Here is a 72,089-nt window from a genome sequence, read left to right on the forward strand (position 1 = left end):
TCCTCTGCCACAACAGTCTCAACACTCTGGGGGAAAAAAGTGAAGTTCATAAACAACAACTTGTATTTCTATAGTCCCTTTAACGCAGTAAAACATCCCAAAGAGCTTCACAGCAATATTGGCAAACAAAATTTGACACCGAATAAAGAAAAAAGATATTTATCATGATAACATCATCTAAATCCCTTATTGGTACTCTCCAATCAAACATACTCAAGCACATATTCGTTTTTAATTGAACTTTATTTTAATCGTATTTAACATTAAAAAAAATTAACGCCTTAAAAGTAATTTGTAGAAGGATTAGAGGGGAGTTGAGGAGAACTTTTTTCACCCAGAGAGTGGGGCAGAGGGGTATGGAAGTGAAAGGGTGGTAGAGGCAAAAACCCTTGTCACATTTAAAAAGTACTTGGATGTGCATTTGAAGTACTCTAACCTACAGGGCTATGGATCAAGAGCTGGAAAGTGGGATTAGGCTGGGTAGCTCTTTTTCGGCCTGCACAGACACGATGGGCCGAATGGCCTCCTTCCGTGCTGCAAATTTCTATGATAAATATGCAGTATCATTTGATGAAATATAGAAAGATATTTTCAGATACATTTGTTTGTAGTATTATTCTATATATAATGCAGAAGATTATTATTGTGATGTAGCATCTGCTTTTGTGGATAAAAAGAAATCAGATGTCTGTGTTTCTCATAGTTGTCATAACTGATGTTCAATCATAACTGTATGGGTTTTACTAAATTACACTCATCAGTTCAGTATTAATGATAAATCTAACGAGTGAGTACTTCCTAGATAACAACAGCCACTGCCCTTCATAAGAACATAAGAACATAAGAATTAGGAACAGGAGTAAGCCATCTAGCCCCTCGAGCCTGCTCCGCCATTCAATAAGATCATGGCTGATCTGGCCGTGGACTCAGCTCCACTTATCCGCCCTCTCCCCGTAACCCTTAATTCCCTTATTGGTTAAAAATCTATCTATCTGTGATAGAAGTTCAAAGTAATGCATTATATGTGTAACGCTTTGAGATATTTCTGAGACACAATAAGGCAAAAGATGCCACTTTTAACAGGTTATCCTATAATTGCTGTGTAACTTTAAAATGGAGATTGGGTGGGAAAGTGGAGTTGAGGTCGAAGATCAGCCATGATCATATTGAATGGCGGAGCAGGCTCAATGGGCCATATGGCCTAATCCTGCTTCTATTTCTTATGTTCTTTGGTGGCCATGCCTTCAGCTGCCTGGGCTCTCAGTTCTGGAACTTCCTCCCTAAACTTCTCCGCTTCTCTACCTCTCTCTCCTCCCTTAAGACGCTCCTTAAAACCTACCTCTTTGACCAAGCTTTTGGTCATCTGCCGTAATTTCTTCTTATGTGGCTTGTTGTCAAATGTATTTGTTTTGTCTTATAACACTGCTGTGGAGCACCATGGGACGTTTTACAATGTTAAAGGCGCTATATAAATACAAGTTGTTGTTCTTCAAAAAATTGTTTTAATTTGTCATCTTCATTAACTTTTTTTCTCCAATTTTCTCTTCTGCCTGATGCAGCAACTTAAAGTTTTGTAGATGCTGATAGCCTTCTGATACCTCACCCGAGTGGCTACCAGTTATGTGTGAAACCAGGCAGTGGGTGGGAGGGGAGTTCTCTTGGCCAATTGTATCCTGCAACTTTCCCTAATGTAAATGAACTCAATCAGATCAGGCCGGAGGGGGAGTCCGGGATTCCTGGTTTGCATGACTCAGTACCACACTGAGCACTTCATTCACTTACTGGACCATCAGGATATTTTTTTAAATCATCTTTTTAAATTGAACTTTATTTTCATGTTATTAAACTTATTTTTTTTTTAAAAAAGGCCTTTAAACATACAGTCTAATTTGACAAAATATGGAAAGTTATTTTCGGATACATTTGTTGTCAGTTTAATTATAATTAATTTGATTTCTAACCATTTATTATAAAAATGTTTTTCGTTATCAACGGAGGTGGGGATAACAGGAATGATATGGATACTACATCACGAAGCATTTCTTGGCTTTTGTACTGGTTTGGTGGGATGCTGTTATGATCTTTTATGACGAGGGCGAAATAATGAGTCAATGAAATGGCAAAACACAGGGTCAAAATGGAACTATTGAATAGTGAAACATCTATTCCCAGTGTCTGCCTGTACCTGTATCTGCCAGCCCTTGCTCACTGAATGGCGCAACCTGTGCGGACTGATGTCCCGGGGCGGTACCTGGCTCCTTTTATTTATTTATTAATTCTGATTAAAAATGTTTTTTTTTTGGCCAGTTCATAATCACGATTTTTTTTTAAAAAGAAAAAAAACAAGTCTTGAATGAACCTTTTCCCAAAGATGAATGCGACAAACTGAATCAGGTGACAAGAGGATTTGGGAGAGGGAAGGTGGTGGTGAGGTGGGGGGGGGGGGTGCAAAGAAGACAATAAAGGAAAAAAATCCACGATCCAGAGCTGGAAAGGTTGCAAATACTATTGCAGTTTGGGAGCTGATTGCCCGGCGCAGCCGCTCCGCGGGGATGAATGAATGAAATGAATGAATGAGAGGGGGCGGCGGCGCGCGGGCCCCTGTGACCTCGGGTGACCCCTCGGCCCGATTGTTACACTCGCGCTCGCGTGCCAGAATGTCGCAATGTTCCAATCCCCGCGTCGCCGCTACAACAATCGGCAACATTGTATCCGCACGGGCGGTAGTCGTGGCCGAGTGGTTAAGGCGATGGACTAGAAATCCATTGGGGTCTCCCCGCGCAGGTTCGAATCCTGCCGACTACGGACTGTTCTTTTTTTTAAACAAATTTAAAAAGGGATTTTCTGATGCCTTTTTTAAAAAAGCATAAAACTATAAATCCACCAAATATCAAAAAAATTAAAACACAAAATAACAAAAAAGTAAATCAGCACCACTCAATTATTTCCCATGGCCACGTTGAAACAAGCCAGAATCCACATGGATTTCTGTCAAAACATCCACTTTTTATCAAATTCTCTCGGATTTATCCAGATTTTTCTTTGCATTGACTTTTCCGAGCATTTCCTGAGAGCACCCCCTTCATTTTTTTTACATCCTTTAAATTTGGTGATTTAAATTTAAATGGCATGTTTTAAAGTGTCCAGCATAATTTAAAAGCAGTAATAGTAACTGGTTTAAAATTGTTCCATTTTGGGGGGGGGGGGAACCAACTGAGATTCTTCAAAACCAATGGCGTAACATTGATAGTGCTGCCCCCTACCGAGGCCATAATATATAGCAGCATCATTCATTGCATGTTCTACACATGAGGAGGCAATCCGATCTATTCGTGGGAAAACCAAAACAATTGGTTGGGTTCCAGATTCAATGGCCATTTTTAATTGGTCTAAATGTATGTTGTAAAAACAATTGTAGAAACATAGAAAATTGGTGCAGGAGTAGGCCATTCGGCCCTTCGAGCCTGCACCACCATTCAATAAGATCATGGCTGATCATTTCCTCAGTACCCCTTTCCTGCTTTCTCTCCACACCCCTTGATCCCCTTAGCCGTAAGGGCCACATCTAACTCCCTCTTGTAGCACTTCAAAATACTAAAGCAGAATACAATGACATCCTCTCAGCCCAAGACAAATTTAAAGTAGTAGGGAAACTTTACTATGATGCACGATGGATTTGTAAAAGTCTATTTTTTAATCTTTGTTCATCATCATCATAGGCGGTCCTTCGAAACGAGGATGACTTGTTTCCCAAGCCAAAAATAGGATGAGTTCACAGGTGTTTCGAATGAAGGACCCGAACTACATCTTGAAGGGTGGAAGATGCCTGTGCGTGGATTTTTTTAACGTGTGGTGGCCGTTGCACACCAGCCACCACACGGGCTTGACAGAGCTAGGTCCAGGTTCAACAGCAACAACAACTTACATTTATGTAACACCTTTTACACTGCAAAACATTTCGCGGTGCTTCACTGTCAGGGTCAGATATCGGAACAAGACTCGGAGGGAAATTAGTGGAGGTGACAGAGCTCTGGTTGAAAAGGAAGCTTTTGAAGGTGAAAAGACTTTTATGGCTTTGCTAACCTGTGTCGCCACTTTTAGTGATTTATGTATTTGTAGTCCGAAATCCCTTTGTTCCTCTACCCCACCTAGACTCCCACCCTCCAAGTAATAAGTGACCTCCCTATTCTTCCTCCCAAAATGTAATACCTCACATTTATGTGTTGAACTTCATTTGCCAATTATATGCCCATTCTGCAAGCTTATTAATGTCCTCCTGTAATTTGTTGCCGTCCTCCTCAGTATTGACTATCCCCCAATTGGGTGTCATCCGCGAATTTAGAAATTGTGTTTTTGATTTCAAAGTCTAAATCATTAATATAAATTATGAACAACAGTGGACCCAGCACTGATCCTTGTGGAACACTACTCCCCACCTTCTGCCATCTTAAATAGCTACCTTTTACCCCTACTCTCTGCTTTCTGTCTTGAAGCCAGCTAGCAATCCATTCTGCTACTTTCCCCCTTACTCCACATTCTCTGACCTTGTTCATCAGTCTATTATGTATTATGGAGTATCTTATCGAAGGCCTTTTGAAAATCTAGATAAATTACATCTACTGCATTACCATTGTCTAATCTCTCTGTTACCTCTCCAAAAAATTCAATGAGATTGGTCAAGCAAGACATTCCCTTTTGAAATCCATGCTGATTATTCGTTACTATATTTTCGGTTTCTAGATATGTTCTTCTATTTTCTCCTTTAGTAGGGATTCCATTATTTTTCCTATCACAAATGTCAAGCTGACTGGTCTATAATTCCCTGGACATGTTCTAGCCCCCTGCTTAAATATAGGTATTACATTGGCTATCTGCCAATCCTCTGGCACTACACCTTTTTCCAATGAATTATTAAATATGTGTAGTAATGCCTCTGCATTAGTGAAGTAATGTCAGTTGTGGCTCAGTGGGTAGCACACTTGCCTCTTAGAACCAAAAGGTTGTGGATTCAAGTCCTATTCTAGGAACTTAAGCACATAAATCTCAGCTGATATTCCAGAACAGTGCTGAGGGAGTGCTGCACTGTTAGAGGTGCCGTCTTTCAGATGAGATGTTAAATTGAGGCCCCGTCTGCTCTCTCAGGTGGATGTAAAAGATCCCCTGGCACTATTTCAAAGAAAAGCAAGGGAGTTATTCCTAGGGCCAATATTTATCCCTCAATCAACATAACAAAAACAGATTATCTGGTCATTATCACATTTTGCTGTTTGTGGGCAAGTTGGCATTATAACAGTGACTACACTCCCAAAAAAAATAATTGGATGTAAAGCGTTTTGAGATGTCCAGTGGTTGTGAAAGGCGCTACATAAATGCAAGTCTTTCTTTGCTATCTTTTCCCGAGATTCTTTTAAAATGCGTGGATGCTATCCATCTGGACCAGGGGTTTTAATCTTTGAGTTTGATTGGTTTATTGAATATATCCCCTCTATGATTTGGGGTTTGAAGCTCAGTTCAGGTCAAGCAAAATATCAAATTTGTGCAGCATCAGGATGATGTCATCGAGGAAGAGGGCAAGCAACGTGGGCCAACAGTCCTGCCTAGCTTCGGGTTGTGCTCACAATTCCCAGCGTGGTGGGTCAAGGGTCAAGTAACGTCCCACTAGGTGGGAGGCAAAATCAAAAGGCCCATCTTTCATCGAATGATACAGCACAGAAGGAGACCATTCAAGCACATCGTGCCTTTGCCGGCTCTTTGGTAAGCAATCCAATTAATCCCATTGCCCTGCTCTATCACCGTAGCTTTGTAAATTTGTTCCCATTTATCCAATTCTCTTTTGATTGTTACTTTTCTCTGTTGAAGGCATCATGAGCTGGCAAGACACCACAACTTATATTTATATACCTTTTACATTTTACGGTGCTTCACTATCAGGGGGGTGGGGTCAGTCCTGAATGAGACAAGGAGGGAAATTGGTGGACATAACTGAACTGTGGTTGAAAAGGAAGCTTTTGAAGGTGAAAAAGACACAGATGGTTTCGGCATTCGATTAAATCTGCTTCCACCACCCTTTCAGGTGAACCTTTCCACGTTGCTGTCACAGATGATGGCTTCAGAGAAGGGATGAGGTTTGATCCTTCTTTCTGAAGTCGCTGATTTCAGCCTGGGTGTTATAACTGACCTCAAGTTAGAGAATTTTAAAGCTGGCCAAGGTTTCAGCTCCTGATTGCAATCCAGTGGCTCTTGCTTGAACTGCCGGTATAATGACCACTTGGATGATAAATCAGAGTAAAATCAACATCAATGGAACCATATTCCAGCAAGGAAAGCAACACCTTTCAGAGAGTGGAGGGAAGAGAAGAAAAATGGTGAAATGAATCATGCACTGCAACTGTTATTATAAAATTTAGAGTATGGATGGTCTGGAAGGGTGGGCAAGATGCAGGTATGTACTCAGTATTCGTTACAACAGCCCTTTCTTGGTCCATTTGTGCATTCCTTTGTAAAGGCTAATTGTTTTGTCTCTATCCATCTTCTTTCTCATCGTTTAGTTCTTTTGCTCCTTCTCTTTCAAATCAACTGAACAGAAATTCTTAGCATTATTGTAGTGATGCCTTTCAAATGAACATCAGCAATCTCTTCACTGCTATCATTGACTGATAGGCATATGCTGGAAGATGAAATAGGTCAATGCAAATTCAGGCAGAATACTTGGGATGCACACCACTTGGTTCAACTCGAGGCGGCACGCAGGGAAGGTTGCTGGAACTCGCAGCAACAGAAATGGATGGCTTTAGTTTCGGCAATTTTGAATTTGAAAATTTCAGCTCATCCAAGGTTTGATATTGGATAATATGTCAAGGCTTGTAGTCAACGATGGCAGCTGACATGCAGAATTGGTCACGGTTACAATAGATGTGAAAACTGGCCCGATGCTTGGCAATATCACCGAGGGGTAGCAAGTAGCTGATGACATACAAAGAGTTTAATTAGGAGGGGGAAAATAGAGTACGAGAGGAAGCTTTCCGGGAACATAAAAACTGACTGCAAAAGCTTCTTGGGATATGTGAAGAGAAAAAGATGAGTGAAGACAAACGTAGGTCCCTTGCAGTCAGATTCAGGTGAATTTATAATGGGAAACAAAGAAATGGCAGACCAGTTGAACAAATACTTTGATTCTGTCTTCACGAAGGAAGACACAAATAACCTTCCGGAAGTACTAGGGGGCCGAGGGTTTAGTGAGAAGGAGGAACTGAAGAATATCCTTATTAGGCGGGAAATTGATGGGCTTGAAGGCCGATAAATCCCCGGGGCCTGATAGTCTGCATCCCAGAGTACTTAGGGAAGTGGCCCTAGAAATAGTGGATGCATTGGTGATCATTTTCCAACAGTCTATTGACTCTGGATCAGTTCCTCTGGACTGGAGGGTAGCTAATGTAACACCACTTTTTAAGAAAGGAGGGAGAGAGAAAATGGGTAATTATAGACCGGTTAGCCTGACATCAGTAGTGGGGAAAATGTTGGAATCAATTATTAAAGATGAAATAACAGCACATTTGGAAAGCAGTGACAGGATCGGTCCAAGTCAGCATGGATTTATTAAAGGGAAATCATGCTTGACAAATCTTCTGGAATTTTTTGAGGCTGTAACTAGTAGAGTGGACAAGGGAGAAACAGTGGATGTGGTGTATATGACTTTCAAAAGGCTTTTGACAAGGTTCCACACAAGAGATTGGTGTGCAAAATTAAAGCACATGGTATTGGGGGTAATGTACTGATGTGGATAGAGAACTGGTTGGCAGACAGGAAGCAGAGAGTCGGGATAAACGGGTCCTTTTCAGAATGGCAGGCAGTGACTAGTGGGGTGCCGCAGGGCTCAGTGCTGGGACCCCAGTTATTTACAATATACATTAATAATTTGGATGAAGGAATTGAGTGTAATATCTCCAAGTTTGCAGATGACACTAAATTGGGTGGCGGTGTGAGCTATGAGGAGGATGCCAAGAGGCTGCAGAGTGACTTGGACAGGTTAGGTGAGTGGGCAAATGCATGGCAGATGCAGTATAATGTGGATAAATGTGAGGTTATCCACTTTGGGGGCAAAAACACGAAGGCAGAATATTATCTGAATGGCAGCAATTAGGAAAAGGGGAGGTGCAACGAGATCTGGGTGTCATGGTACATTAGTCATTGAAAGTTGGCATACAGGTACAGCAGGCGGTGAAGGTAACAAATGGTATGTTGGCCTTCATTGCTAGGGGATTTGGGCAGAGGAGCAGGGAGGTCTTACTGCAGTTGTACAGTGCCTTAGTGAGGCCTCACCTGGAATATTGTGTTCAGTTTTGGTCGCCTAATCTGAGGAAGGACGTTCTTGCTATTGAGGGAGTGCAGCGAAGGTTCACCAGACTGATTCCCGGGATGGCTGGACTGACATAGGAGGAGAGACTGGATCGACTGGGCCTTTATTCACTGGAGTTCAGAAGAATGAGAGGGGATCTCATAGAAACATATAAAATTCTGACAGGACTGGACAGGTTAGATGCAGGAAGAATGTTTACGATGTTGGGGAAGTCCAGATCCAGGGGACACAGTCTTAGGATAAGGGGTAGGCCATTTAGGTCTGAGATGAGGAGAAACTTCTTCACTCAGAGAATTGTTAACCTGTGGAATTCCCTGCCGCAGAGAGTTGTTGATGCCAGTTCATTGGATATATTCAAGAGGGAGTTAGATAATGGCCCTTACGGCTAAAGGGATCAAGGTGTATGGAGCGAAAGCAGGAAAAAGGTACTGAGGGAATGATCAGCCATGATCTTATTGAATGGCTATGCAGGCTCGAAGGGCCGAATGGCCTATTCCTGCACCTATTTTCTATGTTTCTAAGAATGGATCCCTGGGGTATCCTGCAGGTGACTGAGAAAATATAGTAGCTGCATTGGAACAAGCAGGAACAGAACTCGGAAAAGATTGGTGCTGGTGCTGTGGTTGTGACTCAGTGGGTAGCACATTCGCCTCTAAGTCAAAAGGTTGTGGGTTCAAACCCCATTCAGTCCAGGGACTTGAGCACATAAATCCAAGCTGACACTCCAGTGCAGTGCTGAAGGAGGGCTGTACTGTCGGAGGTGCCGTCTTTCGGATGAGACGTTAAACCAAGGCCCCGTCTGCTCTCGCAGATGGACGTAAAAGATCCTATGGCACTATTTTGAAGAGCAGGGGAGTTAACCCTGGTGTCCTGGCCAATCTTCTTTGGCAGTCCCTCGGTGTCGAGGATGACTTAATTGGGGTTGTCAATGAGGATCCTGACGTTCCACGTCCCAAACTTCATTTTAGAGGGTGGAACATGCCTGTGCGTGAATTCTTTAATGTGGGGTGGCCGTTACACATCAGCTAGCTCACCTGGCCAATATTTATCCCTCAATCAACATAACAAAAACAGATTACTTGGTCATTATCACATTGCTGTTTGTGGGAGCTTGCTGTGTGCAAATTGGCTGCCGCGTTTCCTACAGTAGAACAGTGACTGCACTCCAAAAGTACTTCATTGGCTGTAACGCGCTTGAAGACATCTGGTGGGAAGTGAAAGGCACGATATAAATACAAGTCTTTCGGTGAAGGACTGGAGGAGAAAGGAGTGATTGAGCGTTGTCACAGCAGAGAAGTCAAGGTAAACAAGATGTACAGGATATTGCTGAGGCCACACCTGGAATACTGCGTGCAGTTTTGGTTTCCATATTTACAAAAGGATATACTTGCTTTGGAGGCAGTTCAGAGAAGATTCACTAGGTTGATTCCAGGGATGAGGGGGTTGACTTATGAGGAAAGGTTTAGGTCGGGCCTTTATTCATTGGAATCCAGAAGAATGAGAGGTGATCTTATCGAAACGTAAAAGATTACGAGGGAGCTTGACGGGGTGGATGCAGAGAGGATGTTTCCACTGATAGGGGAGACTCGAACTAGAGGGCATAACCTTAGAATAAGGGCCACCCAATTAAAACTGAGATGAGGAGAAATTTCTTCTCTCAGAGGGTTGTGGATCTGTGGAATTTACTGCCTCAAAGAGCTGTGGAAGCTGGGTCATTGAATAAATTTAAGGCAGAAATAGAGAGTTTCTTAAATGATAAGGGATTATGGAGAACGGGCGGGGAAATGAAGCTGAGTCCATGATTAGATCAGCCATGATCTTATTGAATGGCGGAGCAGGCTAGAGGGGCCATATGGCCTACTCCTGTTCCTATTGCTTATGTAATAAACTACAATTGTGATCACTGTTTTTGAGCAGTCTGACCAAGGCTGCCTTTATGCAGTCGGCACGTCAGAAACCCAAGACTGTGCTGGCAGCAGTCAGGTGCTTTTGTGCACCATTGGTGTGAAAGGGCAGATTGGAGCTCGGTTTGAGTGGAGGGGTCCAGATTTTTTTGATTATAGCAGGCAGATGTCTCGATCACACTTCATTGATCTCTCACAATCAGATACTATAAATCGACAATATCCACCGACGTTGTGGCCCTGCAAATCTAAATTCTGATCAACCTCATGATATAGAGCAGGCTGTCCATGGAATTTATGTCAGCTGTACTTTATGCAACAAGTTTAAAATCCTTTGTTTTAATCATTAATGGTGTTTACTCGATCACTCAGTAGGTGGGAACTTGACCTAATCACATTTGGGTGAGAAATTCTGTTATGAAAGCAAATGACTTGGCTACAGCTGACGTGATGAATCATGTCTCAGCTAAATTAATTTTTTTGTGGAAATTTGGAGGCCTCTGCTTGTGGTTCAAGTCCGATCCAGGAATTGAGCACATAATCTAGGCTGACACTCCAGTCCAGCTGAGGGAGTGCTGCATAGTTGGTGGTGCAGCCTTCAGACAACATTAAATGAAGATCCTGCATTCCGGTTCAGATCGTAAAGATCCCAAAAGTACTTTTCTGTAGAGCAGCAGGGAGTTCTCCTGGACAACATTCCTCCCTCAATAAGCACAAGACACAGATCAACAGTACATTCATCCAATTGCTGTTTATGGGATCATTCTGCGTGTAAAATGACGTACCACATTTGCCAACATAACGCACTGCTTTGAGAGATTTCTGAGATGTGATAAGGCTCTGTATAAATGTCTTATTTCCTGATTTACATTCGACCAACTGAGCCATTCCACAGGGGAGCGGTCTTCACAGTCAATTTCCAGGCAGTCTTGAGCAAGGCAAGAAACACCCACTACCCAACCAGATGGTTACTCCATGTGCCAAAGCTGCTGGCAGTGTGTTGTATTTGACATGGCCAGATTGAAGTTGTGTCAAGTCTTTTCCAGAATGCAGAGAACTACACAGGATTTATGGCAGACAGGCCATTCGGCCCAACCAGTCCATGCCGGTGTTTATGCTCCACTCGAGCCTCCTCCAATCCTTCCTCATCTATCAGTGGCCTGCTCCTGCTCCTATTTTCTATGTTTCTATCAGCATAACCATTCTTCCTCTTATTGAGTTTCAAGAGCATTCAAGCATTCTTTTGGTAGGACTACAGATAGACGTAGAAATACACACTTACAGGAGTACAGGAAAAGTAGAATTTTAATTCCGAGTGAAATACAATATTTGAAGACAATTTATATTTTCACACTATAAATATAACTCAAAACAAGCAAATGAAAAAGTAGCAGATACATTTCTTTAACAAATTTGTACAAAGCTAAAAAATTTCTATCACTTCAATAGAATACAGCCCATCACTCTTCTGTGGTTTCACCTCCTGCAGTTTCTCCAGACTTCCCTCAATCTTGCTGAGCTCAGAGTAGAACTTAACCTGCCAGAGACAAAGGTTCAAAAATGTTAGAAACACAAATGAGCAACTGCCAGTAATTCTGGATCACCAATGACATGATTAGGACTTGTCCACTGTGCAGCACATATAGTCACTTCTGTATTGGCGCTTTTATAGTTTGGATTTTGAGTGACTGGTTTATACTAGCTGGCCTCTGTCTTATCCCAACAGCAAATTCACAGATCCATGGAAAATTGGGTCTTCAGGTCTGCCCTTCCTCAAATCCCAAGAAAAAACAGATTCCGGGTCTGAAACTATGCAGACTGTAAATCTGGAGAGATCATAGCAGTGGTGACCCACATTAAATACTTCTCTCTGTTTGGTAAATTTAAGATCTTCGCTCATTCGTTGAACAATACCCGTCAAATTCCATCTGTCTGGTCTCATCTTTTTCCACAGTCCTGAACTGATAGTTGGAGAAACAAGTCCATCAACAAAGCCATAAATGCCCAATCTCGTAGAATTTTTGGAAGGAATAACGAGAGGACTGATAAAACATGGTGGATGTGGTTTGTATGGATTTTCAAAAAAAGCATTTGATAAGATATCAAAAGAGAGACCTTTGGCAAAAATAGTGAGACAGGGAATCGAGGAGAATGTGGCTACAACCAAGAGCAGATTGGAGGACAGAAAGCACAGGCGGGCTAAAACAATGTTCCTCAGGCTAAAAGACAGGGTGAGTGATGCTCCGCAGGGGTCTGTCTTGGGGCTTTGGTTATCCAAAAATAATCTGGATTTAGAAATTGAGGAAACAATAATCAAATGCCCAGACGACGACGACATCAAACTGAAGGATGAACAGCAAACTGTGACGAGGGTTACAAGACTGCAGATCATCAGATGGACCAGAATCGGCAGGTTAGTGACAGAAGCAATTCAAAGCAGAAACATCAAAGTAATCATTTTGAGAGTAACAGGGGAAAGAAATGCACCTTAAAATGCGAAGGTTTTAAATGGAGTAGAGGTTCAGATAAATAGATTGAAAGGTGGCAGCGCAAGTAGGCAAGGGCACAAAAGGAACAGAATCTCTGGTTTGTATCTGTAGACACAGAATTAAACAAAAACAAGGTATCAACGCTGAACTTATACAAGGTCTTCGAAGTGTTACGTACAGTTTTAGGCACCCCAGTGTAGTGTAAGAAATTGTAATGGTGCAGTGTAAGCTCATTAGGCTAATACCAGGGACAAGGTTTTCCCCCCCCATTAGAGATGAGAAGGTTAAAGGGCGATCCGATAGAGGTCTTCAAGACTTGTGTTGAGGCAAATAGTGATCGATTGTGCTCACTGGTCAACGAGGCAGTGATGAGAGGGCACAATGTAATAAAAATTAAGGAGCAAGGATGGAAAAAGATTTCAGAGGGTGGTTAGAATGTGGAAATCCCAAGCACAAGCTGTTGTTGAAACGGTCCATATATTGTCAAAAGGGAACTAGAAAGTTGCTTGAAAATGAAGAATACTAAATGGTATGGGGAGTGAATAGAAGAGTAAGATTAGATTAGGCTGTGCAATTGGAGAAAATGACCTGAAGGGAGAGAGGCATGAGACAACGAGACATGTTTCTGGAGCGAGATGTGGAGAAAAGATACGGTTAAAACAAACCAAAAGAGGATGTTGGATCATATGGCCTCTTCCTGTTCCCAGGATTTAAATTTAATTATACCAGTTACTGGATACCAGGCCAAAGAAAAAAAGGGAGAGAATTTTTAGTTGAGACAAAAAGGAAAAAGTTCCAAGTGAACATTTACCATAAGTGTTCAGCAAATAAGTGGCAAGCAAAAGGAATACTCATCATATTACAGCAAACTTCTCAGTCACAGAGTGTGAACCCAGAATCAAATAGGAAGCGACTGCTGCCAATGAACCCAAAGTCGTTGTATATGCGCAGTACCTGTGAGTTTTTTTTGTTTGTTATCGCCGGACTTCCCAAAATGAGGAATAAAGAAACTGTTAAAAGAAATCTTGTTCATTTGTAATTTAATTTATTAACTGTGTGAATTGTAGAATTTATTCAGGTATGAGTCACTTGTTTGAAAGAGGATTGTGATCTGTCTCAGTGTTTCTGCTCAGACACTTCCCCCAGCAGCTCGCGTGTTGACAGCCCCTGACAATTGATAAAATAGTTTTAAATTGACAATGTGGGGAGGTGAAGAGCAAAGGGCCGCGATACCAGAGGCTGAGGAGGTACAAGAAGGCGAGGTAATGTTGAGGTGTCAGCGAGCTCGGCTTTTAAACACCCGTAGATTGTCACAGGAAGGGAAGATTGAGGGAGGGAATGAGATCCAGAAGGTTAAGGTCCCAGGAAAGTACAGATTAGTGCAGGAGAGCGATGATGCTAATTACTGAGCGCTTAAAAATGGTTTTCTGCCGAGCTCGGGTGTTCGGGGGCTCTCGACTGCAGAGCTACACGAGCCGATGTGAACGATATTTTTTAAATCGGCGCAGCTTCTGGTTTGTTGTCAGGAGTTACTCCGTATCAAATAATAGCGAGTTCCAGAGATCACAGAATGTACTTTCAACACACTTGTATGTGCAGCATACCTGGGATCTGATAAACCTGTGAAGATGGGCAAGTAACCCACGTGCCTCCGTGGTCATCACCAGCACGGTAAAGTGAGCATCCAGCAACAGGGAAATCCAGTCCAAGACCTGAAATGATTGGCAGCAGTCAGTAGCTGTTCACGACTCTACTCAGCATTAGTGGCAAACTTTTGCCCCAACCTGGCTCAGCTCCTGAAACAGCCAGTGGGAATAAGTGCACCACAAACATTCAAACCGCAGTTTCCTTTCCAATACATTTGTTCAGGACACACATTATACCAAGTTATTTCACTACAACACTTTTTTAAATTCTCAGGACGCGAGTGACACCGGCATCGGCATTTATTGCCCACCCCTAGTTGTCCTGAGTATGTGGTGGTCAATCTTCCCCTTGAACTGCTGTAAGCCTTGTGGAATATATTAGCATGGAGAGAGGATTGGCTAACTAACAGAAAACAGAGAGTAGGGATAAATGGTTCATTCTCTGGTTGGCAATCAGTAACGAGTGGGGTGCTGCAGGGATCAGTGCTGGGACCCCAACTATTTACAATCTATATTAACGACTTGGAAGAAGGGACTGAGTAAAACGTAGCCAAGTTCGCTAATAATAAAGATGGGAGGAAAAGCAATTTGTGAGGACACAAAAAAATCTGCAAAAGGACATAGACAGGCTAAGTGAGTGGGCAAAAATTTGGCAGATGGAGTATAATGCTGGAAAGTGTGAGGTCATGCACTTTGGCAGAAAAAAATCAAAGAACAAGTTATTATTTAAATGGAGAAAGATTGCAAAGTGCCGCAGTACAGCGGGACCTGGGGGTACTTGTGCATGAAACACAAAAGGATAGTATGCAGGTACAGCAAGTGATCAGGAAGGCCAATGGAATGTTGGCCTTTATTGCAAAGGGGATGGAGTATAAAAGCAGGGAAGTCTTGCTACTGCTATATAAGGTATTGGTGAGGCCACACCTGGAATAGTGTGTGCAGTTTTGGCTTCCATAGTTATAAAAGGAATATACTTGCTTTGGATGCAGTTCAGAAAAGGTGCACTAGGTTGATCCCGGGGATGAGGAGGTTGACTTATGAGGAAAGGTTGAGTAAGTTGGGCCTCTACTCATTGGAATTCAGAAGAATGAGAGGTGATCTTATCGAAACGTATAAGATTATGAGGGGGCTTGACAAGGTGGATGTAGAGAGGATGTTTCCACTGATGGGGGAGACTAGAACTAGAGGACATGATCTTAGAATAAGGGGCCGCCCATTTAAAACAGATGAGGAGAAATTTCTTCTCTGAGGGTTGTAAATCTGTGGAATTCACTGTCCCAGAGAGCTGTGGAAGCTGGGACATTGATTAAATTTAAGACAGAAATAGACAGTTTCTTAAACGATAAGGGGATAAGGGGAGTGGAGCTAAGTCCATGATCAGATCAGCCATGATCTTATTGAATGGCGGAGCAGGCTCGAGGGGCCACATGGCCTGCCCCTGCTCCTATTTCTATTGTTCTTATGTAACTGATTAGCCCTGGCCCCTAAGCTCTGGATTTCCCTTCCTAAACCTCTCCGCCTCTCTATCTCCATTAAGACGTTTCTCACAACCTAAATCTTTCCTGTTTTAATATCTTCTTATGTGGCTCGGTGTCAAATTTTGTTTGATAATCGCTCCTGTGAAGCGCCTTGGGACGTTTTACTACATTAAAGGTGCTACACAAGTGTAAATTGTTGTTTATCTGTGTGACTTGCTAGGCCACTTCAGAAGGCAGTAAGAATCAAACATGTAGTAAAGATTAGGCCAGGGTGGCAGGAAGGACATTACTGATACAGCCACATTTTTGAAACAAAAGAGCTTTCAAAGTGATCAGATGGTTAAGCTGAGGCTTTGACGATCATTTTCCAATCCTCTCGGGCTTCAGGTGTGGTGCCAGAGGACTGGAGGACTGCTAATGTGGTACCTTTGTTTAAGGGAGAAAGAGATCGACCGAGTAATTACAGGCCTGTCAGCCTAACCTCAGTGGTGGAAAAATTATTGGAAAAAATCCTGAAGGACAGCATAAATCTTCACTTAGATAGACACGGATTAATCAAGGACAGTCAGCACGGATTTGCTAAGGGAAGGTCACGTCTGACTAACTTGATTGAATTTTTCGAGGAGGTAACCAGGGTTGATGAGGGCAAAGCATATGATGTAGTGTATATGGATTTTAGCCAAGCTTTCGATAAGGTCCCACATGGCAGACTGGTCATGAAAGTAAAAGCCCATGGGATCCAGGGCAAAGTGGCAAGTTGGATCCAAAATTGGCTCAGAGGCAGGAAGTAAAGGGTAATGTTGATGGGTGTTTTTGTGACTGGAAGGATGTTTCCAGTAGGGTTCCGCAGGGCTCAGTACTAGATCCCTTGCTTTTTGTGATATACATCAATGATCTAGTCTTGAATATAGGGGTATGATTAAGACGTTTGCAGATGATACTAAAATCGGCTGTGTGGTTGATAACGAAGAAGAAAGCTGCGGACTGCAGGAAGAGATCAATCAACTCGTCAGGTGGGCAGAACAGTGGCAAATGGAATTTAATCCGGAGAAGTGTGAGGTAATGCATTTGGGGAGGGCTAACAAGGAAAGGGAATACGCATTAAATGGTAGGACACTGAGAAGCGTAGAGGAACAAAGGGACCTTGGAGTACATGTCCACAGATCCCTGAAGGTAACAGGCCAGATAGATAAGATGGTTAAGAAGGCATACGGAATGCTTGCCTTTATTAGCCGAGGCATAGAATACAAGAGCAGGGGGGTTATGCTTGAACTGTATAAAACACTGGTTAGGCCACAGCTGGAGTATTGCGTGCAGTTCTGGTCACCTCATTACAGGAAGGATGTGATTGTACTGGAGAGGGTATAGAGGAGATTTACGAGGATGTTGCCAGGAGTGGAGAATCTTAGCTATGAGGACAGATTGGATAGGCTGGATTTGTTTTCCTTGGAACAGAAGAGGCTGAGGGGAGACCTCATTGAGGTGTATAAAATTATGAGGGGCCGAGATAGATTGGATAGGCCCATTTCCCTTAGCAGAGGGGTCAACAACCAGGGGGCATAGATTTAAAACAATTGGTAGAAGGTTTAGAGGGATTGGAGAGGAAATTTCTTCACGCAGAGGGTGATAGAAACATAGTAAAATAGGTGCAGGAGTAGGCCATTCGGCCCTTCGAGCCTGCACCGCCATTCAATATCATGGCTGATCATTCCTTCAGTACTCCTTTCCTGCTTTCTCTCCATACCCCTTGATCCCCTTAATCGTAAGAGCCATATCTAACTCCCTCTTGAATATATCCAGTGAACTGGCATCAACAACTCTCTGCGGCAGGGAATTCCACAGGTTAACAACTCTGAGTGAAGAAGTTTCTCCTCATCTCGGTCCTAAATGGCCTACCCCTTATCCTAAGACTATGTCCCCTGGTTCTGGACTTCCCCAACATTGGGAACATTCTTCCCGCATCTAACCTGTCATGTCCCGTCAGAATCTTATATGTTTCCATGAGATCCCCTCTCATCCTTCTAAACTCGAGTGAATAAAGGCCCAGTTGATCCAGTCTCTCCTCATATGACAGCCCAGCCACCCCTGGAGTCAGTCTGGTGAACCTTCGCTGCACTCCCTCAATAGCAAGAATGTCCTTCCTCAGACTAGGAGACCAAAACTGAACACAATATTCCAGGTGAGGCCTCACTAAGACCCTGTACAATTGCAGTAAGACCTCCCTGCTTCTATATTCAAATCCCCTAGCTATGAAGGCCAACATACCATTTGCCTTTTTCACCGCCTGCTGTACCTGCATGCCAACTTTCAGAGACTGATGAACCATGACACCCAGGTCTCGTTGCACCTCCCCTTTTCCTAGTCTACCGCCATTCAGATAATATTCTGGTGGGGATCTGGAACTCACTGCCTGAAAAGGTGAGAGACAGATACCCTCACCACATTTAAAAAGTATTTGGATGCGCACTTGAAGTGCTGTAACCTGGAGGGTTACGGACCCAGAGCTGGAAAGTGAGATTAGGCTGGATAGCCTCTTGTCGGCGGCGCGGACACGATGGGCTGAAATGGTCTCCTTTTGTACTGTTAACTATGATTCTGCCTTTTCTGACGTTAGCCCATAAATTGCAGATTTGTTAAATGCTATTTCAGAACTTGCTATAGTGGAATTGTGAACTCTCAGCCCCTGACTTGCTAGTCCAGTACTATAACCACTACACACTTTGCTCAGCACAGTGCAGGATTGAACCCGAGATCTTTAAGATCTGTATAATTATTACATAGAATTTACTGCACAGAAACAGGCCATTCGGCCCAACTGATCTGTGCTGGTATTTATTCTCCACACCAGCCTCCTCCACTTATCCTTCTCATCCTTTCTCCCTTGTGCACTGACTTAGCTTCCACTTAAATGCATTTGCACTATTCGTCTCAACCACTCGGTGTGGCAGTGAGTTCCACATCCTCACCACTCTCTGGGTAAAAGACAAACATGCGATTGTTAGGTGGCCAAGATGGCTCACTTTGTTCAAATGTGTGGTTAAGTGGAGATCACAATAGTTTTGTCCGATGATGGTCCATTATCCTGCAGGTACAACGATCAGGTAGTGCATTTCCCCACTGAACTATTATAGGTTTGCATTTTTGTGCTTTTAGACAGTGCAAGATGTAAATTCTTTCACAATTTCCCAAACTCAAGATAGGTGTTTAAGAAATCATTTATTAAAAACAAACCAAAAAAAAAAAGAGTATGATACCACAAGCCACACAAAACCAGTTATATCAGCATTAGCTGACTTAAGTTTGCAGCAGAAAATATAGTGCGCAGAAAAGAAAAACGTTGTATACCTGACTGACTGTGGGAATCTTGTCCCCCGGAAGGTTTGTATAGACAGTTTCACAATGCTTCACATAAAGGTACTGCATATACTGGAGAAACAACTGGGGAAAAAAATAATCAGCGTTAAGACAAAGAGCATGCATCCTGTGATAGAGTATCCACGTAGCATAGACAAGCAAAGACCAGCATGACCCAGTGTTGGGTAAAGTGCTGGACTGATTGCCTCCCAAACAGTCAGCCAGTGAAAAGGCTGCCTGTCATTCCAACCCAATAGATTAGGTACACTGCCACATGAAAAGTTTCCAGCCTTCGGCGTTTACATTTTTAGCAATTTTCCATTTGCATCGAATCAAATTGTTATCAGTGCTTTCAGAACCTGAGAACCCCAAGTATTGGCCTAAAGCTGTAAAGCCCAGGAGAGCAAAAATTAACTCGAGTAATAACATTTCCTCCTCCTGCAGCACCCCAACCCCCCAACCCCCCAAAGTTAACAAATAAGGACTAAGTTAAAATGTTTCCAAATTAGAGAGGGGTGCGGGTGAGAAATCAGTTTAGTCTAATTAAATAAAAATCCTGTGTATGAATCGAGAGCTAGATGGCAGTGCAATCGTCAATTTAACTCATGTCTGAAGTAATTGCTCCCCAAGTAATTCGCAGGATGAGAATTACAGGAAGGATGTGACTGCACTTAGAGAGGGTGCAGAGGAGATCTACAAAGATGTTGCCAGGACTGGAAAACTTTAGCTATGAGGACTGGATAGGTTGGGGTTGTTTTCTTTGGAACAGAGGAGGCTAAGGGAAGACTTAATTGAGGTGTTTAAAATTATGAGGGGTCTAGATAGAGTGGATAGAAAGGACCCATTTCCCTCAGCAGAGGTCAATAACCTGGGGCATAGATTTAAAGTAATTGGTAGAAGGATTAGAGGGGAGTTGAGGAGAACTTTATTCACCCAGAGGGTGGTGAGGGTCTGGAACTCACTGCCTGAAAGGGTGGTAGAGGCAGAAACCCTCACCACATGTAAAATGTACTTGGATGTGCACTTGAAGTGCCGTAACCTACAGGACTATGGACCAAGAGCTGGAAAGTAGGATTGGGCTTCATTGCTCTTTTTAGGCCAACACAGACACGATGGGCCGAATGGCCATCTTCTGCGCTGTAATCATCTTTGATTCTATGATCAGCTATTTCAAAATCAGATGATTAAAGAGGTGCCGCTGAGACAATCGCAGATTATTGAAACCAAATGCTTACCTTCCCAATTGGTTGGTGCTTAAAAATAAACTTTACCATGGCCCATAGTGAGGGTGTTGGCTGTCAGCCTCTTGTCTTCAGTGCTCTGGATCATGTGGTTAGTGTAGAAAAGTGTAGGTTACACTGCACGGAGCTCTCTAGGTTAGCCTCTTCGACAGCACCTCTCAAACTCACCAGCTCCCGCACCCAGAAGGACAAGGGCAGCAGGTGCATGGGAACACCATCGCCTCCAATTTCCGCTCCAAGTCACACCCCACCCTGACTTGGAAATATATATCGCCGTTCCTTCATGCAGCGGTTTAAGGCAGCAGCTCACCACCACCTTCTCAGGGGCAATTAGGGGCTGGCAATAAATGCCGGCTTTGCCAGCGACGCCCACATCCCATGAATAATAACAAAAAAAAAATCTCTACTACTGTGGGAGTCAGTCAGCAGAGGTCAGACAAAGAAAAAAGGCCAGGATTTCCATTAACTTGCCTCGGCTTACACAATCACTGCTCCACTCAGTAGAAGAATTCAATGGCTCATTCAGGACTACACTTACACACCATAGCATTTTTGAAGGACTGTACTTACCACCACTTGAGGAACAGAAAGATCTTTGAGGTGAGGCAAAAGGAAGGCTTCACTGTACGAGGACAGCAGAATTTCATTTCTGTGCATTGCAGTGAAGGAAAGCTTTATACAAACATCTAGGGTACATACCAGGTCTCGAAATCTTAAAACTAAAGGTCAGTATGAGAGTCTCTCATACACGTGTAATTATAGATGATTAAAAACATGTTTTTGAAACAATCACCTTCTATCCACCTGATTGGCTCATGTGGACCATGCTGCCATGTCTGATTGGTCCAGAGAAAGTTGAGCCTTTCTTCCAATTAGCTGCTTGCAATGATCACAAGGTGTTACTTTCCAGTAATCCAATTGGCCTATGCATTACTCTTGCACTGTTTGGCCTGTTGGAACTACACAAGAAAAAAGAGAACTTGCATCGATACAACACCTTTCACGAATCTCAGGACGTCCCAAAGTGCTTCACAGCCGAGCTGCAGCCGTGACGACTCCGACTTTCACAGACAGCTGGACAGGAGAGTGAACGAGAGACAGCAATAAGAAAAAAAGCTGCGAGGCAAGAGAATGGAAAACAGACAGAAAGACAGAGGATGGGATAGAAAGAATTTGCACGGCATACACAGTGTTGCCCCACAGATCAACTGGTGTATACCTCCCCACCCCAGTTTCTTCTTTCTCCTGAAGATGCCAATCCTCATTTGGCAGTTTCAAAGCAGAAAATAGCCCTTCAGTACTTTATCCAAATGGCCATTCATCATGAGAGATGAGAGCCGGCCGGTAAGTGTCTGTTGACAAATTACCCTGGAGCAGCATCACAGACGAGCCCATATCTGATCTCCCCCAACATTATTCAGAGACGATTTAGCAGGAATCATTGCATAGTGATCAGGAGTTCAGAACCCTGTTTTTTTGTGCTCTCCCTAGCTCAGGAATACCATAAATTGCAATATTCCGACTGCTACCCTTGTTGAGATCAACTTGGAATCATAGAAAATAGGTGCAGGAGTAGGCCATTCGGCCCTTCGAGCCTGCACCACCATTCGATAAGATCATGGCTGATCATTCTCTCAGTACCCCTTTCCTGCTTTCTCTCCATACCCCTTGATCCCTTTAGCTGTAAGGGCCATATCTAACTCCCTCTTGAATATATCCAATGATATGGCATCAACAACACTCTGCGGCAGGGAATTCCACAGGTTAACAACTCTCTGAGTGAAGAAGTTTATCCTCATCTCAGTCCTAAAAAGCCTAACCCTTATCTTCAGACTGTGTCCCCTGGTTCTGGACTTCACCAACATCGGGAACAATCTACCCACATCTAACCTGTCCCGCCCAGTCAGAATCTTGTATGTTTCTTTGAGAATCCCTCTCATCCTTCTAAACTCCAATGTATAAAGGCCCAGTTGATCCAGTCTCTCCTCATATGTCAGTCCGGCTATCTTGGGAATCAGTCTGGTGAACCTTCACTGCACTCTCTCAATAGCAAGAACGTCCTTCCTCAGATTAGGAGACCAAAATTGAACACAATATTCCAGGTGAGGCCTCACCAAGGCCCAGTACAACTGCAGTAAGACCTCCCTGCTCCTCTACTCAAATCCCCCAGCTATGAAGGCCAACATACCATTTGCCTTCTTCACCGCCTGCTGCACCTGTATGCCAACTGATGACTGATGAACCATGACACAGAGGTCTCGTTGCACCTCTCCTTTTCCTAATCTGCCACCATTCAGATAATATTCTGTCTTCGCGTTTTTGCCCCCAAAGTGGATAACCTCACATTTATCCACATTATACTGCATCTGCCATGCATTTGCCCACTCACCTAACCTGTCCAAGTCACCCTGCAGCCTCTTGGTGTCCCCCTCACAGTTCACACCGCCACCCAGTTTAGTGTCATCTTCAAATAGGAGATATTACACTCAATTCCTTCATCCAAATCATTGATGTATATTGTAAAGAGCTGGGGTTCCAGCACTGAGCCCTGCGGCACACCACTAGTCACTGCCTGCCATTCTGAAAAGGACCCGTTTATCCCGACTCTCTGCTTCCTGTCTGCCGACCAGTTCTCTATCCACGACAGTACATTACCCCCAATACCATGTGCTTTAATTTTGCACACCAATCTCTTGTGTGGGACTTTGTCAAAAGCCTTTTGAAAGTCACCACACCCACTGGTTCTCCCTTGTCCACTCTACTAGTTACATCCTCAAAAAATTCCAGAAGATTTGTCAAGCTTGATTTCCCCTTCATAAATCCATGCTGACTTGGACCGATCCTGTCACTGCTTTCCAAATGCGCTTTTTCATCCTTAATAATTGATTCCAACATTTTCCCCACCACTGATGTCAGGTTAACCGGTCTATAATTAACCGTTTTCTCTCTTCCCCCCGCTTTTTAAAAAGTGGTGTTACATTAGCTACCCTCCAGTCCATAGGAACTGATCCAGAGTCGTTAGACTGTTGGAAAATGATCACCAATTTCTAGGGCCACTTCCTTAAGTACTCTAGGATGCAGACTATCAGGCCCCGGGGATTTATCGGCCTTCAATCCCATCAATTTCCCTAACACAATTTCCCGCCTAATAAGTATATCCTTCAGTTCCTCCTTCTCACTAGGACCTTCGGTCCCCTAGTACTTTCGGAAGGTTATTTGTGTCTTCCTTCGTGAAGACAGAACCAAAGTATTTGTTCAATTGGTCTGCCATTTCTTTGTTCCCCATTATAAATTCACCTGAATCCGACTGCAAGGGACCTACGTTTGTCTTCACTAATCTTTTTCTCTTCACATATCTATAGAAGCTTTTGCAGTCAGTTTTTATGTTCCCGGCAAGCTTCTTCTCGTACTCTTATTTCCCCCCTCTTAATTAAATCCTTTATCCTCCTCTGCTGATTTTTAAATTTCTCCCAGTCCTCAGGTTTGCTGCTTTTTCTGGCCAATTTATATGCCTCTTCCTTGGATAGAACACTATCCTTAATTTCCCTTGTTAGCCACAGTTGAGCCATCTTCCTAGTTTTATTTTTATTACAGACAGGGATGTATAATTGCTGAAGTTCATCCATGTGATCTTTAAATGTTTGCCATTGCCTATCCACCGTCAACCCTTTAAGTATCATTTGCCAGTCTACTCTAGCCAATTCACGCCTCAAGCCATCGAAGTTACCTTTCCTTAAGTTCAGGACTATAGTTTCTGAATTAACTGTGTCACTCTCCATCCTAATAAAGAATACTACCATGCTATGGTCACTCTTCCCCAAGGGGTCTCGCACAACAAGATTGCTAATTTGTCCTTTCTCATTACACATCACCCAGTCTAGGATGGCCAGCTCTCTCGTTGGTTCCTTGACATATTGGTCTAGAAAATCATCCCCAGTACACTCCAGGAAATCTTCTAGGTTAGCCCAATCAACATGTAGATTTAAGTCACCCATGATAACTGCTGTACCTTTATTGCATGCATCCCTTATTTCTTGTTTGATGCTGTCCCCAACTTTACTACTACTGTTTGGTGGTTTGTACACAACTCCCACGAGCGTTTTCTGCCCCTTGGTATTCCGCAGCTCCACCCATACCGATTCCACATCATCCAAGCTAATGTCCTTTCTTACTATTGCATTAATTTCCTCTTTAACCAGCAATGTCACCCCGCCTCCTTTTCCTTTCTGTCTATCCTTCCTAAATGTTGAATACCCCTGGATGTTGAGTTCCCAGCCTTGGTCACCCTGTAGCCATGTCTCCGTGATGCCAATTACATCATAACCGTTAACTGCTATCTGCGCAGTTAATTCGTCCGCCTTATTCCAAATACTCCTCGCATTGAGGCACAGAGCCTTCAGGTTTGTCTTTCTAACACACTTTGCCCCTTTAGAATTTTGCTGTAATGTGGCCCTTTTTGCTTTAGGTTTCTCTGCCCTCCACTTTTACTTTTCTTCCTTCGATCTATTGCTTCTGCCCCCATTCTACTTCCCTCTGTCTCCCTGCATAGGCTCCCATCCCCCTGCCATATTAGTTTTACTCCTCCCCAACAGCACTAGCAAACACTCCTCCTAGGACATTGGTTCCGGTCCTGCCCAGGTGCAGACCGTCTGGTTTGTACTGGTCCCAACTCCCCCAGAACCAGTTCCAATGTCCCAGAAATTTGAATCCCTCCCTGCTGCACCACTCCTCAAGCCACGTATTCATCTGAGCTATCCTGCGATTCCTACTCTGACTAGCACGTGGCACTGGTAGCAATCCCGAGATTACTATTTTTGAGGTCCTACTTTTTAATTTAGCTCCGAGCTCCTTAAATTCGTTTCGTAGGATCTCATCGCTTTTTTTAACCTATGTGGTTGGTACCAATGTGCACCATGACAACTGGCTGTTCTCCCTCCCTTTTTAGAATGTCCTGCACCCGCTCCGAGACATCCTTGACCCTTGCACCAGGGAGGCAACATACCATCCTGGAGTCTCGGTTGCGGCCGCAGAAACGCCTATCTTACAATCGAATCCCCTATCACTACAGCTCTCCCACTCTTTTTCCTGCCCTCCTGTGCAGCAGAGCCATTCACGGTGCCATGAACTTGGCTGCTGCTGCCCTCCCCCGATGAGTCATCCCCCTCAACAGTACCCAAAGCAGTGTATCTGTTTTGCAGGGGGATGACCGCAGGGGACCCCTGCACTACCTTCCTTGCACTGCTCTTCCTGTTGGTCATCCATTCCCTATCTGGCTGTGTACCCTTTTCCTGTGGTCAGACCAACTTACTAACCGTGCTATTCACGTCATTCTCAGCATCATGCATGCTCCAGAGTAAATCCACCTGCAGCTCCAGCGCCGCAATGTGGTCCGTCAGGAGCTGGAGGCGGATACACTTCCCGCACACGTAGTCGTCAGGAACACTGGAAGCGTCCCTGACTTCCCACATAGTACAGGAGGAGCATAACACGTGGCCGAGCTCACCTGCCATGACTTAACCCCTAGATAAACTTAGCTGTGACGTCACCGTTCGATTTCTTTCTACTTCTTTTTGCCTGCTCGCCCTGCTGCAGCTGCACCGGCTAGCCTCCTCGACTGCCTCTCCGATCTCCTGCTGAGCCTTTTTATAGGCCTCGGACGCTGCCTCGGACTCCCGCCTCCTCGACTGCCTCTCCGATCTCCTGCTGGGAGGATCTGCATGGCTCAGTATAAGGTGCAATGCCCTAATCCACTAAGCCATCAGGCAAGCCGAGGAAATATTCATTTTAAATGGGACAAAACTATCGCATTTTATCAAAGAAATGAGGTACATACCAACATGAGAGGAAACACGTCGAGTTATGATTGGTTGAAAAATAAACTGACCACCTAAACACAATCTCATTCGTGCTAAATATTTTAATCTCGTGATTTCGCACAAATGAGCTGATTCGGCTGTCAAACAGTCGATGTTACGGAACTCAAAACAAAGATTAGAATCCACCCTTGTTGTTTTGGACAGCACATAAATGTAAATGGTACATTTGAGGAAGTAGAGGAGGCTCCAACCCTCTTACAGCCCCATGTCTCAACAATAACACGGATAGAACAACATTTCATCATCTCAGGAAACAACCAGCAACCAATGCCTCATCTCTTTCCTGAAGCTTTTTTCTGTCTGCCCTTCGTCACGGAGTCACATACTACCCGAGGCGAAGAGGAGGATTTCCAGGTTTCTGCACTGCTGCTCATGTCAGATGCTAAGAGGAGACGGTGAAGAAGACTTCTTCAGATACCACACTTTGCGGAAATGGAAAGATAAAACTGGTGTGGCAGATTGTAAGAGGGGAATGGCAGACCTCATGATTCCTTACTCTGCATCGCTGATCCCTGCTGAGACAACTTGGTTAAGACAGCAAAAGGAAGGCAGGTCCTTGCCTGGAGGTGGCTGGCCGTCCAACGTTGCTCTGACACACCTCCCAGCGGATGACGATATAAACCACGAGTAACTTGCTTGCCCTCTTGGCTGGTGATGGCGCGAGGAGAAAATTAGGGAGTTACAAAGAAATAAAATATTCACAAAGATCAGTCACATTCTGTTGGCTAAATCCCCGTTTTGCTTTGATGTTTAGCACATATACAACAACAACTTGTATTTATACCGCTCCCTTAACATAGTAAACCGTCACAAGGTGCTTCACAGGAGCATCATAAAATAAAATGTGACGCCAAGCCACATTAGGACAGGTGACCAAAAGCTTGGTCAAAGAGGCAGGTTTTAAGGAGTGTCTTAAAAGGAGGAAAGAGAGGTAGAGAGGCGGAGAGGTTTAGGGAGGGAATTCCAGAGCTTGGGGCCGAGGCATGGCCATCAATGGTTGAGCGACTGAAATTCAGGATGCCCAATAATAGTACATTGAGCCACAAAAATAGTAATCTAAAGAATTTTTATCGGTATTGAGGTAACGACTGGTGAGTACATCAATCTTTTCCCACCTTTTATGTTATTCTGACACGTGTGGAAAAAGGATACAGCAAAGCTGCCTTTTTAAGGCCAACTGGACACTTTGGTTTCATGCCAGTCTTCGCAGGCTCGTGGGCTGGCATCCCCGCTGGAACATCACAGCTGTCCTCTTCCAACAAAACTGAACTGAAGCCATTCTCCACAATCTCCATTTTCTCTTCTGCCTTTGAAGGAATCGGATCGAATTCAATATACGAGGCCACACTGCCTAAATCCACAATTATCTTTTGCAGATCTGAATCATTGGCACTGAGGGAGAATTAAAAACAAACTACTTCAGTAATCTTCAATTACAATTCTCATTTTGAGGTTAATTGCAAGTAAAGAAGCTGATAAAATACATTTCCTGGGCAAAGAGCTGTGCTCACTTGACAAACAGCTGCTCAAGTTCAGGCTTGTGAGAAACTCCCCGCCAATGTAAAAGTACCTGGATTGGCAATGTGGGGAACTGTAGTGTGAACCTGGCGCCTTGCACTCAAACACAGTAGCATCAGCCTCTAAAAGTTGTTTTTTTGGGTCCATAACAGGCCAAAAGGAGACCACAAAGACCCATTCTTTACATGCAGGTGGTGATACAAGGAGAGCTTTTTTTCTGAGCGCAAGGGGATTTTCATTATATATATACATAAATATATATATATGCGTGCGCTGAGACATCGCTCATTAAATGCACTTTAATGTATCCTGGTTATATTGGAGCAGAGAACCAGCTCAGAGGTATAACTGGATTGACCGTCTATGCGCTATTACAGACGGCCAAGTGCATGGGTAAAGGAATAGCTGTGTAAATACAGCACTCCCAGGAACCCCAGTGCTCTTGCTATTGAGAGTACAGTAACCTCAGTTAAAAATAATCGTATTAACTGCTTTCATGAGATTTATTAAGCTTTACACATGCAACAAAACTTAACTTCCCAAACGTAGTTTGCTGAAGTTAGTTCAATAGGAACTAATTATTAAGTCAGAGAACCTGTTAATGTGACAATTTAATGAAACCGTGCTTAAACAACACTTGTTCAAATTTAACGTCATGTATTGTCACGCAGCAAAATGCCACCGCTGAATACTTACCTGAGGAAAAACTTCAAACAAGCGCACGTAACAGCCTCTGGGATATCAGGGAACTGCCGAAGACAGAGCTGCAACAGGGAATAATCTGCTTTATCCAACGCAACGGCTACCAAATCCGGACATAAGCTGAAAAACAATTTATAGTTTTAGAGGACTGCAATTGTTCCGACAACAGACTAAAGCCTCAACCCCCATCAAAGCTGACCACAGAAAGACACAGTGCTTTGGCATCCCCACCTCCCCCCGTCTCTCGTGGATGGTCTGCCCCAATAAATGTGGTTAAGTGCCAAGGAATTTAGAGCTGGTGTAAAAAACACAAACTGGGCTTGGCCCTTGCTTAACACGGGAAGTAATCAGCTGAGTACTATTAGTACGTTGAGAGTTAAGACTGGTTTTGTGTGAAAACTTTGCATTCCAAAGTGTTGTGAATTAGATGTGTTCAAAACTTTATGGTGTTTTGATAAAGTACATAGGGAGAAACGGTTTCCTCTTGCAGAAGGGTTGGTAACCAGAGGACACAGATTGAAGGTAATTGTCAAAGGAGCCAGAGGGAAGAAGAAGATTTTTTTTTAAACGCAGCGAGTTATGGTGACCTGGAATGCACAGCCAGAAAGGGTGGTGGAAGCAGATTCAATAATAATTTTCAATAGGGAATTGGTTAAATACTTGAAAAAGGAAAGATTTGCAGGGTCATGGAGAAAGAGCGGGTGTGTGGGGCTAATTGAATCGCTCTTTGAAAGCGCTGACACAGGCACGATGGGCCAAATGGTCTAATTCTGTGCTGTAAGATTCTATGATTTGAATGGAGTATTTCTGACACACTTGCTGGCTGCACCACTATCGCTCTTTTTCCACAATGTGGAGGGGCCAGGAGCTGAAATGTTATCAGGTTACTATTTGTTGGACGCAAAGGGTTACTGCAAATCACTCAACTTTGTCAAAGAGAAACGGGTTCTACATTGCTCCCACCCAGAATGCCCTAACCCTGCCCTTTCTTCGCAAGCAGTGGTCCAAGGTCTCCATGAAACACCCAGTAAATTGGAAGTTGGACTGGTGTTAGATTGTGCCCGATTCAAGAAAAGTGGTTTAATCACACCCGACCCACTCACGGGTTGTGGCACACAGATCTGGCTATAGCTCCTAAAAGTCAAGGCATTCCTGAGTTGAAGTATCAGAATGGAGCAGCCCTTCCCCTATCCGTTCTGGTATCTGGCTATAAGCATTAGAATGCTATCTTTCACTCTTCATCTGTTAGAAAAAACATAGAAACATAGAAACTAGGTGCAGGAGTAGGCCATTCAGCCCTTCGAGCCTGCACCGCCATTCAATGAGTTCATGGCTGAACATGCAACTTCAGTACCCCATTCCTGCTTTCTCGCCATACCCCTTGATCCCCCTAGTAGTAAGGACTTCATCTAACTCCTTTTTGAATATATTTAGTGAATTGGCCTCAACTACTTCCTGTGGTAGAGAATTCCACAGGTTCACCACTCTCTGGGGGAAGAAGTTTCTCCTCATCTCGGTCCTAAATGGCTTACCCCTTATCCTTAGACTGTGACCCCTGGTTCTGGACTTCCCCAACATTGGGAACATTCTTCCTGCATCTAACCTGTCCAAACCCATCAGAATTTTAAACGTTTCTATGAGATCCCCTCTCATTCTTCTGAACTCGTGAATACAAGCCCAGTTGATCCAGTCTTTCTTGATATGTCAGTCCTGCCATCCCGGGAATCAGTCTGGTGAACCTTCGCTGCATTCCCTCAATAGCAACAATGTCCTTCCTCAAGTTAGGAGACCAAAACTGTACACAATACTCCAGGTGTGGCCTCACCAAGGCCCTGTACAACTGTAGTAACACCTCCCTGCCCCTGTACTCAAATCCCCTCGCTTTGAAGGCCAACATGCCATTTGCTTTCTTAACCGCCTGCTGTACCTGCATGTTAACCTTCAATGACTGATGTACCATGACACCCATTATCTCGTTGCAGCTTCCCTTTTCCTAATCTGTCACCATTCAGATAATAGTCTGTCTCTCTGTTTTTACCACCAAAATGGATAACCTCACATTTATCCACATTATACTTCATCTGCCATGCATTTGCCCACTCACCTAACCTATCCAAGTCACTCTGCAGCCTCATAGCATCCTCCTCGCAGCTCATACTGCCACCCAACTTAGTGTCATCCGCAAATTTGGAGATACTACATTTAATCCCCTCGTCTAAATCATTAATGTACAATGTAAACAGCTGGGGCCCCAGCACACCACCCATTTATCACTGCCTGCCATTCTGAAAAGTACCCATTTACTCCTACTCTTTGCTTCCTGTCTGCCAACCAGTTCTCAATCCACGTCAGCACACTACCCCCAATCCCATGTGCTTTAACTTTGCACATTAATCTCTTGTGTGGGACCTTGTCGAAAGCCTTCTGAAAGTCCAAATACACATCAACTGGTTCTCCCTTGTCCACTCTATTGGAAACATCCTCAAAAAATTCCAGAAGATTTGTCAAGCATGATTTCCCTTTCACAAATCCATGCTGACTTGGACCTATCATGTCACCTCTTTCCAAATGCGCTGCTATGACATCCTTAATAATTGATTCCATCATTTTACCCACTACCGATGTCAGGCTGACCGGTCTATAATTCCTTGTTTTCTCTCTCCCTCCTTTTTTAAAAAGTGGGTTACATTGGCTACCCTCCACTCCATAGGAACTGATCCAGAGCCTATGGAACGTTGGAAAATGACTGTCAATGCATCCGCTATTTCCAAGGCCACCTCCTTAAGTACTCTGGGATGCAGACCATCAGGCCCTGGGGATTTATCGGCCTTCAATCCCATCAATTTCCCCAACACAATTTCCCGACTAATAAGGATCTGTTACATGAATTAGTTTCACTCAAGGCTCCAGGGATAGGCAGACTCTATCTGACCTCTTGCTCTGTGAAAGTGTCAGTTTTCCCTTTCAGAATGTGTTCTGTTGCACCTAATGATTGGGGCTGATGATGATTTAGACAACTCCCGCGGCACCCCTTCCCCCCTTCTCCCTGAAATCCACTTCATCAGCCACACATCTCCAGCTCAGGCTCCGCAGCAGCAGAATTGCCAGCTGATACTTTATTTTATTGGTGCTGTGATGGTATTTGTGCAATAGTAAAAGAGTGCTAACGTCACTACCCATTAATTATACACTGCCTATAATAAAACAGAAAGTGCTGGAAATACTCAGCAGGTCAGGCAGCATCTGTGGAGAGAGAAACAGAGTTAATGTTTCAGCTCGCTGACCTTTCATCAGAACCTTGTCAGGTCATCGACCTGAAGCATTAACTCGGTTTCTCTCTCTGCAGATGCTGCCTGCCCCGCTGAGTATTTCCAGCACTTTCTGTTCAGATTTCCAGCATCCGCAGTATTTTGCCATTGTACTCTACTTAGTTGGGAATAAATAGAAAAAAATAAACATGTATCAGGCAGTGAAACAGTGATTAGAAGCAGCGCCAGCAGAATATAAATCGCAGGGGATGTCGATATATGGGATGAGTAATTTGTACACCACAAAAATGAAAAAATTCAACATAGTTCAAATGTTTTCCTTTTAACACAAGTATGTCGAAGTGATAAGACACAAGTTCACGACTGTATCCACACGCTTGGCCATGTAGGAAAGTAACAAGTGGAGACCAGGTACTTTCCTCGGGCAGTCTGTCTTCGACAGACACTTTCAGATTGGTATTTCTCAGAAGCAGGTCACCTGTATTCTTGGCCCTGGTGCAGTGAGGTCCAATTGGGAGAAAAAGCAGTAGATAACGAGTTAAACCCCAATAAACCTGGCTTATTGCTGAGGCGTATCATTAATCTCAAAAAGGCCTGCATTTTTGGTTTTGGGGAAAAAAATATTTGCCTTATATTCAAGAGTGAATCCTCACCTGTAAGAAAGCATGCGTGTCTGTACAAGCTTCACTAGTACGTTCTGGGGGTAGAACGTCACCTGCGTCTTACACCGGCTTACCAGCATTGCAGCAAACTGCGCAATAAGTAGCTGAGCGTTGGGTCTCTGCAGGTTACTCAACACATGCTCCAGTTCGTTATCTATTGTCTCCTTTGTACCAGTCTGTGAAATAATAGAACGTCATAAATTAATACGGCTAGTGACAATTAAATGTCTAATCAGGAGTAAGATGTCTTCCTCAGCCAGGGTAATGCTGTGCAGCATCAGTACCAGTGCAGAAAAAATGGCTTTACAGTAGGCAACCTCTGGCCATGTTTTCAGCAATATTCTCCGTGACCCAAAATGTGCACTGTACAGAAATTAGTGGTTTTAAAATCAGGATGGAGTCAATTGTAGGGATTGAGGGAAGTGTCGCAATTAGCACAGCTGAACAAAATATATGAATTGGTTGGTAACTTTATTCAATAACTACATCCCTTCCCCAGTTTAATATTCTACAGTATTAACTCAGTATTCAGGGTGTAAGGTTTAATTGTATTCTAAATGGATTTGAATAAAATGATTAAAACACGAAGATTTTCAATTTAAAGTGACTACCATTTTTCATGCACACACACAAAGGAACCGTGAGAGAAACAAGAAAGTAAATTAATTTTGCACTCTATCTAATTAATACATATACCCAGCCCATTCTTTTTCTTACTAAAGATATTTAATCACAGTTTTATTATCCAGAATACAGATACTTATACTAGTCCAAATAGAATCTAAACAGGTTTTCGAAATCTGCAACCTGTCAGACTGAGTTTAATTACTAACACAAGAAAAGATAGCAAATATTAAGTATTACAAGCTCATGGAAAAGTTGTTCATTGTTGCTGTCATGATTGAATACGGTAATCAGTAGTTAGCGGAAGGGACGGCTGCAGCAGCAACACTGAAGCATCCATATTGTTTGTGGTAATCAGAATGGAATATTGTTCATGTAAAGAAATGCAGCCCCAGCGCACTGCCCTGAAAATGTTACGTTTTTTAAAAAACACACATCATGCGCACCAATAATGCTCGGGCGGGGAAGAGGGAGAGAAAGCCACATAATGTAACTCGATGCTGGGACAAAATTTGTCTTTAGATCTTTGGTTTACCTTAATCTCACTTAGGAACTGATCCAGAGAGACAGGCTGTGACTGGGTGCTCACAATCTGACTTCTTCTGCTCCTCAGCTGTAACGGAAAATTTAAGATTAAAAAAAGATCTGTAACAAGAATTTATTTTCACATGCGAAACCTCAAGTTTTCCCTTACTGAGCCTTTCCACTAGCAGACAACACACCTGGAAGTATACATTATAAATGGACTAATTAAATTGCACATTTACAAATACTGTACAGGATCTAAATTAAGTTGTCACGTGTTCTCAAAGAAAACTTCCATTGTGTTTAGAATTCTGCAATCCTTAATATTTTGCATATTGCACAGAATGTATCATAAGTGTAAATTGGGACTGGCAGTCCCATATAGTAATCTTTTACCCCTTGCCCTGCTCTTTAACTTGTGCCCAGGAACAACTTGCGCAATTTCATTTCCCTGTGGGGTAGCACTGAGCCCCTGCTCTGAAATCAGTCAGGGTCAGGAAGCAAAGTGAAGCCACATCCGATCAACACATTGCAACAACTACCTAAACACAATGAGTGCATCCCTCATCAGCACACCGACAACAGATTGAACACAAAAGCAACAAGCTTGCAGCGACATGCAGTACAATCAGCAGCACGGCAACCACTGAATGTGACTGGCCATTTGCTCATGTGCAAGAGAATAGATGTAAAATACTCATGTGACAGCAACAGTCTAACCAAGCAACACAAACAGGGAAGATTTAGGTTTTATTTTATAAAATGTTGATACATCAACAAACACAGCTGCTTCCACATACCACAGTGCATGCATGATGATCATGATGATTGATGGCCAAGAATATTTCTCGTGGACCAATGCTTGGGATTACACTCCCCACAGCCTCCTTAAAGGCTTTCATGAGTACATTTCAAAACGTCTCATCGGAACACAACACTCCCAATATTGCAACTTGCCCCGAGCATCAACCCCACATACACCAGTCCTCCTGTCAATCCTTTATATTACAATTTTTGCAAGAGTTTAGTGGCTGTAATATTGAACTTTAGTCTGCAGAACCCCTCCACCGTTGGTGTTAAGTGGTTAGTGTCGACTAATCACACTGCCACCATCAGTTCCATAATCAATGCCTTTATTAGCCGAGGCACAGGATACAAGAGCAGGGAGCCTGAACTGTATAAAACACTAGTTAGGTCACAGCTAGAGTACTGCGTGCAGTTCTGGTCACCACATTACAGAAAAGATGTGATTGCTCGAGAGGGGGTGCAGAGGAGATTTACGAGGATGTTGCCAGGACTGGAGAATTTTAGCTATGAGGAAAGATTGGATAGGCTGGGGCTGTTTCCTTTGGAAAAGCAGAGGCTGAGGGGAGACCTTATTGAGGTGTATAAAATTATGAGGGCCCTAGATAGAGTGGATAGGACGGACCTATTTCCCTTAGCAGAGTGGTCAACAGGGGGTATAGATTTAAAGTAATTGGTGGAAGGATTGGAGGGGAGTCGAGGTGAACTTTTTTCACCCAGAGGGTGGTGGGGGTCTGGAACTCACTGCCTGAAAGGATGGTATAGACATTTAAAAAGTACTTGGATATGCACTTAAAGTGCTTCAGGGCTAGAGACCTATGCCAGGCCTAATTAGCTTCTCTGCTCTTCCCGACCCAAACATTATCACATTACCCAGCCTTTCTGTTCTTAAATGATCCGAGTCTCCCCTCTCCAGAGCTTGGCAAATGTTGAAGACCCAGCCCATTAGGCTGTTTCCTCTCCCCAGCGTGTAGCCCAGTGCTCTCCAATACATTATAGTCACATGTGGCTGATTGGGGATTCAGAAGTGACAAATTGCATTTCAGATTAGTAAATTAAAAAAGAGACTAACAGACACCATCGCTGTGCATTTGGTCTCAATACTCATTAGCACAGCATATGCAAGTGTATTTTAATCGTTTTGTGCATTTGATGGTAAAATTGGAAGATGAAAAGCAGAGTATGGCAGTATTTTTTAACCGTTCAGAGTTGTTTAGCTCCTAGTAGATGCTTTTTTATTAAATATACACAAAGTACTTTTATCTGTATTGTGCAAGTATGTGTAAGGCATTTTTTTACTAAAATTAGTGCATGGGGCTAAAACAGTGTTACCCTTGGCCACACTTGTGGCTAGTCAGTAATTCTAATTGGACAACACTGGCAGAGATATATCCCTGCTCCAGCAGGTCCAAGTAATACAGTGACAAAAGAGGAATGAGACAGAAAACAAACAAGTTCAAAAAGTAAAGAAATAAAACGGGAGATGAAAGTATAGTAGGTCCACAAAATAAAAAGCATACACAGACGAGCAGAAGCCAAGTAAGAAACTTATAGAAAGAATGAGGTAGAAAAAAAAAAGGCAAACTGTGCGAAAAGCTCGATAGACACAAAAGCGTCAGCCATACGCAGAGGGACCGGTGAGAGGGGGGAAGACGGCAAGAGAGAGGAGTGGGGGGGGGAAGGAGAGACGGAGAGTGAGAGTGAGAGAGAGAGAGAGAGAGAGGGACACACCCCGAGAGAGAGAGAGAGAGAGAGAGAGAGAGAGGGACACACCCCGAGAGAGAGAGAGAGAGAGAGAGAGAGAGAGAGAGGGACACACCCCGAGAGAGAGAGAGAGAGAGAGAGGGACACACCGAGAGAGAGAGAGAGAGAGAGAGACACCCCGAGAGAGAGACACACCCCGAGAGAGAGAGAGAGAGAGAGGGACACACACCGAGAGAGGGAGGGAGGGAGAGACACACACCAAGAGAGGGTGGGAGGGAGACAGAGACACACACTGAGAGAGGGTGGGAGGGAGACAGACACACACACCGAGAGAGCGAGGGAGGGAGACAGACACACACACCGAGAGAGGGAGGGAGGGAGACAGACACACACACCGAGAGAGGGAGGGAGGGAGACAGACACATACACTGAGAGAGGGAGACAGACACACACACCGAGAGAGGGAGGGAGAGAGGGAGACAGACACACACACCGAGAGAGGGAGGGAGGAAGGGAGACAGACACACACCGAGAGAGGGAGGGAGGGAGACAGACACACACACCGAGAGAGGGAGGGAGGGAGACAGACACACACACCGAGAGAGGGAGGGAGGGAGACACACACCGAGAGAGGGAGGGAGACACACACCGAGAGAGGGAGGGAGACAGACAGACACACACACCGAGAGAGGGAGGGAGGGAGACACACACCGAGAGAGGGAGGGAGGGAGACACACACCGAGAGAGGGAGGGAGGGAGACACACACCGAGAGAGGGAGGGAGGGAGATACACACCGAGAGGGAGGGAGGGAGACACACACCGAGAGAGGGAGGGAGGGAGACACACACCGAGAGAGGGAGGGAGGGAGACACACACCGAGAGAGGGAGGGAGGGAGACACACACCGAGAGAGGGAGGGAGGGAGACACACACCGAGAGAGGGAGGGAGGGAGACACACACCGAGAGAGAGAGGGAGGGAGACACACACCGAGAGAGGGAGGGAGGGAGACACACACCGAGAGAGGGAGGGAGGGAGACACACACCGAGAGAGGGAGGGAGGGAGACACACACCGAGAGAGGGAGGGAGGGAGGGAGACACACATCGAGAGAGGGAGGGAGGGAGACACACATCGAGAGAGGGAGGGAGGGAGACACACACCGAGAGAGGGAGGGAGGGAGACACACACTGAGAGAGGGAGGGAGGGAGACACACACCGAGAGAGGGAGGGAGGGAGACACACACCGAGAGAGGGAGGGAGGGAGATACACACCGAGAGAGGGAGGGAAGGAGGGAGACACACACCGAGAGAGGGAGGGAAGGAGGGAGATACACACCGAGAGAGGGAGGGAAGGAGGGAGACACACACCAAGAGAGGGAGGGAAGGAGGGAGACACACACCGAGAGAGGGAGGGAGGGAGGGAGGGAGACACACACCGAGACAGGGAGGGAGGGAGGCACAGCGAGAGAGAGAGAGAGAGGGAGAGACAGAGAGATAGAGGTAGAGAGAGAGGGAGATAGAGGTAGAGAGAGAGGGAGCTAGAGAGAGAAAGACATGAAGAAAGAGGGACACATTTTCTTTTTCTTTCTAATTACAGACGATCAACTGGTCAACTGTTCATTCATAGCAAAGCACACCAAGGCGAATGTGAAAGCAGGTGCTTACATTTCTCCTGGGTTCCGGTTCAGTAGAAGTTTGTTGCAGCTCATCAGGCTGTTGGTCATTAAGCATTGCGTTCCAGTTCAATACGGTGGAAATAGCTTTCACTTTTGTGGAGAAAAAGACAAGAAGCAAGCTGCAGGGGTACACTGTTCCTATCAATTGTCAAATGAATTTAAACTAAATTTGGCTGGCTAAGTGTACAATGCACGTATATATTTGAACGAAAAAAGGGAGGGATCCTCCCTCCAGTACCCGTGATTCAATGGCTGTGGAGAGCTTTGAGATAGCCTGGTTGTGTGAAAGGTGCTATATAAATAGGCAACTTTCCCTTTATCTAGCCCAACTGACTATTCTTCACACTCTGTATAGGCTTACAGTTGGAGGGCAGGCTACTTTGACACAGAAGGTGCCACTGTCAAGGCTGGCTATATCCTCAAACACACATACACACAAACAGGAACAGGGACTGTCCAATTTTCTTCCTCTGCAACCCAGGGTCAAGGAGACAAGTTGAGTGCAGCCACTGTTGCCCTAGCTCAAAATCAGCCTGTGGGCACAGGCCATTTAAAAGCAACTACAATACAAAATATTCTTCTATTCACAAGTACAATACAAAATGTTAAAATGGTAAAAATTGAAAAATAGTGTTCAAATTTTGTATACTTTAAACAGTGGCGACCTACCTGTAGGATTTGGCTGTTTGAGTTTGCCAAGCACAGCTGCCAGAGAAGAGGTTTCACACGTAAATGGGATCACGGTCAATACCTTTCCATGAGGCACAAAGAGTTTCCCACTGTAACACCACAACTGAAGAATAAAAGATACAACTTTCAACAAAATCACGGCCCAAAAAACCTGTGATTCTGACAAGACCTTCTCTCACCGCCGTTGTTCCTAACATTTCCCACTGCCAAAATATACCCCCCCCTCCCCACACCTCAACAGGGTGGAACGGTCCACCTGGACACCACACTACTTCTTGGTCGACTCATAAGAAGTACAAAGTCCAGGGAGGGATCCCACTCCCATTTCTCCACCATGTCCCGAGGACCTGGGCAAGAACATTAAGCACACAACCAACCCTCTTTCACGAGATGCAAGTGCCGATGCCTGCAATACATCGATTACAAGACGACCAATGATTGAACCATAAAGGAATTTGGGGGGGGGAGAAGGGAAAGCGAGGTTCTCCGCTTTAAGAAACCATGGCGTGAGCTCTGAAAGTTGATATTGGAGTTCAGGTCTCAAATACTCCCGCGATGGAAGCCAAATACAACATGACCATTAGACAGGGCCAGGATTGGCGGAGACAAGCCACCCCAGGAGTAACCCTGCATTGAGACTGGAAGTGAGGAGTACTCGCCAGTTAAGTCATCACTGGGGTCGTTCTACACATAACAGTATCTATTTAGATGCCTCCAATTAGTAATTTTAAAGGATAAAACAGTCTAGGCAAGACAGAGATTATTGGCATACAGGTGCTGCTCTTAACATTCAGCGGAATTAAGTCTCTCTAAATTAAAGGCAACAGAGAAAGCAAGGTACCTGTCCACAGCTTCCATCTGGGAACTCCTTCCACGCCTGCAGTGTTTGGAACCTTGTATTCCAGACACTCAAAGAATCTGAAAGAAAAATGCAAATACACTTCTTTACCGCTGCCTAACGTACTAATCTCAGTCACCGCCTTTCAGCTCCAGAGAACAGCTCTTTTGAATTCAGCTGAAATGATCTGACAATGTTACAGACGAGAGCCTGGTGAACTCGAAGTGCTGCAATCTGTACAAAGCCTGCAGCATAAAACTACCCAAAAACAGCTCACGGCTGAGTCTCGGGGACAACGGATCAAGGACTATGTACAGGAACTTGGGGAGAAAATAAACCAGTTACCTAACTTCTAGAAATACATTTTTAATTTCCAAACTATCAACCACGAAGATCCACCGATAGATCAGAAATTTAACTGCAGTTCAATCCCATTGTAAATACCGTGAACAAACTCCCAGAGGGGAAAAAAGTTAAAAAGGTGACATTTCTCAGCATCATCTGCAGCTCATTATAGTCAGTCATTTCACAAGCCCGAAGGACATAACTTTCCACTAGTGTTTTTTAAACAATTCTGCACAAACGGCAGTTAACAGAAGAGACGAGACATTCGTACCTTCTTGAGAATAACAGATTGTGGCGTCAGCTAGACTTTCGAAGTTATTTTCTGCCGTGCCCCAGATGGATCTGCTACATTGCAGCTGTCCAAAGCATCAGCCCAGTCTCAAGATCTACTGACAGCATTCCCAGACCAGCTGCCCAGACCAGCCCAGGCTGACTTCACACCTATTTTTTCTTTCACTTCTCAGCTCTTTAGACAGAGACATTTAAATTGACACCTTGGCCCAAACAATTCTCAGCTGATGAATCATTCCTCCTCCATGTTGAACACCACTTGGAAGAAGCACTAAGAGCACTAAAAGGCACATAATGTACTCTGGGTGGGGGATTTTATTGTCCACCACCAAGAGTGGCTCGGTAGCATCACAACTTACTGAGCCCTGAAGGACAGGGTTGCCAGACTGGGCCTGCAGCAGGTGGTGGTAGAATCAACACGAGGGAAAAACCTACTTGCCCTCGTCCTCACCAATCTACCTTGTGCAGACGCAGCTGTCCACGACAGCGTTGGTAGCAGCGATCACCACAAAGTCCATTTGGAGACGAAGTCAAGTCCCGTCTTCACACTGAGGACACCCTCCATCGTGTTGTGTGGCACTCCCACCGTGCTAAATGGGATAGGTCCAGAACAGATCTAGCAGCTCAAAACTGGGCACCCATGAAGCGATGTGGGCCATCGGCAGCAGCAGAATTGTATTCCACCACAATCTATAACCTCATAGTCCGGCACATCCCTTACTCTACCATTACCATCATGCCAGGTGACCAACCCTGGTTCAATGAGGAGTGCAGAAGAGCATGCCAGGAGCAGCACCAGGCATACCTAAAAATGCAGTACCAACCTGGGGAAGTTGCAACATAGGACTGCATGCATGCTAAGCAGCGGAAGCAGCAAGCTATAGACAGAGGTAAGCGATCCCACAATCAACAGATCAGATCAAAGCTCTGCAGTCCTGCCACATCCATCGTGAATGGTGGTGGACAATTAAACAACTAACGGGAGGAGGCTCCCATGAATATATCCATCCTGAATGATGGTGGAGCCCAACATGCAAGTGCAAAAGACAAGGCTGAAGCGTTTACAACCATCTTCAGGATGATCCATATCGGCCTCTTCCTCCCGAGGTCCCCACCATCACAGAAGCCAGTCTTCAGCCAATTCGATTCACTCCACCTGATATCAAAAAGCAGCTGAGCGCACAGACACAGCAAAGGCTATGGGCCTTGAAAACATCCCAGCTGTTGTGCTGAAGACGTGCTCCAGAACTAGCCGTGCCTCTAGCCAAGCTGTTCCAGTACAGCTACAACACTGGCATCTACTCGACAATGTGGAACACTGCCCAGGTATGCCCTGCCAACAAAAAGCAGGACAAATCTAATCCAGCCAATTACCGCCCCATCATTCTACTCTCAATCATCAGCAAAGTGATGGAAGGTGTCATCGATAATGCTATCAAGCGGCACTTACTCACCAATAACCTGCTCACCGATGCTCAGTTTGTGTTCGGCCAGAACCACTTGGCTCCAACCTCATTACAGCCTTGGTCCAAACATGGACAAAAGAACCGAATTCCAGGTGTCGAGTGTGTGACTGCCCTTGAAATCAAGGTAGCATTTGACCGAGTGTGGCATCAAGGAGTCCTAATAAAATTGATGTCAATAGGAATCAGGGGGAAAACGCTCCATTGGCTGGAGTCATACCTAGCACAAAGGAAGATGGTTGTAGTGGTTGGAGGTCCATCATCCCAGCCCCAATACATCGCTGCAGGAGTTCCTCAGGGCAGTGTCCTAGACCCAACCATCTTCAGCTGCTTTATCAATGACCTTCCCCTCCATCATAAGGTCAGAAGTGGGGATGTTCGCTGATGATTGCAGTGTTCAGTGCCATTTGCAACTCCTCAGATAATGGAGCAGTCCATGCCCGCATGCAGCAAGACCTGGACGACATTCAGGCTCGGGCTGATAAGTGGCAAGTAACATTCATGCCACACAAGTGGCAGGCAATGACCATCTCCAAAAAGCGAGAGTCTAACCACCTCCCCATGATAATCAACGGCATTACCATCGCTGAATCCCCCACCATCAGCATCCTGGGGGTCACCACTGACCAGAAACGTAACTGGACCGGCCACATAAATACTGTGGCAACCAAAGCAGCTCAGAGGCTGGGTATTCTGCGGCTCATCTCCTGAGTCCCCAAAAACCTTTCCACCATCTACAAGGCACAAGCCAGGAGTGCGATGGAATACTTTCCACTTGCCTGGATGAGCGCAGCTCCAACAACCATCAAAGCTCGACACCATCCAGGACAAAGCAGCCCGCTCGATTGGCACTCCATCCCACCACCTTAAACATTCACTCCCTCCACCATTGGCGCACCGTGGCTGCAGTGTGTACCATCTACATGATGCACTGCAGCAAGTCACCAAGGCTTCTTCGGCGGCAGCACCTCCCAAACCCGCGACCTCTACCATCTAGAAGGACAAAGACATCAGGCGCATGGGGACACCATCACCTCCAAGTTCCCCTCTGAGTCACACACATTCCTAACTTGGAAATATATGGCCGTTCCTTCATCGTCACTGGGTCAAAATCCTGGAACTCCCTAACAGCAATGTGACATGGATTGCAGCGGTTCAAGAAGGCAGCTCAGCACCACCTTCCCAAGGGAAATTAGGGATGGGCAATAAATGCTGGCACTGCCAGTGACGCCCACATCCCAGGAACGAAAAAAAAAATTCTGGCCCTGAGCAGCAACCACTATCTTCCGACATTGCACATTTCCACTCGTACACCTTGAAAGTAACTTTTTCTGCCCTGCTCTGTAAACATATTAGTATCCGTACCTTTGACAGTGCACTGAAGGGAATGAGGAGCTCCTAACACAGCGATATGAGTCTCATCCAGGACTAGGACAGCAGCACGGTCTAGAGAAGCATCACAACTTGGCAGCTTTAGCAGTAACGACTGTGGCAGGACCTGCTCTTTCTCAGCTGAATTCAGGTTTAATGACAACTGCATCTTGTAAATACAGCCACTGGAATCTGAGGCAAAAGAGGGGGAAAAAAGTTTCTGTTAAGGGTAAGTCAACTGCATATAATTTAAATTTAAAAAAAAATACACACTACCTTTAGAGGAGGTTGAGGGGAGATTTAATTGAGGTGCATAAAATTGAGAGAGGCCCAGATAGAGTGGATAGGAAGGACCTATTTCCCTTCGCAGAGAGGTACATTATCAGGGGGCATAGATGTCACAATTGGTGGAAGGATTAGAGGGAATGGAGAAGAAATGTTTTCACCCAGAGGGTGGTGGGAGTCTGGAACTCACTGCCTGAAAGGGTGGTAACCTTCATCACATTTAAAGAGTACTTGGATACGTTGTAATCTACAGTGCTATGGACCAAGAGCTGGAAAGTGGGATTAGGCCGGATAGCTCTTTGTCGGACAAGATGGGCTGAATGGCCTCCTGTAAAATAAATTTCTGATTCTAGGCATATCACGAGTTACTCCACCACTGGGAGAAAAAAAACTATACCGACTGGATATCTAAGCAACCTCGATACTGAGTAATGAAAGAATTCTATTTCCACACAGGGGACACAACATCTGCTGCTGCAACTCACTTGTGCCAGGTGGATGTGGGATGTGAATGGTTTCATTTGGATAAAACAACGGTCCCACAATTGCCTGGTTTCTGCAGCAGACAAGAGTGGTACTAATAACAATCTCTGAGAAGCAACCGTTGCCATTTCACTAGTATTTGATAAGGAGTGCAAAGTTTGGGACATGATGCAATCTTGTGGGATTCCAGATTGTCTCTGCAGCTGGACTGAAATGGCATCTTGAGCATCAAACAGAAAGTGTCGAATAAATACCGAAACCATTTGTCAAAAAAAAAGTTTTAAAAATGGGCAGCAATGAAATACAAAATATCTGCAGATAAAATAGCTACACGTAAATATCAACAATTGAGAAAGTAAACAGTCTCTACCTGCGCCCCGTTAGTTGTGAAGGGCACGTGTACTGATGAACTAAGGGATAGATGGGGGATAAAAATGTTCTCGGCTTCCTCTCTCCCCAGTCAATCATCAAACATATCATCAGTGTTTGAAAACACAATTTCAACTGATTGAATGCAACCCATTTTAACTTGATTGAAGGTTTTATTGATAATTGCCTCATGACAGACCCGCAAGTTAGTTCGGCAACAACAGTTTTCTCAACTGCTATGTAGCCTGCAGCCTGTTTTTTGAAAGGTGCAGTGACTGTAACTAATACTGACGGAACAGCAACACTGAACCACGTTATCGCCTTGGAATTAATCCCATTGTTACACTGTGACTTATTCAGTTATCTGTTGACATTTTTAGCATCAAATCAGTAGCCCGTGCTGCACTTGCCTTCAGAGCATCCAAGGATGGGGCTTGATCACACGCTATTTGCGATGGTTCCAGCATTATGCTGTCAGCTACAGCCACCCTAGTAACAGAATGAGCCAAAGGCATCTCCCACCAGCAGACATGTACTGGGTAACTGTCTGTAATATATCCACAAAGCGTTCCAATTTCACCTGAAATTTGAAGCCTGTCTACCATACTCTGGTCCAATGTTGCCCCAAATTTCAGCAGGGCACTGTAGGTATTAGACAGAAGGTTTGTCTTTTTGTGCGAGCAGTGCCAGCATTGCAAAACCATTATTTTCAGTACAACAATAGTTTGAGGAGCCTAGAGTATTGCATTTGTTGGCAAATGCCTACTACAAGCACACACACACACACGGTTGACTATCAAATATAGTATGCACACATTCACTGTCAGCTATCAAAAGATACGTCAGTGCGAAAAATAAATACATTAAGGTCATTGTTGATTTATAAAACCACACACTTTCATTTAGGTCACGTGTAATGAATTGGATAGAACGCAACTTACACAAACACATCAGGACGGTGCCCGCTTGTTCAAGGGAAAGCACAAAGCTCAAAGGATGACCATTCTCTTCTGTTGAATCCAATTTAAATGTGTGCTGTACATTGGGGTTTAGCTTCTGTGCATATAGCTGGAACATCCCATCCTATAGATAAAAACGATCTTTCAACCATTAAAATATTAAGAACTCTACCCCTGAAAACAATAAACCCGTATCAAGTCAGCACCTCCCCATCCCAACTGAGGGCAAGTGATTGGAGTGTGGAGAAAGGTAGAAACTAGTGTCGAACCACTTAAATTGCACAACTATCCCAATTTTGAGAGATTTGATCATTTCCTCGAGTTGTTTTCTCCCATTTTCCCCAATAGGTTTCCATAGACATTGCACCATTCGTACTTAGAACTTCGACAGACAGCTTACTCCCAGTTCTTTCCCAACATCACCTGCAAACTGGTTGCTAGAAAGCGTGCAAGAGTGAGCTACGGTGGCCTCCTGAGAATATGACAGGGTAGATGCAGGGAGAATGTTTCCCCTCATGGGGAAATCTAGAACTAGGGGGCGTTGTTTCAGACTAAGGGGTTGCCCATTTAGAACTGAGATGAGGAGGAATTTCTTCTCTCAAAGGGTCATAAACCTGTGGAATTCTCTGCCCCAGAGAGCTGTGGAGGCTGGGTCATTGAATATATTTAAGGTGGAGATATAGACAGATTTTTGAGCGATAAGGCAGTGAAGGGTTATGGGGAGCTGGCAGGGAAGTGGAGCTGAGACCAAGATCAGGTCAGCCATGATCTTATTAAATGGCAGAGCAGGCTTGAGGGGCCAAATGGCCTCCTCCTGCTCCTATTTCTTATGCTCTTATGCAATAGCCAGGCCTCAATTCAGAGCTTCCCCACAGTGACTTGGCTCATATTAGGGACAGTACTCTCTTATCTCAGCATTCTGTGCTGCTTCACATCAAACAATTAAAAACAAATCTTGAAACAATTCACTGATACTACTGATGCTAAGGCACTTGTCATATCTCCCTTTCACACCGCACAACAACAACTTACTGGGAACAGGGACTGCAGCTGATAAATTAAGCGTTTAGCAATTAATAACTTAAAATTACTAAAATATATACCCCATTGTTTAGCACACAGCTATATCTATGTGATAGAATAAATCTCAACATTAGAACAGTTCAGTCATTTGACAGTCTGAAAGAACGCTCAGTTTTAAGATATAACATGATACGGCATTAGAGTTCAAGGTGGTTACAGAAAAAAAAACTTACTGGAAAAAATTGGTACGAGAGAAATGACCCATAAAAAAAAAGGCAATATTCTTTTAAATTGAGAAACCGGTGAAGGGCCAAGGCTCTCAGTTCAGGCAGGGCATCACCGAGGAGGAAAAGAGTAGCAAAGACAAAATAAATTCAGCAAGTGGCGATGAGGCGACAGCAAGCCTTGGGTTTTAAAAACTGGCAGGTTGTAAGGTGGTGGTCCTGGGAAAAAATGAGTTCAAGTTGGGATGGCGTGATAAGTCTTCATTTCAATAATATGAAATATGCTCAAATGCTGGAGTGGGGTTTGGCCCCACAACCTTCTGACTGAGGCATGAGCACTACCAAGCCGACACTAGAGGTACAATAGGAAGACTGACAGGAGACCTCAGTGCCCAGTATCTTATAAGGAGTTTGTCATCAACAAATGAACTATTCTGCTGATGATCATGACGTACTCAATTTTTATTCAAACTAGGGAATTAAAAAAAAAGTATTCTCGGGATGTGAACGCCGTTGGCAATGCTGACATTTCTTGCTCATCCCTAGTTTTACTATGAAGGTAGTGGTGGACCCTCTTCTTCAACCGTGTGGTGAAGGTTCTCCCACAGTGCTGTTTGGTAGGGAGTTCCGGGATTTCGACCCAGCGACGGTTAAGTAATACCACACATGTCCAAGTCAGGATGGTGTGTGACTGGGAGGTGATGATGTTCCCATGTATCTGCTTTCCGTCCTTCCAAGTGGTGGAGGTTGCGGATTTGGGAGGTGCTGCCAAAGAAGCCTTGGCGGGTTGCTGCAGTGTATCCTTTGTATGGTACACACTGCAGCTGCGGTACACCGGTGGTGGATATTTAAGCAAGCAGATGAGGTGCTGATCTAGCAGAATTAACCCAGCGTACTTCCTGCATACCTTTTCAGTGACAAACAATAGAACAGGGCTTCCAGCTTCCAGTAAAGTGTCACTCCACCTACAAATAAAATGGATTACATATTTATGTCAACACTTCAGCAAACAAAACAGTTACATCACAGTTATCAAAAAAATATATTCAAGAGCAAGAGACCTATAAACAAATTTAAACAGTAGTTATCTAATCTCTCAGTCAGGTCACTTTCCAAAATAATTGCAACTTTGATTGATGGTTTATGATATCACCTGGACACAAGATTATATTACTGCCTTGTCATTCACTCAGCGGTGTCCATTAGCAGCTGCGAATATTAAGGAATGGGGTAGGAAGGAAACTAGGGATGGGCGAAGGAGGGAGGTTGTTAGGTGATTTGATTTCTGCAGGGGCAGCAATTGGGTGCCAGTCAGCAGCAACAACTCTAAGCTAGGGAAGAAGTGGAAAAGAATAAATTCAGGATTTCTGCTTCTGATTGCCACCCAGTGATAATGCAGCTGCGTTTGATGAGGATGTTAAGCTTGGCTGGATGCCCCTCACTGTTGAATGAACTAATGGTACTTGGGCGAGTCAGCAGCAGGCTGTTGGCTCCTGGGGAACCACACCCTGGCTGAAATTAGCAAAGTTAGCACTGACTAAGAATCCTCGTATGTTTGGCCCAGTACCAATCTACCCAGGATCAGCAGGGCCGAATTCTCAGCCATAATTTATCTTCTCATCAACCTCTCTCCAAAAATACAAGCAAGTCTGAATCATTCCCAATTATATCAAGTTTCTCTAGAAAAGAATAAAGATATGAACATAAAGTGAACTAGAAGTTATGCAAAGAAGTTTTTTTAAAAAATCCTCACAGACAGCAATAACAATGTACTATCTTGTTCGATACATCTAATGATACTAACCTGATGACTTCGTCGTTTGACAGGATACACTCGATTTCCTGCTGTGGAGCTGACAGAAGGGCATCAAGTTGTCTTACGCCCCCTCGCTCGAAAAGCACCAGAGGCTCTGTATCAGGCAGTGTGTGTATCTGGTAGATATCAGCTGCTGACTGAAGTGCATTGGAAGCAAGAATCAGATGGATTAACATCGACCATTTCCTTTGTAACTATTTCCTCTTGGACATCACCACAAACATCTTTCCCAAGTATAACTGAAAAAAGGGAGCTATGATCAAACTGTGTCTCCAATCGTGCCTCGGTAATATGATTGGAAGCAAAAAGACAACAGCACGAACTTACAGCAGGGTATAAAGAACAAATGAAAACAAATTAACATATAAAGCCAACTCAAAGATTTGTATATAACCAGGGATACAGTAAAGTGAATCCTGCTCAATTTGTTATTTTCTGTCGCTGGGGTAGTTTCTCTATAAATTGCATTTCTTTACTTTTTAAAATAATATAGTTTTTTCTGCCAAGGTTAATTGCATACTTTCCATTCCTGGGGAAGTTTTTCTAGCTTGAAATGACTGTCATTACGTTCTAAATTATGACACAGTAATTTGTATGTGCGACACAGGAAGTGAGTGCCTGTGTGTGCATTTAGAATATATTCAATATATTATGAGTGCATGTACTTCCTGTCCGTATAACTTGACTCATAGTTACATTTTTGTTACACATTTTGCATTAACTTTTTCCCATTATAAATTCCTATGTCAACACTTACAATAGGTTTGGGCATTGGGGGGGGGGGGGGGGAGGGGAGGGGGAGGCTGTCAAAAAAAGTGCAGTACAAATAGTTACTACCATAAATCCAAGTCTTTTTTTCCTTTACCAACATGTTTGATATTACTGGAGCCCAGAATCTTAGGTTGCTCCACGTTGACACCCGGTGGACACAGACCATAACTTCATGCTGCCTTAAATGCTACAGTCAAGCAGCAGCTTTTGTGTTAGCAGCTGGGGAGTAACTACAGTTCAATATTACTAATATTTTAATATTATTAAAAGTTTTATATTGAAACCCCTACCACAGAGCCATCTACAGGTGTAACATATTGCAAGTAAATCTAATCTAAAAGTGTTAGGGATGCGTGCAATAAAGGTACAGCAGTTATCATGGGCGACTTGAATCTACATATAGATTGGGCTGGTAGCAATACGGTGGAGGAGGATTTCCTGGAGTGTATTAGGGATGGTTTTCTAGACCAATATGTCGAGGAACCAACTAGAGGGCTGGCCATCATAGAATGGGTGATGTGTAATGAGAAAGGACTAATTAACAATCTTGTTGTGCGAGGCCCCCTGGGGAAGAGTGACCATAATATGGTAGAATTATTTATTAAGATGGAGAGTGACACAGTTAATTCAGAGACTAGGGTCCTGAACTTAAGGAAAGGTAACTTCGATGGTATGAGACGTGAATTGGCTAGAATAGACTGGCGAATGATACTTAAAGGTTGATGGTGGATAGGCAATGGCAAACATTTAAAGATCACATGGATGAACTTCAACAATTGTACATCCCTGTCTGGAGTAAAAATAAAATGGGGAAGGTGGCTCAACTGTGGCTAACAAGGGAAATTAAGGATAGTGTTAAACCCAAGGAAGAGGCAAATAAATTGTCCAGAAAAAGCAGCAAACCTGAGGACTGGGAGAATTTTATAATATAGCAGAGGAGGACAAAGGGTTTAATTAGGAGGGGGAAAATAGAGTAAGAGAGGAAGCTTGCTGGGAACATAAAAACTGACTGCAAAAGCTTCTATAAATATATGAAGAGAAACAGATTAGTGAAAACAAACGAAGGTCCCTTGCAGTCGGACTCAGGTGAAGTTATAATGGGGAACAAAGAAATGGCAGACCAGTTAAACAAATACTTTGGTTCTGTCTTCATGAAGGAAGACACAAACAACCTTCCGGAAATACTAAGGGACCGAGGGTCTAGTGAGAAGGAGGAACTGAAGGAAATCCTTATCAGGCAGGAAATTGTGTTCGGGAAAGGAAGTGGCCCTAGGAATAGTGGATGCATTGGTGATCATTTTCCAACAGTCTATCGACTCTGGATCAGTTCCTATGGACTGGAGGGTAACTAATGTAACACCACTTTTTAAGAAAAGAGGGAGAGAGAAAAGGGTAATTATAGACCGGTTAGCTTGACATCAGTAGTGGATAAAATGTTGGAATTATTAAAGATGAAATAGCAGCACATTTGGAAAGTAGAGACGGGATCGGTCCAAGTCAGCATGGATTTATGAAAGGGAAATCCTGCTGGACAAATCTAGAATTTTTTGAGGATGTAACTGGTAGAATGGACAAGGGAGAACCAGTGGATGTGGTGTATTTGGACTTTCAAAAGGCATTTGACAAGGTCCCACACAAGAGATTATTGTGCAAAATTGAAGCACATGGTATTGGGGGTAATGAACTGACATGGATAGAGAACTGGTTGGCAGACAGGAAGCAGAGAGTCGGGATAAACGGGTCCTTTTCAGAATGGCAGGCAGTGACTAGTGGGGTGCCACAGGGCTCAGTGTTGGGACCCCAGCTGTATATAATATACATCAATGATTTAGATGAAGGAATTGAGTGTAATATCTCCAAGTTTGCAGATGACACTAAGCTGGGTGGCGGTGTGAGCTGTGAGGAGGATGCTAAGAGGCTGCAGGGAGACTTGGACAGGTTAGGTGAGTGGGCAAATGCATGGCAGAAGCAGTATAATGTGGATAAATGTGAGGTTATCCACTTTGGGGGCAAAAACACAAAGACAGAATATTATCTGAATGGCGGCAGATTAGGAAAAGGGGAGGTGCAACGAGACTTGGGTGTCATGGTTCATCAGTTATTGAAAATTGGCATACAGGTACAGCAGGCGGTGAAGGCGGCAAATGGTATGTTGGCCTTCATAGCGAGGGGATTTGAGTATAGGAGCAGGGAGGTCTTACTGCAGTTGTGCAGGGCTTTGATGAGGGCTCACCTGGAATATTGTGTTGAGTTTTGGTCTCCTAATCAGAGGAAGGACGTTCTTGCTATTGAGGGAGTGCAGCGAAGGTTCACCAGACTAATTCCCGGGATGGCAGGACTGACATATGAGGAGATACTGAATCGACTGGGCCTGTATTCACTGGAGTTTAGAAGGATGAGAGGGGATCTCATAGAAACATATAAAATTCTGATGGGACTGGACAGGTTTGATGCAGGAAGAATGTCCCCGATGTTGGGGAAGTCCAGAACCAGGGGTCACAGTCTAAGGATAACGGGTAAGCCATTTAGGACCAAGATCAGGAGAAACTTCTTCACTCAGAGAGTTGTTAACCTGTGGAATTCTCTACTGCAGAGAGTTGTTGATGCCAGTTTGTTAGATATATTCAAGATGGAGTTAGATATGGCCCTTACAGCTAAAGGGATAAAGGGAGAGAAAGCAGGAAAGGGGTACTGAGGGAATGATCAGCTATGATCTTATTGAATGGTGGTGCAGGCTCGAAAGGCCGACTGGCCTACTCCTGCACCTATTTTCTATGTTATTAAGACAAGTGACAGAGGTTTTCAACATATTTTGAAATTGAATGTTTTGATCCACCTATCATTTTAATATACAATCGGTGTGAGAGAGGACATCTTACCTTCAATATTGCCTCTTATTCAAATAGAAAACATTTCACTGTTCTCAATATCACAGAAATTTAATTTCCAAAATAATATGGGTAAAATTCAAGTGCTTTTAAATGCATTTTGTACTGCAGAGTAAATAAGCTACCTGTCTCACTTACAAAATAAGGAATCCTGCACCTCCTGTATGGAATTGTGCAATTTGCCTAACCATTAGAATTACTTCATAACTCACTTGTAAATTAGACTACAATCCTCAAGGACACCACACATTGTGTACAACCCAGGGGGGTGTTGAATCTTTTCCAGATATACTCATTCCTGATGATAAATATACTTTAGGATGTTGAATTACATTACCTTGCTTTGTATTCTACTTCTGGTAAAGTGAACCCATGTGATTCTGAACCTACCGTTGCTTTAAATGTTTTTTCCAGATTGACATCTTCATCCTTCCATATCCTTAAAACCTGGAAGGCAACGAGATGAAAAACACAATGAAATGGATCGACCGCAACTGCAAGCAATTTGACTGGAATTAGTTCCTTTTTTGTGCACGTTTCTGCTCATGAAAACGAGCTGAATGTCGGGGCCAGTCATTCTTGGCACCCATTATCAGCATTAAGCACTGGGCTAGGTGCAGAGTCAATGATGCCTCAACGACCCTGCGTCAAATCTTAAAACAGCAGTAACCGCATCATGGTGAAGGGCCCCCACATTAACCACCACAGTGGTCTCACTGATATTGCCAATTTGCACCAAATTATAATTAGTTTGTATTATGGACCCATGGTCACAACAAAATAATGCAAACACACATCACAAAATATCCCTGTAGTTGGCAGAGACACAGAGCTTTCACCCCATCTGTCCAGCTTGGATTTGATCCTGGATTACTGATCCAGGAGAGGGGAAAGACACCTACTTTGGAGTGGCCTGACCATGGCTTCACTTGGAGAGCGAAAAAATGCAACCAAATAACAGATCACATTGCCCCAAATCAACAAAGAGAACATTGAGAAAAAATAGGCATTCATCGTGGATGATGAAATCCTATATGTGAGCAAGAAACAATAAAGGCCATATGAAGAATTGAAAGGGAACACTAAATATATTTTAAAAACTGCAAGTTTACCAAATTTCTATTTCAAATGCTACAGTATCCATTTGCAACCAGAAGTAACCTCCATTTTTTTTGATTACACATCTGTGAAGCGCCTTAGGACGTTTTTCTACGTTCAATTGCGGTCCCTCAAAGCGAGGATGACTTGCTTCCACGCCAAAAAGGAATGAGTTCACAGGTGTTTCAATAACCTAATATTCCAGATCCCGAACTACATCTTGGAGGGTGGAAGATGCCTGTGCATGGATTTTTTTTAACCTTGTGGTGGTCGTTGCACACCAGCCACCACATGGGCTTGACAGAACTAGGTCTTAGTCCAGTGGCAAGGATTACCGAAGACAACTGGAGACCAGCTCTGCTGCACGGAACGAGCACGCACACATATCGAGGTGTGAGCTGGTCCAGGCTGCCCCGTGGCCCTTGTCCCTTCTGGGACCCGGTCACTTCCATCTACAAACTCTTGCGCTCCTTCGCCCCCTCCTGCAGTGGTATGCCGCCGCACGCTGCTCCCTCTGATGGCTACATTAAGGGTGCTATATAAATGTACACTTTTGTTCTTGTACCTTGTTTCATACAGCCTGGTTGTGATTGAGAGCAGGAGATCCAGGAGAGAGTGCTGCACAGGCATGTAAGCACACACACAGCTGTACTAAGCTGCTAAAATGATGGCGATTACACTTCAAAAGTACTTAATTGGCTGTAAAGCGCTTTGGGACATCATGATGTTGTGAAAGGCGCTATATATCTTTCTTGCAGTCTTTACTGAAAGCATAGATGGGCGTGTTTGCAATCTGAACTCAGGTGAAGAAGTGCTTTTTAAGTTAATGAAGAAGTGTCCAGGATGTCTAAGGGACTTGCTGAGCACTTTAAGCCTGGTTTGACAACACACCGTAGGTATGCATGACTCTCGAATTATATTGCAACTTTTACTAAACACACGAGAAGAACACACCAAACAAGATGGAGAACTACTTGAATCCCCAATTTCTTTATATTCCTTACCTTATGATCATGAACAACAACATATTCTCCAGTCTGGCTGCTGTAGACAGCAGGACACGAGATTTTTTGGGTTTGCTTGACCGTCCAACTTCCGAGAGGCTTTTGATCAGACACCTTCACAACGTAAAGCAGAGACCACACAAGAATATAAACTTTATTGATGCACTGTTCTAGATTCGTACAACTTACTCTGCATACTCTTATCGGATGAGCTGTTAAACCATGGCTACATCTGCTCTCTCAGATTGTAAAAGATTCCAGGGCAGTATTTTCAACAAGAGAAGGGGAGTTATCCCCAGTGTCTTGTGCCAATATTTATCAACATCATTAAACAACAAATCTGGTCATTATCACATTGCTGTCTGTGGGAGCTTGCTGTGCGCAAATTGGTTGCCACATTTCCCACATTACAACAGTGACTACACTCCAAAAGTACCTCATTGGGTGTAAAGCGCTTCGGGACATCTGGTGGTCATGAAAAACGCTATAGAAATGCAAGTCTTTCTCTCTATTCCCTGCAGTGCCCACTGGTTGAGGAAAGGTCTGAGCTGCCGAGCATGACCAAAAGAAATTCTGTTCCCCCTCCCCCAATCTTCCTGGTTTAATTTCTCCCATTTGCCGATATAACACGGCGGGCGAGTACCAGGAAGGCGCCATTAAAGCGTCCTATCTCCGCATTAACTATGCCAATGCACCAATATCCGCACCCAGACCCAGTCTCCGGACCGAACACATTCTACGAACCATAGGAACAGGAGAAGACCATTCAGCCCCTCGAGCCTGCTCCGTCATTCAATAAGATCATGGCTGATCATTCACCTCAGTACCCCTTTCCTGCTTTCTCTCCATACCCCTTGATCCTTTTAGCCGTAAGGGCCATATCTAACTCTCTCGAATATATCTAACAGTCTGGCATCAACAACTCTCTGCGGTAGAGAATTCCACAGGTTAACAACTCTCTGGGTTAAGAAGTTTCTCCTCATCTCGGTCCTAAATGACCTACCCCTTATCCTTAGACTGTGACCCCTGGTTCTGGACATCCCCAACATCGGGAACATTCTTCCTGCATCTAACCTGTCCAATCCCGTCAGAATTTTATACGTTTCTATGAGATCCCCTCTCATTCTTCTAAACTCCAGTGAATACAGGCCCAGACGATCCAGTCTCTCCTCATGTTAGTCCTGCCATCCCGGGAATCAGTCTGGTGAACCTTCGCTGCACTCCCTCAATAGCAAGAATGTCCTTCCTCAGATTAGGAGACCAAAACTGAACACAATATTCCAGGTGGGGCCTCACTAAGGTCCTGTACAGCTGCAGCAACACCTCCCTGCCCCTATACTCAAATCCCCTCGCCATATACCTGCCTTTGGCCCATATCCCCTAATACCCTTGGACATAAGGAACAGGAGGAGGCCATTCAGCCCCTCGAGCCTGCTCCGCCGTTCAATGAGATCATGGGATCAGCTCCACTTCCCTGCCCGCGACCAATCTCCGATTTAAAATGAATCGATCGAGCATCAGTTGCCGTTTGCGGCAGAGCTCCGCCCTTGGTGTGGAGAAAGGTTTCCTAATTCCACTCCTGCACAGCCTCGAATGTTTGGCCTGAGCCTCCCAGTGCAGCAATCCCCAACAGACGGGCCCACGCTGGCTTCACCTTGTAGATGGTGATTGTCCGGTCGGCCTGAGTGACAATGACCCTGTCGGGGCCGGCGGGCCGCACGCCGTTCACGGGGCCGCCGCTCTGCAGGCTGCACAGAGCGAACTCCTCGAACAGCCGCGCCATCTTGGCCGCCTGCGGCCTCTCCGCCTCCGTCCCTGCGCATGCACCCCGCCCGGAGCGCCACCAAACCCCGTCCGAGGCCCGGCACTCCCGCCACAGCGCCCCCTAACCGCACACTCCCGCCACAGCGCCCCCTAACCGCACACTCCCGCCACAGCGCCCTCTAACCGCACACTCCCGCCACAGCGCCCCCTAACCGCACACTCCCGCTACAGCGCCCCCTAACCGCACACTCCCGACACAGCGCCCCCTAACCGCACACTCCCGCCACAGCGCCCTCTAACCGCACACTCCCGCCACAGCGCCCTCTAACCGCACAGCGCCCTCTAACCGCACACTCCCGCCACAGCGCCCTCTAACCGCACAGCGCCCTCGAACCGCACACTCCCGCCACAGCGCCCTCTAACCGCACAGCGCCCTCTAACCGCACACTCCCGCCACAGCGCCCTCTAACCGCACACTCCCGCCACAGCGCCCCCTAATCGCACACTCCCGCCACAGCGCCCTCTAACCGCACACTTCCGCGACAGCGCCCTCTAACCGCACACTCCCGCCACAGCGCCCCCTAACCGCACACTCCCGCCACAGCGCCCTCTAACCGCACAGCGCCCTCTAACCGCACACTCCCGCCACAGCGCCTTCTAACCGCACACTCCCGCCACAGCGCCCCCTAACCGCACACTCCCGCCACAGCGCCCTCTAACCGCACAATCCCGCCACAGCGCCCCCTAACCGCACACTTCCGCCACAGCGCCCCCAAACCGCACACTCCCGCCACAGCGCCCCCTAACCGCACACTCCCGCCACAGCGCCTTCTAACCGCACACTCCCGCCACAGCGCCCCCTAACCGCACACTCCCGCCACAGCGCCCCCTAACCGCACACTCCCGCCAAAGCGCCCCCTAACCGCACACTCCCGCCACAGCGCCTCCAAACCGCACACTCCCGCCACAGCGCCCTCTAACCGCACACTCCCGCCACAGCGCCCCCTAACCGCACACTCCCGCCACAGCGTCCCCTAACCGCACACTCCCGCCACAGCGCCCCCTAACCGCACACTCCCGCCACAGCGCTCTCTAACCGCACACTCCCGCCACAGCGCCCCCTAACCGCACACTCCCGCCACAGCGCTCTCTAACCGCACACTCCCGCCACAGCGCCCCCTAACCGCACACTCCCGCCACAGCGCCCCCTAACCGCACACTCCCGCCACAGCGCCCCCTAACCGCACACTCCCGACACAGCGCCCCCTAACCGCACACTCCCGACACAGCGCCTCCTAACCGCACACTCCCGCCACAGCGCCCTCTAACCGCACAGCGCCCTCTAACCGCACACTCCCGCCACAGCGCCCTCTAACCGCACAGCGCCCTCTAACAGCACACTCCCGCCACAGCGCCCTCTAACCGCACTGCGCCCTCTAACCGCACACTCCCGCCACAGCGCCCTCTAACCGCACAGCGCCCTCTAACCGCACACTCCCGCCACAGCGCCATCTAACCGCACACTCCCGCCACAGCGCCCCCTAACCGCACACTCCCGCCACAGCGCCCCCTAATCGCACACTCCCGCCACAGCGCCCTCTAACCGCACACTCCCGCCACAGCGCCCCCTAATCGCACACTCCCGCCACAGCGCCCTCTAACCGCACACTCCCGCCACAGCGCCCCCTAACCGCACACTCCCGCCACAGCGCCCTCTAACCGCACACTCCCGCCACAGCGCCCCCTAACCGCACACTCCCGCTATATCGCCCCCTAACCGCACACTCCCGCCACAGCGCCCCCAAACCGCACACTCCCGCCACAGTGCCCCCTAACCGCACACTCCCGCCACAGCGCCCCCTAACCGCACACTCCCGCCACAGCGCCCCCGAACTGCACACTCCCACCACAGCGCCACCACAGCGCCCTCTACCCGCACTGCACCAACACACAGTGCCCTCTCACCGCATTGCACCATCATACAGTGCCCTGAGCCAGGGAAGCTGACCTGTCCACACACTCATTCATTCCTTCGGGGTTTGACAGTTAATGTTGAGGGGAGGGGGAAATTAAAAAAAATCTCTGGATTTTCAAGTGGCGCAAGGCTATTTTTCTAAATAACATCATCATCATCATAGGCAGTTCCTCAGAATCGAGGAAGACTTGCTTCCACTCTCAAAGTGAGTTCTCTGGTGGCCAATACGAGAGCCACAGACCTGCTCACAGGTGGGACACACATTCGTCGAGGGAAGGGGTGGGTGGAACTGGTTTGCCGCGCGCTCCTTCCGCTGCCTGCGCTTGACCCCTTCACGCTCTTTGCGTTGAGGTGGAGAAAGTGCATCTGGGAAGGCATTGAGTTCTTCGAGGATCAACGCCCTCCCAGAAGCACTTTCTCCACCTCGGGCGGTCTTTGGCCAGGGTCTCCCAGGTGTCAGTGGTGATGTCGCACTTTACCAAGGAGGCTTTGAGGGCGTCCTTGTCATGTTTCCGCTGCCATCTTTGGCTCGTTTACCACAAAGGAGCTCTGCATAAACCATTTGCTTAGGGAGTCTCGTATCTGGCATGTGAACTATGTGGCCTGCCCAGTGAAGCTGATCGAGTGTGGTCAGTGCTTCAATACTGGGGATGTTGGCCTGGTCGAGGACACTGATGTTGGTGCGCCTGTCCTCCCAGGGGATTTGCAGGATCTTGCGGAGACATCGTTGGTGATATATCTCCAGTGACTTGAGGTGCCTTCTATACACATGGCAACTGCTTTACCTGTTAAAAAGTGAGAGGAGGCCACTGATTTCTTCATCACAAACATAGACATCATCCATTTGGTTGCTTTTAATGCACCCCCTTGTCCAGTATGCCACACCTCCCTCCACTGCCCTCACACTGCAGTCCTGAACATTTTAAAATTCACATCCTTGTTTGAAGAAGGCGGCTCACCATCAGTTTCTCGGGGTCAATTAGGGATGGGCAATAAAAGCTGGCCTTGCCAACGATGCCCACATCCCATGAACGAATTAAAAAAAACCCTCCATTCTCACCACTCCCTATCTCTGTAACCTATTCCAGCCCTACAACCTTGAGATCACTGCGCTCCTCCAATTCTGGCCCCTTGCACATCCCCAATTTTCATCACAGTTCCATTTGCATATGTGCATTCATCTGCCTAGGCTCTATGTTCTAGAGTTCTCTCCCTAAATCTCACCTCATCTCTACCTTCCTCTCCTCCTCTAAGACGTTTCTTAAAACCTACCTCTGTGACCAAGCTTTTATCACCAGTCCAAATATCTCACTTGCCTCAGTATCAAATTTTGTTCGATAACTCTCCTGTGAAGAACCATGGTAAGTTTTTAAAGGAGCTAAAGAATTGCAAAGGGTTGTTGTTGAATGCCCCATCTCTCTGCAGTTCTCCTGAGACATTGAGACGCATCGACACTGGGACACTGAGACACTGAGACATGGAGACCCAGGGACATAGGGACACTGGGACATTGAGACACTGAGACATTGAGACACTGAGACACAGAGACACAGGAACACTGGGACACTGTGACACAAGGACACAGGCACACTGGGACACAAGCACACTGGGACACTGAGACACAGAGACACAGGGATAAAGGGACACTGGGACACTGAGGCACAGAGAGACAGAGACACTGGGACACTGGGACACAGACACACTGAGACACAGGCACACTGGGACACAGAGACACAGGGACATAGGGACACTGGGACACAGATACACAGAGACACAGAGACGCAGGGACAAAGGGACACTGGGACACTGGGACACTGAGGCACAGAGAGACAGAGACACTGGGACACTGGGACACAGACACACTGAGACATAGGCACACTGGGACACAGAGACACAGGGACATAGGGACACTGGGACACAGATACACAGAGACACAGAGACACAGGGACACAGGGACACTGAGACAGAGAGACACAGGGACACAGTGACACAGGGACACTGGGACACTGAGACACTGAGACATTGAGACACAGGGACACAGGGACACTGAGACACTGAGACACTGAGACACAGGGACACAGAGTCACAGAGACACAGGGACACAGGGACACAGGGATACTGGGACACAGGGACACTGAGGCACAGAGATACAGAGACACAGGGACACAGGGACACTGGGACACAGAGACACAGGGACATAGGGACACTGGGACACAGATACACAGAGACACAGAGACACAGGGACACAGGGACACAGGGACACTGAGACAGAGAGACACAGGGACACAGTGACACAGGGACACTGGGACACTGAGACACTGAGACATTGAGACACAGGGACACAGGGACACTGAGACACTGAGACATTGAGACACAGGGACACAGAGACACAGGGACACAGGGACACAGGGATACTGGGACACAGGGACACTGAGGCACAGAGATACAGAGACACAGGGATACAGGGACACTGGGACACAGGGACACTGAGGCACAGAGATACAGAGACACAGGGACACTGGGACATTGGGACACAGGCACACTGGGACACTGAGACACTGAGACACAGAGACACTGAGACACTGAGACACAGAGACACAGAGACACTGAGACACTGGGACACTGGGACACTCGGACACAGAGACACTGGGACACTCGGACACTGGGACACTGAGACACAGAGACACTGAGACACTGAGACACAGAGACACTGAGACACTGGGACACTGGGACACTCGGACACTGGGACACTGGGACACAGAGACACTGGGACACTGAGACACTGAGACACAGAGACATTGAGACACTGGGACACTGGGACACTCGGACACTGGGACACTGGGACACAGAGACACTGGGACACTGAGACACTGAGACACAGAGACACTGAGACACTGGGACACTCGGACACTGGGACACTGGGACACTGAGACACAGCGACACTGGGACACTGAGACACAGGGACATAGGGACACTGGGACACAGATACACAGAGACACAGAGACACAGGGACACAGGGACACTGAGACAGAGAGACACAGGGACACAGTGACACAGGGACACTGGGACACTGAGACACTGAGACACTGAGACACAGGGACACAGGGACACTGAGACACTGAGACATTGAGAGACAGGGACACAGAGACACAGGGACACAGGGACACAGGGACACAGGGACACATGGACACTGTGACATTGAGACACAGAGACACAGAGACACAGGGACACTGGGACACTGAGGCACAGAGACACAGAGACACAGGGTCATTGGGACACTGGGACACAGGCACACTGTGACATTGAGAAACACAGACACAGGGACACTGGGACACTGAGGCACAGAGACACAGAGACACAGGGACACTGGGACACCACAGGCACACTGGGACACTGGGATACTGAGACACTGGGACACAGAGACACAGAGACACTGGGACACTGAGACACTGGGACACTGAGACACTGAGACACTGAGACACTGGGACACTGAGACACTGGGACACTGGGACACGGAGACACTGGGACACAGAGACACAGAGACACAGAGACACTGGGACACTGAGACACTGGGACACTGAGACACTGGGACACTGGGACACGGAGACACTGGGACACGGAGACACTGGGACACTGAGACACTGGGACACTGAGACACAGAGACACAGAGACACTGGGACACTGAGACACAGAGACACAGAGACACAGAGACACTGGGACACTGAGGCACTGGGACACTGAGACACTGGGACACTGGGACACTGGGACACGGAGACACTGGGACACAGAGACACAGAGACACAGAGACACTGAGACACTGGGACACTGGGACACTGGGACACAGAGACACAGAGACACAGAGACACAGAGACACTGGGACACTGAGACACAGAGACACTGGGACACTGAGACACTGAGACACTGGGACACTGAGACACTGGGACACTGGGACACGGAGACACTGGGACACAGAGACACAGAGACACAGAGACACTGAGACACTGGGACACTGGGACACTGGGACACAGAGACACAGAGACACAGAGACACTGGGACACTGAGACACAGAGACACTGGGACACTGAGACACAGAGACACAGAGACACAGAGACACTGGGACACTGAGACACAGAGACACAGAGACACAGAGACACTGGGACACTGAGACACTGGGACACTGGGACACGGAGACACTGGGACACGGAGACACTGGGACACTGAGACACTGGGACACTGAGACACAGAGATACAGAGACACAGAGACACTGGGACACTGAGACACAGAGACACAGAGACACAGAGACACTGGGACACTGAGACACTGGGACACTGAGACACTGGGACACTGGGACATGGAGACACTGGGACACAGAGACACAGAGACACTGAGACACTGGGACACTGGGACACTGGGACACAGAGACACAGAGACACAGAGACACAGAGACACTGGGACACTGAGACACAGAGACACTGGGACACTGAGACACAGAGACACAGAGACACTGAGACACTGGGACACTGGGACACTGGGACACAGAGACACAGAGACACAGAGACACAGAGACACTGAGACACTGAGACACAGAGACACTGGGACACTGAGACACAGAGACACAGAGACACTGGGACACTGAGACACAGAGACACAGAGACACAGAGACACTGGGACACTGAGACACTGGGACACTGAGACACTGGGACACTGGGACACGGAGACACTGGGACACGGAGACACTGGGACACTGAGACACTGGGACACTGAGACACAGAGACACAGAGACACAGAGACACTGGGACACTGAGACACAGAGACACAGAGACACAGAGACACTGGGACACTGAGACACAGAGACACAGAGACACAGAGACACTGGGACACTGAGACACTGGGACACTGAGACACTGGGACACTGGGACACGGAGACACTGGGACACGGAGACACTGGGACACTGAGACACTGGGACACTGAGACACAGAGACACAGAGACACAGAGACACAGAGACACTGGGACACTGAGACACAGAGACACAGAGACACAGAGACACTGGGACACTGAGACACTGGGACACTGAGACACTGGGACACTGGGACACGGAGACACTGGGACACGGAGACACTGGGAAACTGAGGCACTGGAACACTGAGACACAGAGACACAGAGACACAGAGTCACTGGGACACTGAGACACAGAGACACAGAGACACAGAGACACTGGGACACTGAGACACTGGGACACTGAGACACTGGGACACTGAGGCACTGGGACACTGGGACATGGAGACACTGGGACACTGAGACACTGGGGTACTGAGACACTGGGACACTGAGACACTGGGACACTGAGACACTGGGACACTGAGACACAGAGACACAGAGACACTGAGACACTGAGACACTGGGACACTGGGACACGGAGACACAGAGACACAGAGACACAGAGACACAGAGACACTGAGACACTGGGACACTGAGACACTGGGACACTGGGACATGGAGACACTGGGACATGGAGACACTGGGACACTGAGACACTGGGACACTGGGACACGGAGACACAGAGACACAGAGACACAGAGACACAGAGACACTGAGTCACTGAGACACTGGGACACGGAGACACTGAGACACAGAGACACAGAGACACAGAGACACTGGGACACTGAGACACTGGGACACAGAGACACAGAGACACAGAGACACTGGGACAGTGAGATACTGAGACACTGAGACACTGGGACACTGAGACACTGGGACACTGAGACACAGAGACACAGAGACACAGAGACACTTAGACACTGAGACACTGGGACACTGAGACACTGGGACACTGGGACACGGAGACACTGGGACATGGAGACACTGGGACACTGAGACACTGGGACACTGAGACACTGAGACACTGGGACACTGGGACACTGGGACACGGAGACACTGGGACATGGAGACACTGGGACAAAGAGACACTGGGACACTGAGACACTGAGACACTGGGACACAGAGACACAGAGACACAGAGACACTGAGTCACTGAGACACTGGGACACGGAGACACTGAGACACAGAGACACAGAGACACAGAGACACTGGGACACTGAGACACTGGGACACAGAGACACAGAGACACAGAGACACTGGGACACTGAGATACTGAGACACTGAGACACTGGGACACTGAGACACTGGGACACTGAGACACAGAGACACTGGGACACGGAGACACTGGGACATGGAGACACTGGGACACTGAGACACTGGGACACTGAGACACTGAGACACTGGGACACTGGGACACTGGGACACGGAGACACTGGGACATGGAGACACTGGGACACAGAGACACTGGGACACTGAGAAACTGAGACACTGGGACACAGAGACACAGAGACACAGAGACACTGAGTCACTGAGACACTGGGACACGGAGACACTGAGACACAGAGACACAGAGACACAGAGACACTGGGACACTGAGACACTGGGACACAGAGACACAGAGACACTGGGACACTGAGATACTGAGACACTGAGACACTGGGACACTGAGACACTGGGACACTGAGACACAGAGACACAGAGACACAGAGACACTTAGACACTGAGACACTGGGACACTGAGACACTGGGACACTGGGACACGGAGACACTGGGACATGGAGACACTGGGACACTGAGACAATGGGACACTGAGACACTGAGACACTGGGACACTGGGACACTGGGACACGGAGACACTGGGACATGGAGACACTGGGACACAGAGACACTGGGACACTGAGACACTGAGACACTGGGACACAGAGACACAGAGACACAGAGACACTGAGTCACTGAGACACTGGGACACGGAGACACTGAGACACAGAGACACAGAGACACAGAGACACTGGGACACTGAGACACTGGGACACAGAGACACAGAGACACAGAGACACTGGGACACTGAGATACTGAGACACTGAGACACTGGGACACTGAGACACTGGGACACTGAGACACAGAGACACAGAGACACTTAGACACTGAGACACTGGGACACTGAGACACTGGGACACTGGGACACGGAGACACTGGGACATGGAGACACTGGGACACTGAGACACTGGGACACTGAGGCACTGAGACACTGGGACACTGGGACACGGAGACACTGGGACATGGAGACACTGGGACACAGAGACACTGGGACACTGAGACACTGAGACACTGGGACACTGAGACACAGAGACACAGAGAAAGAAAGGCACAGAGACACTGAGTCACTGAGACACTGGGACACGGAGACACTGAGACACAGAGACACAGAGACACTGGGACACTGAGACACAGGGACACAGAGACACAGAGACACAGAGACACTGGGACACTGAGATACTGAGACACTGAGACACTGGGACACTGAGACACTGGGACACTGAGACACAGAGACACAGAGACACAGAGACACTGAGACACTGGGACACTGAGACACTGGGACACTGGGACACGGAGACACTGGGACATGGAGACACTGGGACACTGAGACACTGGGACACTGAGACACTGAGACTCTGGGACACTGAGACACATAGACACAGAGACACAGAGACACAGAGACACTGAGTCACTGAGACACTGGGACACTGAGACACAGAGACACAGAGGCACAGAGACACTGGGACACTGAGACACTGGGACACAGAGACACAGATACACAGTGACAGAGAGACACTGGGACACTGAGATACTGGGACACTGAGACACTGGGACACTGGGACACGGAGACACGGAGACACTGGGACACAGAGACACAGAGACACAGAGAAACAGAGACACAGAGACACTGAGACACTGGGACACTGAGACACTGGGACACTGAGATACTGCGACACTGGGACACGGAGACACTGGGACACTGAGACACTGGGACACAGAGACACAGAGACACTGGGACACTGAAACACTGGGACACTGAGACACTGGGACACTGGGACATGGAGACACAGAGACACAGAGACACAGAGACACAGAGACACTGAGACACTGGGACACTGAGACACTGGGACACTGAGACACTGCGACACTGGGACACGGAGACACTGGGACACTGAGACACTGGGACACTGAGACACTGCGACACTGGGACATGGAGACACTGGGACACTGAGACACTGGGACACAGAGACACAGAGACACAGAGACACTGGGACACTGAAACACTGGGACACTGAGACACTGGGACACGGGGACATGGAGACACTGGGACACAGAGACACAGAGACACAGAGACACAGAGACACTGAGACACTGGGACACTGAGACACTGGGACACTGAGACACTGCGACACTGTGACACGGATACACTGGGACACTGAGACACTGGGGCACTGGGACACTGGGACACTGGGACATGGAGACACTGGGACACTGAGACACTGGGACACTGGGCCACGGAGACACTGGGACATGGAGACACTGGGACACAGAGACACTGGGACACTGAGACACTGGGACACTGAGACACTGCGACACTGGGACACGGAGACACTGGGACACTGAGACACTAGGACACTGGGACACTGGGACACTGGGACATGGAGACACTGGGACATGGAGACACTGGGACACTGAGACACTGGGACACTGGGACACGGAGACACTGGGACATGGAGACACTGGGACACAGAGACACTGGGACACTGAGACACTGAGACACTGGGACACGGAGACACAGAGACACAGAGACACAGAGACACAGAGACACAGAGACACAGAGACACAGAGACACAGAGACACTGGGACACTGGGACACTGAGACACTGGGACACCGAGACACTGGGACACTGGGACATGGAGACACTGGGACATGGAGACACTGGGACACTGAGACACTGGGACACTGGGACACGGAGACACAGAGACACAGAGACACAGAGACACATAGACACTGAGTCACTGAGACACTGGGACACGGAGACACTGAGACACAGAGACACAGAGACACAGGGACACTGGGACACTGAGACACTGGGACACAGAGACACAGAGACACAGAGACACTGGGACACTGAGATACTGAGACACTGAGACACTGGGACACTGAGACACTGGGACACTGAGACACTGAGACACAGAGACACAGAGACACAGAGACACTTAGACACTGAGACACTGGGACACTGAGACACTGGGACACTGGGACACGGAGACACTGGGACATGGAGACACTGGGACACTGAGACACTGGGACACTGAGACACTGAGACACTGGGACACCGGGACACTGGGTAACGGAGACACTGGGACATGGAGACACTGGGACACAGAGACACTGGGACACTGAGACACTGAGACACTGGGACACAGAGACACAGAGACACAGAGACACTGAGTCACTGAGATACTGGGACACGGAGACACTGAGACACAGAGACACAGAGACACAGAGACACTGGGACACTGAGACACTGGGACACAGAGACACAGAGACACAGAGACACTGGGACACTGAGATACTGAGACACTGAGACACTGGGACACTGAGACACTGGGACACTGAGACACTGGGACACTGAGACACTGGGACACTGAGACACAGAGACACAGAGACACAGAGACACTTAGACACTGAGACACTGGGACACTGAGACACTGCGACACTGGGACACGGAGACACTGGGACACTGAGACACTAGGACACTGGGACACTGGGACATGGAGACACTGGGACATGGAGACACTGGGACATGGAGACACTGGGACACTGAGACACTGGGACACTGGGACACGGAGACACTGGGACATGGAGACACTGGGACACAGAGACACTGGGACACTGAGACACTGAGACACTGGGACACGGAGACACAGAGACACAGAGACACAGAGACACAGAGACACAGAGACACTGGGACACTGGGACACTGAGACACTGGGACACCGAGACACTGGGACACTGGGACACTGGGACATGGAGACACTGGGACATGGAGACACTGGGACACTGAGACACTGGGACACTGGGACACGGAGACACAGAGACACAGAGACACAGAGACACAGAGACACATAGACACTGAGTCACTGAGACACTGGGACACGGAGACACTGAGACACAGAGACACAGAGACACAGGGACACTGGGACACTGAGACACTGGGACACAGAGACACAGAGACACAGAGACACTGGGACACTGAGATACTGAGACACTGAGACACTGGGACACTGAGACACTGGGACACTGAGACACAGAGACACAGAGACACAGAGACACTTAGACACTGAGACACTGGGACACTGAGACACTGGGACACTGGGACACGGAGACACTGGGACATGGAGACACTGGGACACTGAGACACTGGGACACTGAGACACTGAGACACTGGGACACTGGGACACCGGGACACTGGGACACGGAGACACTGGGACATGGAGACACTGGGACACAGAGACACTGGGACACTGAGACACTGAGACACTGGGACACAGAGACACAGAGACACAGAGACACAGAGACACTGAGTCACTGAGATACTGGGACACGGAGACACTGAGACACAGAGACACAGAGACACAGAGACACTGGGACACTGAGACACTGGGACACAGAGACACAGAGACACAGAGACACTGGGACACTGAGATACTGAGACACTGAGACACTGGGACACTGAGACACTGGGACACTGAGACACTGGGACACTGGGACACTGAGACACTGGGACACTGAGACACAGAGACACAGAGACACAGAGACACTTAGACACTGAGACACTGGGACACTGAGACACTGGGACACTGGGACACGGAGACACTGGGACATGGAGACACTTGGACACAGAGATACTGGGACACTGAGACACTGAGACACTGGGACACAGAGACACAGAGACACAGAGACACTGAGTCACTGAGACACTGGGACACGGAGACACTGAGACACAGAGACACAGAGACACAGAGACACTGGGACACTGAGACACTGGGACACAGAGACACAGAGACACAGAGACACTGGGACACTGAGATACTGAGACACTGAGACAGTGGGACACTGAGACACTGTGACACTGAGACACAGAGACACAGAGACACAGAGACACTTAGACACTGAGACACTGGGACACTGGGACACTGAGACACTGGGACACTGAGACACTGGGACACTGGGACACTGGGACACGGAGACACTGAGACACAGAGACACAGAGACACAGAGACACAGGGACACTGAGACACTGGGACACAGAGACACAGAGACACAGAGACACTGGGACACTGAGATACTGAGACACTGAGACACTGGGACACGGAGACACTGAGACACAGAGACACAGAGACACAGAGACACAGGGAAACTGAGACACTGGGACACAGAGACACAGAGACACAGAGACACTGGGACACTGAGATACTGAGACACTGAGACACTGGGACATGGAGACACTGGGACACTGAGACACAGAGACACAGAGACACAGAGACACTTAGACACTGAGACACTGGGACACTGAGACACTGGGACACTGGGACACGGAGACACTGGGACATGGAGACACTGGGACACTGAGACACTGGGACACTGAGACACTGAGACACTGGGACACTGGGACACTGGGACACGGAGACACTGGGAGATGGAGACACTGGGACACAGAGACACTGGGACACTGAGACACTGAGACACTGGGACACAGAGACACAGAGACACAGAGACACTGAGTCACTGAGACACTGGGACACGGAGACACTGAGACACAGAGACACAGAGACACAGAGACACTGGGACACTGAGACACTGGGACACAGAGACACAGAGACACAGAGACACTGGGACACTGAGACACTGGGACACTGAGACACTGGGACACTGAGACACAGAGACACAGAGACACAGAGACACTTAGACACTGAGACACTGGGACACTGAGACACTGGGACACTGGGACACGGAGACACTGGGACATGGAGACACTGGGACACTGAGACACTGGGACACTGAGAAACTGAGACACTGGGACACTGGGACACTGGGACACGGAGACACTGGGACATGGAGACACTGGGACACAGAGACACTTGGACACTGAGACACTGAGACACTGGGACACTGAGACACAGAGACACAGAGACACAGAGACACAGAGACACAGAGACACTGAGTCACTGAGACACTGGGACACGGAGACACTGAGACACAGAGACACAGAGACACAGAGACACTGAGACACTGAGACACTGGGACACTGGGACACCGGGACACGGAGACACGGAGACACTGGGACATGGAGACACTGGGACACAGAGACACTTGGACACTGGGACACTGGGACACTGGGACACAGAGACACGGAGACACTGGGACATGGAGACACTGGGACACAGAGACACTTGGACACTGAGACACTGGGACATTGAGACACAGAGACACAGAGACACAGAGACACTGAGTCACTGAGACACTGGGACACGGAGACACTGAGACACAGAGACACAGAGACACAGAGACACTGAGACACTGAGACACTGGGACACTGGGACACTGGGACACGGAGACACTGGGACATGGAGACACTGGGACACAGAGACACTGGGACACTGAGACACTGAGACACTGGGACACTGAGACACAGAGACACAGAGACACAGAGACACTGAGTCACTGAGACACTGGGACACGGAGACACTGAGACACAGAGACACAGAGACACTGGGACACTGAGACACTGGGACACAGAGACACAGAGACACAGAGACTCTGGGACACTGAGATACTGAGACACTGAGACACTGGGACACTGAGACACTGGGACACTGAGACACAGAGACACAGAGACACAGAGACACTTAGACACTGAGACACTGGGACACTGAGACACTGGGACACTGGGACACGGAGATACTGGGACATGGAGACACTGGGACACTGAGACACTGGGACACTGAGACACTGAGACACTGGGACACTGAGACACATAGACACAGAGATACAGAGACACAGAGACACTGAGTCACTGAGACACTGGGACACGGAGACACTGAGACACAGAGACACAGAGACACAGAGACACTGGGACACTGAGACACTGGGACACAGAGACACAGAGACACAGTGACAGAGAGACACTGGGACACTGAGATACTGGGACACTGAGACACTGAGACACTGGGACACTGGGACACGGAGACACGGAGACACTGGGACACAGAGACACAGAGACACAGAGACACAGAGACACAGAGACACTGAGACACTGGGACACTGAGACACTGGGACACTGAGACACTGCGACACTGGGACACGGAGACACTGGGACACTGAGACACTGGGACACAGAGACACAGAGACACAGAGACACTGGGACACTGAAACACTGGGACACTGAGACACTGGGACACTGGGACATGGAGACACAGAGGCACAGAGACACAGAGACACAGAGACACTGAGACACTGGGACACTGAGACACTGGGACACTGAGACACTGCGACACTGGGACACGGAGACACTGGGACACTGAGACACTGGGACACTGAGACACTGCGACACTGGGACACGGAGACACTGGGACACTGAGACACTGGGACACAGAGACACAGAGACACAGAGACACAGAGACACTGGGACACTGAGACACTGGGACACAGAGACACAGAGACACAGAGACACTGGGACACTGAGATACTGAGACACTGAGACACTGGGACACTGAGACACTGGGACACTGAGACACAGAGACACAGAGACACAGAGACACTTAGACACTGAGACACTGGGACACTGAGACACTGGGACACTGGGACACGGAGACACTGGGACATGGAGACACTGGGACACTGAGACACTGGGACACTGAGACACTGAGGCACTGGGACACTGAGACACATAGACACAGAGACACAGAGACACAGAGACACTGAATCACTGAGACACTGGGACACGGAGACACTGAGACACAGAGACACAGAGACACAGAGACACTGGGACACTGAGACACTGGGACACAGAGACACAGAGACACAGTGACAGAGAGACACTGGGACACTGAGATACTGGGACACTGAGACACTGGGACACTGGGACACGGAGACACGGAGACACTGGGACACAGAGACACAGAGACACAGAGACACAGAGACACTGAGACACTGGGACACTGAGACACTGGGACACTGAGACACTGCGACACTGGGACACGGAGACACTGGGACACTGAGACACTGGGACACAGAGACACAGAGACACAGAGACACTGGGACACTGAAACAATGGGACACTGAGACACTGGGACACTGTGACACGGAGACACTGGGACACAGAGACACTGGGACACTGAGACACTGGGACACAGAGACACAGAGACACAGAGACACTGGGACACTGAAACACTGGGACACTGAGACACTGGGACACTGGGACACTGGGACACTGGGACACGGAGACACTGGGACATGGAGACACTGGGACACAGAGACACTGGGACACTGAGACACTGAGACACTGGGACACAGAGACACAGAGACACAGAGACACAGAGACACAGAGACACTGAGTCACTGAGACACTGGGACACGGAGACACTGAGACACAGAGACACAGAGACACAGAGACACT

The 72,089-nt window shown here is 47.0% G+C and overlaps 1 protein-coding gene and 1 non-coding gene across 3 annotated transcripts; one reads left to right on the top strand and one right to left on the bottom strand.

Annotated features, from left to right (window-relative positions):
* Positions 1-2,723: 2,723 nt before the first annotated feature.
* On the top strand, positions 2,724-2,805 carry trnas-aga (transfer RNA serine (anticodon AGA)). Its single transcript has one exon. It is a non-coding gene; the product is annotated as a tRNA-Ser (tRNA).
* Positions 2,806-11,547: 8,742 nt separating this feature from the next.
* Positions 11,548-55,614, bottom strand: nol11 (nucleolar protein 11). 2 transcript variants are annotated; one of them, XM_070857882.1, is made up of 18 exons: positions 55,402-55,611; positions 53,748-53,861; positions 52,036-52,092; positions 47,975-48,123; positions 47,078-47,135; positions 44,906-45,047; positions 42,822-43,019; positions 39,361-39,437; positions 38,499-38,622; positions 37,819-37,919; positions 33,655-33,732; positions 32,487-32,671; positions 28,559-28,684; positions 27,497-27,736; positions 21,039-21,117; positions 19,219-19,311; positions 14,354-14,461; positions 11,548-11,797 (listed from the first exon to the last, which is right to left on the bottom strand). In XM_070857882.1, the coding sequence occupies exons 1-18, from the start codon at positions 55,528-55,530 to the stop codon at positions 11,684-11,686; spliced, it is 2,172 nt and encodes a 723-aa protein (XP_070713983.1). In that variant the 5' UTR covers positions 55,531-55,611; the 3' UTR covers positions 11,548-11,683. The 2 variants fall into 2 exon arrangements, with proteins under 2 accessions (XP_070713983.1, XP_070713984.1); XM_070857883.1 differs by lacking the exons at positions 11,548-11,797; positions 14,354-14,461; positions 19,219-19,311; positions 21,039-21,117 and adding an exon at positions 26,414-26,992 and having other exon boundaries at positions 27,460-27,736; positions 55,402-55,614.
* Between the last annotated feature and the right edge of the window lie 16,475 nt (positions 55,615-72,089).

Source organism: Pristiophorus japonicus, chromosome 16 (assembly GCF_044704955.1).
Source record: "Pristiophorus japonicus isolate sPriJap1 chromosome 16, sPriJap1.hap1, whole genome shotgun sequence".
NCBI lineage: Eukaryota > Metazoa > Chordata > Chondrichthyes > Pristiophoridae > Pristiophorus > Pristiophorus japonicus.

Bases quoted from the DNA above. Each gene is read 5' to 3' on its own strand.
- nol11 (XM_070857882.1), bottom strand. From the start codon at position 55,530: ATGGCGCGGCTGTTCGAGGAGTTCGCTCTGTGCAGCCTGCAGAGCGGC. The intron at 39,438-42,821 runs GTACGGATACTA...TTTTTCTTTCAG, and splicing joins CCTTCAGTGCACTGTCAAAG to ATTCTTTGAGTGTCTGGAAT. The intron at 14,462-19,218 runs GTATACAACGTT...CAATCATTTCAG, and splicing joins AGATTCCCACAGTCAGTCAG to GTCTTGGACTGGATTTCCCT.